This window comes from Oncorhynchus mykiss, chromosome 21 (assembly GCF_013265735.2).
Source record: "Oncorhynchus mykiss isolate Arlee chromosome 21, USDA_OmykA_1.1, whole genome shotgun sequence".
Classification (NCBI taxonomy): Eukaryota; Metazoa; Chordata; class Actinopteri; order Salmoniformes; family Salmonidae; genus Oncorhynchus; species Oncorhynchus mykiss.
The window spans coordinates 43,987,747-44,059,393 of record NC_048585.1 but is presented as its reverse complement, the minus strand read 5'-3'; the positions used below and the strand labels follow the sequence as shown (position 1 = coordinate 44,059,393).

The window sequence follows — 71,647 nt, the reverse complement described above, 5'->3', positions numbered from 1 at the left end:
AACCCGGAAACTATCATTTTGAAAATAAAATGTTTATTCTTTCAGTGAAATACGTAACCGTTCCGTATTTTATCGAACGGGTGGCAACCCTAAGTCTACATATTGAGGTTACATTGCACAACCTTCAATGTTATGTCATAATTATGTCAAATTCTGGCAAATGAATTACGGTCTTTGTTAGGAAGAAATGGTCTTCACACAGTTCGCAACAAGCCAGGCGGCCCAAACTGCTGCATATACCCGGACTCATGCAAGAGAAGTGACACAATTTACCTAGTTAATATTGCCTGCAACATGCCTTTCTTTTAACTAAATATGCAGGTATAAAAAAATATACTTCTGTTTATTGATTTTAAGAAAGGCATTGATGTTTATGGTTAGGTACATTTGTGCAACGATTGTGCTTTTGTTAAATCATCACCCGCTTGGTGTAGTTGAAGTAGGCTGTGATTCGATGATAAATTAACAGGCACCTCTTTTTGATTATATGCAACGCAGGACAAGCTAGTTAACTACACATGGTTGATGGTTGATATTACTAGGTTAACTAGTGATTATGTGAAGATTGATTGCTTTTTATGAGAAGTTTAATGCTAGCTAGCAACTTGCCTAGGCGCCTTGCAGCCACAAGGTCCTTTTGATGCTGCACTCGCGTAACAGGTGGTCAGCCTGCCACGCAGTCTCCTCATGGATTGCAATGTAACAGTCCATAATCGCCGTCCAAAAAAGGCTGACTACCGATTGTTATCGGTCGACCTCTAGTGATGACGTCTGTATGTGCCCTGCCCTGTCTCAGTGCATAGCATATTGTATTCGTTTTGATCTCCTACCGTCCTGTCTCCACTTAGCTATCAAAGGAAGTAGCAGGGCTGACCATGAACAACTTCCCTCTGCAGGTAAGACCTTTCTCTCTATTACGACTGGGCACAGTGGATACAAATCTAAAACATGTCCTTGATTCCTCACGTCCTCTCACCTCTTTCTCAGAGAAGAGGTGGGAACAAGGAGAGAGGATGTAAGGAATCAAGGAAAGACTCCCAGTGTGTCTTTCCTCTCTGTACCTCATTGGATTCCTCTTCTCCAGGACTCCATGCGGGGCGTGAACCCCAGCGCACTGCAGTCTATGTTCCAGGCGGCCCACATGGCTAAGGGAGGGATGTACGATGCCCAGGGGGGCATGAAGAAGAAGAAACAGCCCGTGATGCTGCAGTCTGACCCCAGCATCCTAGGTAAGACATGTCCTCCTCAACTCATTCACACTTACGACTTATTGCACACTTGTTACAAACGTATCACTTCACAATGTATCACTTCAGTATGATCTGTCACCACCCAGCTCTGGAGAAATCGGCAAACCTGCCTGGTGGATGTTCTCTTCGGCTGCTCATAGATCTGGGTCATAACTGATTGAGTTGCTCGATGCCTTCTCTAAATTGCTCTCCTCCCGCATCCACCTGTGCCGCCTCCTTTTCCCTTTCTCTCCCCCATTTCTTTCTTTTGTTCTCCCCCTCCTCTCCAGGCTACTCGTTCCACAACGCGGGCGAGCGTCTGAGCCTAAATGAGATGGAGATGGTGGAGGATTACTGATCCAGATCTGATCAGCAGCGGCAATAGCTACTACCTGAGGCCTTCTGTCTACTAATCAGACAAACCTGATGACGAATGTGCACTGCTAGGGGATGGGGGTGGGGGGGGTCGTATGGGGACAGGAAGGAGAGGATTGTTTCACTGCCCCCCCCCCCCCAACAAAAAAAAGAGTAGGGCTCCTCTTCTTAAATCGTTCACTTGAGTGGGTGGATGAGGTGAAAGGGGGTGTGATGGGTATCCCTTGGCACTTGTAAGACTAAGCACCTTAAACTGAACTAATGCACTTTATTATTAAGTTTGAATCATTTTTTTTATGAATACAGAATCGGTGTGTGTGTGTGTGTGTGTGTTGAATCTACACGCAATGCCGTATGTATACACGTGAAAATCTGAACTGGAAGGGTGAGGTGAATGGTTGGTGGGATAGGCTCACTGGGAGGGGAACTCAAAGGTAGAGGGGACCTTTTTATTTTGAAACCTTATCAGAAAAACCAATCTTTTCTTCAAAGACAAACACTGTTGTTTTTTTTGTTTTTTTTTAAGACAATACATTTATATAAAAAGTAAAGCTATTACAAAAAAATGGATACAAAGAAAACTTGAAGATTTGCACTTGTGTTAAAAAAGATAAAATAAAAAAACAAATGAGGTTAGGTATAGAGATTAATATTTTGTGTGTGTGTGTGAGGGCTGCTGTGTATCAGAAACATACTAGTCTGCACAATGTATATATTTTTTCCGTTGCTTACCAAGATGTACGTCATTTGGTTCAAATTATATACATTTTTTATTTTTCTTTCATGAGTAGAACGTCTGTCCTCTTGTACAGAGGGACTTTCTTTGAATACTTGTGTGTGAGACCGAGAGTGAGAGGGCAATCCCACAACACATTCTTCCTCTCACCAGCTCGTCATCCCCAGATAGACGTAGTGGAAACACATACATTTGTAGAGGAGGATTATGGCTTTATGTTGTTGACCACCACTTGTTTTTTTTCTGTGTGATTTTGGAGTATGGGCTATACCCCTCCCCTGCGGTCTTCTCTCAGCCACGGTCTCTCAGCCTCTGTGAGGTTTCAAACAGACAGTGGTAAGGATCTTTAGTGTGTGTGTGTGTACGCCTGTGTCTTTACTAATCATAGGAAAGAAGTGATCCCTACAGGTACTTATCTGTATGTGTGTGTGTGTGTGTGTGTGTGTGTATATGCATGCACATTTTTGCCTTAGAACTCTGAAAGGGTGAATGGGAGGGAATGTTCAATGACCATTGAGACATGAACTACTTTTGAGTGTACTGTGATAAGTTAAAGGAGAATTTAACTATTTTTAGGGACCTAATCTTTATTTTTCATGTAAATGGCATGTTATTAGAAAGGGTCCAGACGACATATTTTTTTGCAATTTCATTTGGTTTTGAGAAACTTACCCAGAAGCGATCGACTTCCTGGGCCTCATTCTGGAGTTCCAGGACATCCAAAAACATGAAAAACGGCAGAGCGTTTCTGTTTGTAAAAGGATATTTTTGGAGCCTTTTCATGTTTTTTGGATGCCCCGGAACTCCAGGCTCGAGAAGTCAATCCCTGCCGGGGTACATTTTTCAAAACCAAGTGAAATTGCAAAAAGAAGGGTCTGTAAACTTTGTATAACATTCCATTTACATCCAAAATAAATATGAGGTTCTTAATGAAATTATCTTAAGCGCTCTGCACAGTCAATGTGCATGTCAGTCATGTATCCTAATATTTCTAGTATAGCCTGGGGATGAAGATGACTCTTCTTCTTTGTAAGGTTAGTCCGGTTTAGTTTTCCTGGGACGTGATCACGTTGCCTTGTCGGCTTTCTTTAACTTGCGTGTGAAAGGTGTTGAGTTTCAGATTCTGCTCAAAACAATTGTCATCAAACTGTCTGTGTACAGGGCGGGATGTTAGCATATTCGTGTTACTTATTGTTGTTGCTATTGATCATGATGGTGGTGACTTTTTTCTGAATATAAATGAACATTTTATATATGAATATATATACAAAGAAAAAAAAAAAGATTTGGACTAAGATTATGATAAGCACTTGGGGCTGCTTTTTTTTTCTTCATTTGTTTTTGTTTCATTACCGCCATGTGAAGTGCGTTTTGTTATTTCTTTCTTAAGAAAACTTTGAATGTATTCCCCCCCTCCCCCCCAAAAAAGACAAAATGTGATGATACCGGATATAATTTCAACAACAACAACAAAACTCAGATTGAAGATGTCTTTCACCTTTTCTGTTTTACTCCGAGGAAGAACTCGGGATGGCTACAGTTGATCCCACTGCCTCTGCAATCCTGTTCTTACAAAAACAATATTACTATGAGAAATAAAATAGACTATTTTCTATTCCTGACTGGATTTTTGGTTGTTTACAAAACACAGATTTCTGTGGGTGCAGTTTTTTTGTGTAGGGGTGGGGTTTTGCGAGTGTGCTTCTGCAATATGGACGTTCATTGGCGTACATTGTTTTTGGCGGGAGAAGGAGGGACATCACAATGTGACGGACAAGATCCTTGCCCTTTGACCCTTTAGTGGGCATGGCTCTTTGGAATTGACTGATCCTCAAGGAAAGAATTCAACAACAAAGTTAGTCTGTTTTTTTTGGTTTTGGGGGAGTTCATTATTAGTGTGTCTTCCGGTTTCATTTAGTTACTTTGTTGTTGTTGAACTGCCTATCTTAACTAGACAAGTATTGAAAGAAGAATAAAGCTTAAACAAAAAGCAGGGCACAGCAGAGGTGTTTTTGGTACTTCGACCAGGAATAAAGGAAACAACAATATCATCGCTTTAATAGGAGAGAAAAAATGCCCTGGAGTGAAATTGTGGAGTTTTATTTTTTATCCACCAACGTAAAAGAGACAGATGGACAAACCTTTGAGGGGTGGATGAGAATAAAGGACATTTGAAGATTTTGTAAAACTGTACATACATGATGTTGACCTCAAATCTACCATTGCATTTGATTGGACTGTGTCAGCAGCATATCTTACTTTTTATCATTATACTTTTTTAAGGGGGCTCAGGGTGTGCAGTGGTAGTGTATTAACCCTGCAATGAGGGGAAATTAAAGGGTACCAGTACTGATCCCTGGGGGACACCCCTCGACACTCACACCCTGCCCTGACACTCACTATGCACTTTCTAACTGTGAGGTTCCATTACATTTGGGACGGGAGCACAGAAATATTATAGTACAAAGGGAGGGTTGGAAAATGTAACTTTTTGAGTTTTTAGTTAGTACCGTCTCACTGAAAACAAAAGATTCAAACCGAAACGAAAGACTTAGGAACACACCTTCCTCCTCCTGTACATAAACATATTTTTATATTACCTTTTTTTAGAAAATCACTTGGACAAAACCACAAGGCTTGATATAAAAACAAACAGATGAAAGAAATTCAAGACAGATTGAGGAACAGAGTGAATGTTCCTCAAGGAAACATGTTTTTTGTTGTTGTTGAAAATACTGAGGTAAATTAACTACCTGGAAGTTCCCTTGACTTTGCCAGTGGCCCTGTCTATCATCAGGAATGGCGATAGAAAGGACTTAACGTGGATGGAGCTGCGGACTGCAGCGACTCCCAAGACTGACTGGTGATCATAGTCTGTCATCAAAAAGGACTCCGCTGCAGAGCCCAGCCCAGGGTGTTTGAACAACAGTCACCAACCAATGGAGAAGGCAGGGGAAGAGACAACACAAACAATGGATGTACCGGGAGACCTTCTGCCCAGATGCCCCCCCGCCTTCTGCCACCTAGCCACTGGCTGGAGATCAACTACAAGGTGACTGCAAGAAGAGAACCATCATATAGGTAAGGGTCTATTTATATTTATACAACGGGTGGGTCTAATACTGAATGCTGATTTGGTTAAAACCGCATTCCAGCCGGTGTCTATTCCACAAGTTACCACCGGCTAAATCTATGATGTTAAAATGCCTATTTACTCTTTTCCATCTGACTGCGCAATCCACTGTCTCATCAGCCCAGCCAGGCAATTTATAAACTTGATCTCCACTATAAAAATCATCTAGACATTTTCTCCCATTTCTTTTAGGCTAACATTTGGTTTTCAACAGCAGAGTTTTGTATAAGCCTTGCTGTCTGTCTCTCCGACATTTGCAACATTGCTTCAATATTCAAATTCAATCTCCAGCTGTCCCATAGTAATGAATGTGTCAGGATGAGACGGACAGCTTTTCTCAGCCAGTCAATAATGAACCAGCTGACATAATTTGGATATATACAAAGACATGTCAAAACAGGTCAAATGAAATTAAATGCAGTTAGTTTGCAGGTTTTCCAGCTTCAGTTTGAAGTGATTGTGTTAGCTGTGTTGTTGGTTCTGAACTACAGTGTCCTGACGAGAGAGCATATTTTCTATGCCAGGCGAAATCGCGCATCATTAGCTCATTTGTTATAGATGTATCCAAATGTCGGTAGAAAACAGCTACTTTGCTGTTATTCTGGCTGCACTGTTTGATGTGCCTGAAAGATTAGTTGTAGTTGGCTAGATAGCAAGCAAGGGATAAGAACATTGTCGCGTCCATAGATATAGAACAAAAAGACTTTAACGACTGGGTCGCGTCTCTGGCAACCTAATAGATAGAATGAACGACCAGCCAGCTTGGGTAGCAAACTTAGATCTGTGTCGGGACTGTATCTCGTGGAAGGATGAACTAGTATGAATACATTTATCAAAATAATGTTTTTCATAAACATACAGTACCAGTCAGAAGTTGACACCTACTCCTTTTGACTATTTTCTACACGGTAGAATAGTGAAGACAACAAAACTATGAAATAACACATATGGAAACATGTAGTAACCAAAAAAGTGTTAAACAAATCCAAATATATTTAATATTTGAGATTCTTCAAAATAGCCACCCTTTGCCTTGATCACAGCTTTGCACACTCTTGGCATTCTCTCAACCAGCTTCATGAGGTAGTCACCTGGAATGCATTTCAATTAACAGGTGTGCCTTGTTTAAAAGTACATTTGTGGAATTTCTTTCCTTAATGCGTTTGAGCCAATCAGTTGTGTTGGTATGCAGAAGATAGCCCTATTTGGTAAAAGAAGAAGTCCATATTATGGCAAGAACAGCTCAAATAAGCAAAGAGAAAGGACAGTCAATCATTACTTTAAGACATGAAGGTCAATCAATCCGGAAAAGTAAATAACTTTGAAAGTTTCTTCAAGTGCAGTTGCAAAAACCATCAAGCGCTATGATGAAACTGGCTCTCATGAGGACTGCCACAGGAATGGAAGACCCAGAGTTACCTCTGCTGCAGAGGATAAGTTAATTCAAGTTACCAGCCTCAGAAATTGCAGTCCAAATAACTGCTTCCCAGATGTCAAGTAACAGACACATCTCAACATCAACTGTTCAGAGGAGACTGTGTGAATCATGCCTTCATGGTCAAATTGCTGCAAAGAAACCACTACTAAAGGACACCAATTATAAGAAGAGACTTGCTTGGGCCAAGAAACACGAGCAATGGACATTAGACCAGTGGAAATCTGTCCTTTGGTCCGAGTCTAAATTTGAGATTTTTGCTTCCAACCGCCGTGTCTTTGTGAGATGCAGAGTAGGTGAACGGATGATCTCTGCATTTGTGGTTTCCACCGTGAAGCATGGAGGTGGTGGTGTGGGGGTGCTTTGCTGGTGACAATGTCAGTGATTTATTTAGACTTCAAGGCACACTTAACCAGCATGGCTACCACAGCATTCTGCAGCGATACGCCATCCCATCTGGTTTGTGCTTAGTGGGACTATCATTTGTTTTTCAACAGGACAATGACCCAAAACATACCTTCAGGTTGTGTAAGGACTAGTTGACCAAGAAGGAGAGTGATGGTGCTGCATCAGATGACTTGGCCTCCACAATCACCTGACCTAACCCAATTGAGATGGTTTGAGATGAGTTAGACCGTAGAGTGAAGGAAAAGAAGCCCACAAGTGCTCAGCATATGTGGGAACTCCTTCAAGACTGTGCAAAGCTGTCAAGGCAAAGGGTGGCTACTTTTGAAGAACACTTCTTTTGGTTATTACATGATTCCATATGTGGTATTTCATAGTTTGTCTTCTATTATTCTACAATGTAGAAAATAGTAAACATAAAGAATGAGTAGGTGTCCAAACTTTTGATTGGTACTGTTTGTCGATCAGTATTGTAATATGTTGGTAACCCGTTGTATAAAAGTGCCCTCGAAGCCGGTGTTTGGAGGATATGGTAGCACAGTTTGCCGGCCATCAACGCACACCCGTGCCAATATATCCTCCAAACATCGGCTTCTCTGGCATTATCACTTAACTATTTAATGTTTATACTTTTTCTTCCTTCGTGAATCTACTGTATAATGTTGGTAGCTATGTTGTCCTTATCGCAGTTCTGTTTTCAGTGTTGTCTAATGAAGATCTTCTTTCTCTCTTTCCACAGGATTCTAACTGTTCCTAGCTGCCCTCTGTTGGAAAGGAGATGGAGCGTACTGTATCTTCAAACCTTTCTTTTCCTCTTCTCTCTGCCCCCTGGTGGTAAAAGTGCCAAGCAGAAACCACAGCAGCCGAAGAAGCAGAGGAACTTGAACGGTGGACTACAGCTTTACTCATGTGTACAGTACACGCAGCTGGATTCTGGTAAAAGAATTGCAAGCACACATTCTCAAAAAGACTTGCTCTTTTCTAGAACCACATTCACACACACAACTAATAGAGCCTGTCATTACACCAGCGTTTCCCAAACTCGGTCCTGGAGACCCCAAGGGGTGAACTACACAGCTGATTCAAATAATCAACTAATCATCAAGCGCTGGTTATTCGAATCAGCTGTGTAGTGCTAGGGCATAAACAAAAACGTGCACCCCTTGGGGTTCTCAGGACCGAGTTTGGGAAACACTGCATGACACATTCATGCACACACACACAAGCGGAAAGGCTCAATACTACACACTTGAGTTCAAACTGCTATGTAAATAACGTGAAAGTATTTTGTTTTCGTCTAATTGTTTTTATTTTCTCTCTGTTCAACATGCCTTAACTGTACAGATCTGCCTTGTATGGCAAACTCTAAATATTCAATAAACAGTAAGAGAACATAAGGACAATAGCATTTGAAGGGAGGTCTGTTCTACTTACTGGACAGGACTGTCTTATTGGTTAACAATACTGTTGTATGTTACGTTATTTCTGTCCAGCATCTATCGCACGTTAGCATGAAAGTAGAACTGTAGAAAACCCCTTACGACAATGATGATGATGATGGTGGTTTGCCTTTTTTGAAAGCAAGAGTGTTTCTTTTCAGATATCCAGTTTTAAATGCCTATACATTTAGTTGGTGAGGAATGAGAAGTCTGGAGTATAGTGTGGAGCTGAGCTGACTTGGAAGGGTATGTTAAAGGCCCAGTGCACCCAAAAAAAAAACGACGTTATATATAGTATATTTCCACACTGAGGTTTGAATAATACTGTAAAACTGTGAAAATGTTAATGCTCTTTTAGTTTAAGAGCTATTTGAAAATACTATTTTGGTGGGATGGAGTATTTGCCTGCATGGTGACATAGACCAATAAGAAAAAGCGTTCCAAACCTCTCTGCCAATAACAGCTAGTTTAGTTTCCCTCCCCACGCAGACCACTCCCAGACAGTCCTTGCTAAATTCTTGCTTGATAAATTGGTCTTTGCTAAGAAGCTGTTTTTGTTTCTTTTTGACCATTTTAAATAAATGAAACCACAGTAAGGTAAACTGTTTCCCAGAAATGATTAGATATTGAGATGTCTGCATTGGACTTTTTTAAATCTGTCCTCTCACTCACACACACACACAGCCCCACTACATATTACTGTTTACCCCATCACTAGTACTGTTTTGATGGAAAGGATTTTGACACAATGATTCACATTATGAGACTTGATTTGAAACATGTTCAACTGTTTTATCTTGGTGCTTACCACACCTTAAAATGGAGGATATATTTATTCTTGGCGTTCTCGGAGTAGCCTAAATTGTCCCTAAACATTTGACTACTGACCATTTGTAATGACTTATGTCCCTGTATATTAGAAGCGTCTACCGTAGCTAATGGTATTGAATGGCTGTATACGAGTCAAGGTTTACTCAACAGATTGAGTGGCTATGATACTTGTTGCTATATGTATACCATTATACAGTTGATAATGGGTTTGTCTCTCTTCTACTGAAGGTGCTTGGAACAGTTCTGAAACTCGTTAGTTTGTTTTTCGTATGGAGAAACCCAATACTTCCCCTGTCAGTTAGGTTGAATGGATTCATTCTTTTGAACGTGTTTTCCTATTTAGAATCAGTTCTGGTTGGTCCGACAAACAAGTATTAACTTCCGTTGTAGGATATGGCTGTGGTTCAGGTTTTTCCATATATGTTAGCTTTGGCTTTCTACCCAGCTAGCACATTTGGTTCCTTGGAAGTTGTGGGAACGTCGTGTTTTTTTGTTTCCCATTGGTTGTGGGAAGAAGCCATACCTTTCCTAACTGGTAAAACAGAAGAAAAAAAATGTACGTTCTGTGTACGTTCTGAGAACAGCAGTGAAAACTTTGCCTGTTCTGGGAATGTTTATTTATAGGTTGCAGGGAGGTTCTTACAACGTTTTACTCTGGTTCCTTTGAAGTTCCCTTCTGAGGTTTTATTAAACACTGAGAACGGAAATTCTATGTACTTGAAGTTTTTTTTAAATAACTTCCTTAACTTTCACTGAAAGTTTCAATAAGAAACTGAACGTTTCAAGAACACCGCTAGCTTATTTGGGGTTAACTGTTTAAACTCCAAGCACAGATCAGACACATGGAAATTCATGCAAACATAAAAAAAAATTGTGACATGGCATCTGTGAGATTCGAACCTATAATCTTCTGGAATTAGTCTACGGTGCCATCAGGATGGAGCTAGTGTGCCATTGTTTGTTTTACACATACAAATCTGTTCCTTTGAGTCTATTCAAACAGACCACATTTTTAAAGGAAACAGCACTCCTCAAGCACAGGTGTGGCCAATTAGTGGGTGCGGCCACCACACCCAAACACACTTAACAAGAGTGTTTTGGTGATGCTGAGAACAGAATGTATGTTTTGAAATAACGTTCTCTGAACATTAAAGTTTTTATAGGAAGTTTTAAACAATGAGAACTTTAAATAGAACCATGAGGAAACGTTATGCTGAAGTACTGAAATTCCCACAGAAGAATGTTGTTTAACGTTCTCTGAACTATGAGAACATTCCCAATGTCAAACCAGTTGGAGAATGTTCTTAAAACATTACCAAAACTGAACTTAAATGTAACCACGTTTGAACTTTTAGGAAACATTCTGTTAAAAGTAATTACATTTTTTTTTCTTCAAGTTACTTAAAAGTGCTGAGAATGTTCCAAAGCCAAGCAACTATCCTGCAACATTCCCAGAAAGTTGTGGAAAGGTCATATGCAAAATCAACACAACCAGACTCTCACCAAACTAATAAACATATGGTTCTCAGAAAGTTACGTTTTAGCTGGGTCGGTTTTGAATACACTATTCAGTCCATTTGGTTCAGTTGATGTATTGGTTAGTGCAGATTGGGGAATATCTAAAATGTCACTGAAGTACTTTGTGAAGACAGAGAGAGCAGGGTATTGTCATTATTTCAAATTCCATCGGTCAGATAAGGATGCCAGTGGCATGCTGGTTTGCAGGGAGCTGTGTTTCAAATGTAGCCATCAATTATTCTAGTCTGCTGTTGAATGACTGGTGGTTATGATATGTTAGTCTGTCAAGTCTCCAGCTGTTGACATTTTTCAGATTTTCTGTTAATCCTTGAAGTTCAAAAGTGATTGATGTTTTGGCATTGTGATGCCCCTGGGGGAGATGATTAATTTACCAATTTATCAAATGATATTTTCCCTTTTTTCACCCAGTCAGCTCAATTCCATCACTTAAACTTTTTGAATGAGTTTAGTAACATAAATGCATTCAGAAAAAGAACCTAAAGAATTGTAAATAGTTAGGTTTTTGTTTGTTTGAAGAGAACCAAAAGTGATTAAATAAAATGCATTTGATGGGTATGACTATGAATGTTATTTCTGCTTTTCCCTATTCTTACCATAAATTGTCATTCCTTTTGCTCAGACAAACGTATGAAATGGAACACTTTAAAACGTACATTTCTCTCCACCATCAAGAGGGTAAACCATTTTGCCCTGGATGTAGCAGTTAATTAGCGCCTCTGATTGCCATTTCGAACCAAGCAGGCTCCAGAGTGAAGTGCTATCCCCAACACGCACTAAGATATGTTTGGAGTTTGCCTAATTATAGGAAATGTGTGTTTGTTTGTGTTGGATTTCATTGCTTGACTCAAAACATATGAAATACCTCCCAAATGATAAGTTTAACTGTTAAGAGTATTGCTAGTCAATTGTTCATTTGAATTTCATGTGCATTTTATTATTAAAATATGGAACATGAATCGCATCATTCAAGTCACTAGTGTGTCCCGAAGTCGAAGGGTTTATTGATCCCCTTGCCACTCGATGGAAGTCATCCTCGTTAGTTTCGTCAGCAACACGTGACAACGGAGGACGAGTAGGTAGCGGCAAGGGGCTGGTTTGGGATTCACCGAAATGCGCTCATATGAAATGAGACTACCCTTCTCCACTCGCGCTAAAGGATAAGTAGTGTATCGTTTTAAAACGGGTGCATGTTTTTCTCCTTTGAGAAAACAGACCATTCAAAGGGGGTGTGGCATATTCTGAAAGAATGCCGCGCTAGCTGCTGAAAGGGTACTTATGGGAAGATCTCAAATGGCATACTCCTTGTCTCCTTCTCAAAACCCATTGGAGGAGAAGGTAATTGGAGCGGGAACTCTGGCTTTCTTATCTAATGGGTTTTGGATGACACTTCTCTCCGTCCGGCTACTAACAAATGACGTATCAGTTTCCGGTTCACGGAGAGGAGGACAGGAGTCGAGGACAGACTTTTTTCCAAAGGAGACTCTCCCAAGGAGCTATGACCTCTGCCATATTGGATTTTCATTCATTTTGGAAGTTTGAACCATACAAATCTTTAACAATCTTCCTATGAACCACGTCCGATTAACTCAAAACAGAAGTTAAGAACTCCTATGTGAAAAGCTAAGAATTTAATCAAAAGATGGAGATAGTGTCAATTTTGTAAAAACAAAACGACATGTCCACACCAAACCCAGCTTAACCCAAACTACTCAACTTCTCTTTGATCCATCCAACAACTTAGTACTGATTGAGTCCCATAGGGCGGCGCACAATTGGCCCCGAGTTGTCCAGGTTAAGGGAGGGTTTGGCCATCATTGTAGGCCATCATTGTAAATAAGAATTTGTTCTTAACTGACTTGCCTCGAGGGGCTTAAGGACACCACAAGGAAGGTCTACTACGAAGCACGTGTCAGTATCTCCAAAAACAGAATGCAATTCAGTTGTGAACGTCAAACTGTTAACAAATCTTCTCAACTGCGAGTACGTTTCAGTAACTAAATTTACATTAGGGGGGAGGGGGTGGAGTTATTGGTTAAAAAGCCTTGATTTTTGCGGCATTGCCACTCCTTCTCCAGGCAGTATCAAAACCAAGTGGCAAAGTATCTTACTCAAAAGGTTCACTAACAGAATGCTCTAATTAAAATTCAAGAAATATTGTGGCCAGGAGCCTTCATGGCTGCTTGCAGCTGTATTTGTCCTCCCAGTTTCTTTCTTTGAGGACATTATTAACATGCTTCAGCAGATGAGCCGTAACACATGTTCTGTCACAGACTGAGCAGTCATGTTGTTTAACTCCTGGGTGAGTCTGGATATGTTCAGTTAGGCGTCTTTTCTGATAGAAGCTTTTTCCACAGTCCCCACAGCTACAATGATTTCACTCCTGTGTGAGTCAATAAATGCTTCTTTAGGGCCCCATTCTGACTGAATCTTTTCCCACAGTCTCCACAGTGAAATGGCTTCTCTCCAGTGTGAGTCAGTGTGTGCGTCTTTAGGGCCGACTTCTGCCTGAAGCTTTTCCCGCAGTCTCCACAGCTAAATGGTTTCTCACCTGTGTGAGTCAGTATATGCTTACCTAGGTCTCCCTTCAGATAGAAGCCTTTCCCGCAGTCTCCACATATAAATGGTTTCACACCTGTGTGAGTCTGTATATGCATCTTTAGGGACCCCTTCAGAATGAAGCTCTTCCCACAGTCTCCACAGCTAAATGATTTCACTCCCGTGTGAGTCAGTTTATGCGTATTTAAGGTCCCTTTCTGCCTGAAGCTTTTCCCACAGTCTCCACAGCTAAACGGTTTCTCTCCTGTGTGAGTCAGTGTATGGTTCCCTAGGTGTTCCTTCTGACTGAAGCTTTTCCCACAGTCGCCACATATAAATGGTTTCTCTCCTGTGTGAGTCTGAATGTGTCTGTTTAGAGTAATCTTGTGATAAAACCTTTTCCCACAGTCACCACAGATAAACGGTTTCTCTCCTGAGTGAGTCTGAATGTGTCGGTTTAGAGTAATCTTGTGATAAAACCTTTTCCCACAGTCACCACAGCTAAACGGTTTCTCCCCAGTGTGAGTCCGTATATGCGCAGTTAGTTCCTGGCTCTGATAGAAGCTTTTCCCGCAGTCACCACAACTAAATGGTTTCTTTCCAGTGTGAGCCAGTTTGTGCACAGTTAGGTTCCCCTTGACAGTGAAGCTTTTCCCGCAGTCACCACAGCTAAACGGTTTCTCCCCTGTGTGAATGCGTACATGGTTCCCTAGGTGTTCCTTTTGACTGAAGCTTTTCCCACAGTCACCACAGCTAAACAGTTTCTCCCCTGTGTGAGCCAGTTTGTGCACAATTAGATCCAATGGGGGGCTGCTGTTAAGTCCTACTTGGTCGCTGCTTGTAGCAGAGCTGTGACTGGAGGCATTGTTTTGATTATCTGGAGGGTCAAAGGGAATGTCGAGACCCTTCAGGTGGGTCACAGTCCCAAAAGGTTTGAGATCAACTGGTTTAGAGTCACTCTCTCTGTTCTCCATAGTCTGTTCAGTCACGGACTGAAGTGGGTCCTCCTGATCACATTCATTTTTCACACAGGTAGGAGGGAATTTGAACTCTGTGATGTCAGCCTCCAACCCTTGAAACCGCTCTTCCTCTTGACTGATCCGGAGTTCCTCCTGTTCCTCTTTGATCTGTGTGGGCTCTGGGTCCTCCTGCCCCAGACTGGAGCTCCACTCCTGCTCACAGTGCTGCTGTTCAGGGGGAACCTTCTCTTCAGAGACAGCAAGAGAAAACTGCAGGGAGTCTGGAGGGAAGGAGAGGAGAAGCAGAGGTTACATTTATAGTCTTTGGATATGCCTGAGTGCACAATGCCATTTCAAAATGCGTGTTGTGATACAGACACTTATTTAATCACATATATCAATTGTTTATAAGTTCAATTCATTTTGTAGGCTATACATTCACAGTGGAAATTAGCTTTTGACTAAACCTGGCACATTTACATGGATGTTGTAATATTGATGTTGATTAATGTGCATTGTCCCCTATAAATAAATAAATCCGAACAGAGAATCTCGTTTCTCATGGTCTGAGAGTCTTTAGGTGCCTTTTGGCAAACTCCAAGCGGGCTGTCATGTGCCTTTTACTGAGGAGTGGCTTTGTCTGGCCACTCTACCATAAAGGCCTGATTGGTGGAGTGCTGCAGAGATGGTTGTCCTTCTGTTAGGTTCTCCCATCTCCACAGAGGATCTCTGGAGCTCTGTCAGAGTGACCATTGGGTTCTTGGTCACCTCCCTGAACCAAGGCCCTTCTCCCCCGATTGCTCAGTTTGGCTGGGCGGCCAGCTCTAGGAAGAGTCTTGGTGGTTCCAAACTTCTTCAATTTAAGAATGGTGGAGGCCACTGTGTTCTTGGGGACCTTCAATGCTGCAGACATGTTTTAGTACCCTTCCCCAGATCTGTGCCTTGACAAAATCCTGTCTCGGAGCTCTATGGACAATTCCTTGATTTTTGCTCTGACATGTACTGTCAACTGTGGGACCTTATATAGACAGGTCTTTCCAAATAATTTCCAATCAATTTAAATGACCACAGTTTTAGAAACAACTCAAGGGTGATCAATGGAAACACGATGCACCTGAGCTCAATTTCAAGTCTCAAAGCAAAGGGCCTGAATATTTATGTAAATAAGGTATCTTTTTTTTGTTTTTTGTATTTTTGTATTGACACCAGCAGTCATGAAAAAAATGCCCACATGACCATTGAGTGACCATTGAGTGACAATCTCCTTTTATACACTCTGGCAGCCTGGTCTCATAGACTAGACATAACACAGTAAATGTAAATCCAGAAACTAAAATTAGTATGATATGTTTTGTTTGGTATTGTTACATAAGACAGATGGTTACGCAAACTTCTAGCAAGAAATTGTTGCGAGTTCAAATCTCATCACGGAGGACTTTAGCATTTTACCTAATAAGCAGCTTTTCAACTACTTACTACTTTTTAGCTACTTTGCATGTTACCTAACCCTTTTAGCTAACCTTAACCCTTTAACCTCACTCATGACCCAAACCACTAGCCTAGCTAACGTTAGCCAGCTAGCGAACATTATTAGCCACATTTTATTTCAAATTCATAACATTATGTACATTTTGCAAATTCTTATCATAGCATACGAATTGTAATTTGTAAATGGAGTGTCTCGGATTTACATACAGAATAATACAAAATGCTCTGAGACCAGGTTGCAGCAACTCTGGACATGTGTTGGTAGTACCCAACTTGCTAACAACCATCAGGTCACTGATAGCCTATTCCTCAGGGTTCTATTGTCCCTCTAACCGCTCTGACATCAATGCGCAACGTTCACTGGGAACATGACGACTCCCCCACATTCTAAAATAGCATTTTTGTCCCCCCCAGTTTTATAATCGCACTCTGATAATAAAAAAAACACAGCTCCGGTGTGCTTTAGGACCATGTGGATGCCTCAGAGCAGTTGGGTAGGCTGTTTCAGACAGCTGGATTTAGGACTGTATGGGACACCACAGAGCATGCGGACAGGCTGTGTGAAGGCAAAGCTTCTGAAAGGCTGGCGTATAGTACTAGCACGGGAGAGATGATCAGGGGCAGCTGCTGTCTGTGTTGCACTTTTTTTCCCTGAGTTGTAAAAGCAAACAGAGCAGAAACTGGCTACTCTTTAGTTGACTGATCTAGCTGGCAAGGTAACTGCTGTTTGACAGAAAAAAAAGATCATATTTATTCCCAGTGCTGAGGTAGTAGTGTAACTGACATGTTACGTTAGCCAGTATTTCACCCCCTCTCGACTGAAGTGAATGAACTAACATTACTAGCAGCCAATTCGGCTCTAGCTAGCCTCTAGCTATCTGTCAGGTAGCAGTATCTAACAGCTGTTGTGAGTATGGAAATGTATTGTAGCCTTTTTTTTGTCCCGTTTCAACAGAAGTCAATTTTATGATGTACCATTAGCTAGAGCTAGCCAAACGTTAGCTAGCTAGCTAGCTTATCAACTTTAGCTATTATTTTTGCCTCAAATCACTAGACCTGACTCAAACGATTTAACCAGAGGCTAAACGATTGAAGACCGATATATTCTGACGTTTCTTCAACGTAATGTGAGTTTTTATTAGTCAGTATAGCAACGTAACGTTGATCTGTCAAGTTTCCCTAGTTAATTTCCTACTTTTCACACCGACACATAAACAGCACTACAGGCTTCAATGTCATGGTGCACAGTCAGTACACAACACTATGCTCATCATGTCTTAGCAGAATCAGATGGTGACAGGTGTCCCAGCAGAGTCAGACAGCCAGGGAAGACCAGTCTACGGAGCTCAACTGAATTTTGCATTATAACAATCAGTAAATGGATACAATATCCCATCTTGAGTTGATGGGTAGGCAACAGTCTGGGATCTGGGAATAATGATCATTTCAATTATTGAACCGTTATATTGTTCAAGAATAGAATCAATGAATAAATGTACACCAAGGTAATTCTTTGTCAAGCCTCATCGGAGAAGGAGCAGATGGTGACAGGGGTCTCATCAGGGTCAGGCAGCCAGGGAAGACCAGTCTGTGACGGCACAGAGGTGAACTCTTGCAGATACAACACTTTATTCTCTCAGTGCGGCAAACACTGGACAAGCAAGAAGCTTCAAAAGATTGAAACTATTTTAAGGCAGTCTGACAAATCTCTAAAGTTGTTTTCCAAACTGTATCAAGGGTTGATAATGGCTTTCGCCGATGACACTGAAACATGTAAAACAAAAATGTGAGGAAGACCTGGGAAACACTATTGATGATGAATGGATAGAGATGTTAGAATGCCCAGTCATGTTCATATAATCTCAAACATAAATAACTGCAGTGTAAGACCACATACTATATTTATTTTATTGTTCTGTTATTTTACCAGGTAAGTTGACTGAGAACACGTTCTCATTTACAGCAACGACCTGGGGAATAGTTACAGGGGATGAATGAGCCAATTGTAAGGTGGGAATTATTAGGTGACCATGATGGTTTAAGGGACAGATTGGGAATTTAGCCAGGATACCGGGGTTAACACAAGTGCCATGGGATCTTCAATGCTCTCAGAGAGTCATGTTTAATGTCCCATCCAAAAGACAGCACCCTAAACAGGACAGTGTCCCCAATCACTTTGGGCATTAGGATATTTTATTTTTGACCAGAGGATAGAGTGCCTCCTACTGGCTCTCCAACACCACACCAGCATCTGGTCTCCCATCCAGGGACTGACCAGGACCAACCCTGCTTAGCTTCAGAAGCAAGGTGGTATGCTGCTGGCTCTTCTATATGCCAGTGAAACTGAACATCATGCACTCAGAAATGTCATTCCTCTGCTGGAGATGTAAAACACAAAAGGGGACATATATGTTATGGTCTTGTGTTGGATGGCTTAATTCTGGCAGAGTGTTTTTTTTTATCTCGGTATATCTACAGATTCTCCCTTAAACATATTTAATAACGGTATCTTACATAGCTTGATGACTGTTGTCATTCTTGCTTACTTTTTGTTGTTCTAAATAGAGACGGCTAGAAGGGTCATGGGTCATATTAGATTGTGTCGAAATTCAGGAAATTAGCGTTTAGATACTCCACAAAGTGGGATTACCCTCAGACCCCCCGCCAAGTTATGTCCCTAACACTTCTAAAACCAAAAGGTGCCCCCTGCATGTTGCATCAATGCAAATGCAATAGAAAATCACATCAAACACTTGTCCTCAAAACAGTATCGTGATTTTAAAACTCACCTCACTGTGATTATTCAAATTTAAAAACTGTTTAACAACAGGTTGAAACGAAGTGGAAAACATGGTCGTTGTGGATGTTGTTTGATAGCCTAAAACGAAATACACAGCGCGTTCAATCTAAGCATCATATATAGAAGGGTTTTCATTATCTATCTGGCCCTTAACCCCGTGGATATCGACATGCCACAAAAGCATGCACCATTGGCAGAATCGATATCCGTGCTTTTAAACCAGGATCGCTAAAATAATACAAATGAGTGTTTACAAACCAAAAAAATACATACGAACCTATTCTACATAGTTGTATCTCTGGTGTGAACCGCAGCAGTCTCCGTAGCCGATCATTCTCCTCCTGGTACTCCGCTACCGCTTTCTCAACTGCTTCGAAAATCTCCACAGCAGCAGACTCCGTTAAACGCTCATTTAAAAATAAACGCAACAACTGTAGTTTAGACATTTTTTCAGTGGATCAGGTTGGGTAGCCTATGCCGTATGTAAATTATCTTTGGTTCAGTCAGTGTGTCTTTCTTTTGTCCACACAAGGAATGCAAAATCGTAAAAAAAGTCGCCCCCTACTTCCGAGGAAGGGCTATGTTTAGCTTGAAGTCTCGCGATAGTTCTGGTGAACGTAACATGGCGGTGTCTTGTGTTTACGAATTCGCAGCATGACTTCGTGACTGCTGCTATCCAAGTCCAGTGTGCTGCTACGTTGTTCTCGTTCGAATACTCAATTTCAGTAAAGAAGAGTTTCGCCTTTGCCGAAGAGGCTTTGAAACCTAATAGAAAAACCGTAAGGCCGACCAAAGAGGTAGCTAGCTAACATTAGTTAGCATCGCTAGTTGTCCATCTGTAACTAATGTTTTATAGTAGCTAGTTAGCTAATTGCTAAACTAGCCGTCATTTAACCAACCCTCGCATTGAATATCATTCTAACAACACTAATGGCGTAATTTTGTCGATATTGTGATGTAGTGCTGAATGATTGGTGATATGTTTGTTAGCTACCTAGATGGGTTTTATTTGACGTGTACCCATGATGTAGTGTGTTCGCATTCAATTTCTCCTTGCCAACCCCTCTACCCCTCCAGTGTCCCGTGCCGTGGGTGCTGTGATGACCTCAACCAAACTGAGACATCCACAGTGCAGGAAGAAGCACCCTAGTAGCACCTACCACACTAACGTCTGACACAGGCAGACCACCAGGGAGGCAGGATATACAACTCAGCACTGTGACGCCGGGGGAAAGAAGATTTGAGAGGAAGCACTGAAGGATAGGACGAAATAGTGATCGAGAGATGTCTGGTCCGGTAGAGGGGGGTGAAAGTGGGGATGTGGCAGGAGTTTGGCGGGAGGCAGAGGTGGAAAGTGATCCTCCTCAATCAGCTCCACCTCTATCCCAGGGTGAGGGCTTGGAACTGGGGGAGAATAAAGAAGAAGAGGCCCCTCCAGCGGCTAAGCAGCCTAGGCTCAGTGGAGATGGGTTGGAGCTGAGTCTCAGCCTGGACCCCCCTGATGCACATGGAGGACCCATAGAACAGGCAGGATTGAGGCAGGAAGACTTGGCTGTACTGACCCATAATGGAGGTAAAGTTGTTACCAGTTGTTGTATTTCAGGAATAGCTTCCTTCACTGGTGTGCATCTCTCTAAATATTCTAAGTCAATGCTTATCATATGTTTGATTCGCATTCCTTGTAAAAAAAAAAAAAGACGTTTTTTTTTTTAAAGATAGAAGATGGGGAACATAGCCTCTAGCCTCTTGACTTAATGCAATAATAGTATTTAACTCATAATGTTTATCCATATCTGTTAGAGGCCAACCAGCCAAGTGTGATGGAAGGAGGAGAAGAAGATACGGCAGCTGAAGAAGTAGAATGCCATGAGAATGGAGGTCCTTGTGAGGCTCATGGCACGAGAGAGGGAGGAGAGGAGAAGGTGGAAGAGGGGGAACAGGAGAAGGTGGAAGAGGGGGAACAGGAAAGCTCAGCTGAAAGCACCAGCGAAGGACAAAAGTATGTGAAGAATTTTAGGATTATTCTAGGTAAATCATTTAGAAGCAAAAAAATTAAGCACACAGAGATTCAAGGTTTGAAGAGACATTTCTGCGGTGATATTTGGGTGTCCAAACCTTTAAATGATCCATCCACTGTTTTGTTTGTCCTCATCTATGTATTTCTCATGTACTGCGGCCTACTCTTATCCCCTCTCTCCTATCTGCAGCCTGGGTCTCGATTTCAGCCAGAACCCCCAGATGCTGACTGGTTCCTGGGCTGAGTACTCCAGCCTCCCTGAGAACTACCTCAAGGGCTGCAAATGGTAACTCCCTCTTAAAATATTGTTCCTTGGTTGATTACGTGGCTTTAGGATCCATTTAGCTTTACAGGCTATCTGAAGAAGTAACTGTTAATTATCCAGGGCCCCAGATGGCTTGTGCATCCTGACCAACAGTGCAGACAACGTGCTGCGTGTCTACAACCTCCCCCCAGAGATCTACAGCTACAACTGGGACCTGCTCACTGAGATGGTGAGGCTCCAGAGATTTAATTCACTAAAAAGCCAACAAAACAGAGAGGGATCAACCTTGAAAACTTATTGCGTAATGAATACACCACAGGGTAACTGACTAAAATGGCTAGATTCCCCTTGGAGATCAACACAGTATTTATCTCGTGTCTCTCCTTCCCTCCCCTGCAGAGTCCAGTGCTGAAGATGGCAGAGGGGGACACCATCTATGACTACTGCTGGTACCCCAAGATGAGCTCCCTGGACCCTGACTCCTGCTTGTGAGTTCAATCAATCAAACGTTATTTATGAAGCCATTTTTTTTTTGTCAACAGTTGTCACAAAGTACTTTAAAGATGGAATCCGCAGTAGGGTTAGCAGTTCCACTGTCTATCCTGTTTTTGTTTTTTGCTGGGGAACGTCGCGCACCGCAGTCCCCCCAAAAATCATTACATATTCAGCTGTTCTATCACGCCTGCAATGAGGTTCTAAGGGGGTGGAAAAAACAGTTCTTTGTTTGAAATAACGTCTTTGTTGTTCTAATCTCGATAACGGACATGGCAGTTTCACTGCTATGGATTCCAGCTTGAATGATTCCAGCTTTAAAGGGAGACTTCAAAATGGTTCAACTTTGTATTAATCATCTCCAGCACCACCTCAACATAAGTGAAAATGGTGCGTTTCTATCTTTTATTGTTAAACGATAGAGGACGATAAGTGTTTCCGATGACTTCATCGGTGTGATTTTGATCAATTATGAGTAGGCATTGCCTACTAATTGGTTAATGATGTCATTGGAAACACTTAATCGATCTATCTTTTTTACTACAAAACATAAAAATGTGCCATTTTCACACATGTTGATGTTAGGGTGGTGCTGGAGATTATTCATATGTTTTTTTTTAATTTCCCTTTAAGCTACAGTGCCTTCAGAATGTATTCGTACCCATTGACTTATTCCACATTTTGTTGTTACAGCCTGAATTCAAAATGGATGAAATAGATTTCTCACCCATCTACACACAATACCCAACATGTTTTTAGAAATCTATTGAAAATTAAATACACAAGTATTCACACCCCTGAGTCAATACATGTTAGAATCAACTTTAGCAGCGATTACAGCTGTGAGTCTTTCTGGGTAAATCTCTAAGAGCTTTGCACAACTGGATAGTACAATAATTGCACATTTATTCTGTAAGAAATTCTTCAAGCTCTGTCAAGGTGGTTGTTGATCACTGCTATACAGCCGTTTTCAAGTCTTGCCATAGATTTTCAAGCCTGAAACTAGGCCACTCAGGAACTAGGCCATTCAGGAACTAGGCCACTCAGGAACATTCAATGTCGTCTTGGCAAGCAACTCCACTGTGTATTTGTCCTTGTTTTAAGTTCTTGTCTTGCTGAATGGTGAATTTGTCTCCCTAATGTCTGTTGGAAAGCAGACTGATCCCAGGTTATCCTCTAGGATTTTGCCTGTGCTTAGCTCTATTCTGTTTATTTTTATCCCCAAAAAACTCCCTAGTCCTTGCTGATGAAAAGCATGCCCATAACATGATGCAGCTACCACTAGGGCTGTGGTGGTCATGAAATTTTGTCAACCGGTTATTGTCACGCAAAAGACTGCCGGTCTCACAGTAATTGACCATTAATGAACATAAACGCGTTCATCTCCAGGCCTCCGCTCATGCAAGCTGCGGATGCCACTTTTGGAACATCTACATTTTAAAGAAAGTATAATAAATCAATTTAATTTAAAAGTAAATCCATTATTTATTTTAGCCATGTCTAAAGAAACATTATTATATGAAGGAAAAGTATTTGAGAAGAACAGAATATGAGTTGGCCTACTGTGTTATCTGGCAATGCGCCGAACCGTAGGCCTTTTCATTTAGCAGACAAGATATGCTTATAAGTCCCCTGCCATTTATTTGATATTCTGTAATTTTATCGTGAGAAGAATATACTTGTACTTAGGTGAATAAAATAGAAAGGATATTTTTCCCATTCCAGAACGAGAGTACGCGAGTGAAGTGGCAATGTTCAGTGTCAGTGATAATTTGAAACGGGTCCTATACACTAGATTTAGAGTTATTTGGCAACTTTAGTTGTGAATGATACAAACCTTAGGATGTCTTAGAAATCAGAACATACATCGGCTGCATGGTTCAATGAGGCACTCTTGCTCAGATATCGGTAAGTGGACTGGAGGCAGGGCATGAAAGGGATAACGAATCCAGTTGTTTTCGCTGCCCATATCATTGCATAGTGCAGAAAATACACGAGAGTTCAGGGGCCTTGCTTTAACAAAGTTAACCATTTTCACTGTAGTGTCCAAAACGTCTTTCAAGCTGTCAGGCATTCCCTTGGCAGCAAGAGCCTCCCAGTGAATGCTGCAGTGTACCCACGTGGCGTCGGGAGAAACTGCATAGCCCCGTTGGAAAATCTTTATGGACTCTTTGAAAATGTGAATCACATTTTTTTTTATATATCTCGTACCCCCGACGGCATTGCGCGAGTCCCATAGGGCGGCGCACAATTGGCCCAGCGTCGTCCGGGTTTGGCCAGGGTAGGTCGTCATTGTAAATAAGAATTTGAGTTGCTTAGTTAACTAAAAAAAGGGTAAAGATTCGGACCCTTTACTCAAATCAAATTGTATTTGTCACATGCGCCGAATACAACAGTGAAATGCTTACTTACAAGCCCTTAACCAAAAATGCAGTTTTAAGAAAATACCCCCAAAAAAGTAAGAGCTAAGAATAACAAATAATTAAAGAGCAGCAGTAAATAACAATAGCGGGCCTATATACAGGGGGTACCAGTACAGAGTCGATGTGCGGGGACACTGGTGTTGAGGTAATTGAAGTGATATGTACATGTAGGTAGAGTTATTGAAGTGACTATGCATAGATAACTCAGTGCTTTGTAGAAGCACCTTTGACAGCGATTACAGCCTCGAGTCTTCTTGGGTATGACGCTACAAGCTTGGCACACCTATATTTGGGGATTTTCTCCCATTCTCAGCAGATCCTCTCAAGCTCTGTCAGGTTGGATGGGGAGCGTCGCTGCACAGCTATTTTCAGGTCTCTCCAGAGATGTTCAAGTCCGGGCTCTGGCTGGGCCACTCAAGGACATTCAGAGACTTGTCCTGAAGCCATTCCTGTTGGAAGGAGAACCTTCGTCCCAGTCTGAGGTCTTTAGAGCTGTGGAGCAGGTTTTCATCAAGTATCTCTCTGTACTTTGTTCTGTTCATCTTTCCCTCGATCCTGACTAGTGTCCCTGCCCCTGAAAAACTTCCCCATAGCATTATACTGCCATCACCATTCTTCACCATAGGGATGGTGCCAGGTTTCCTCCAGACGTGACGCTTGGCATTCATGACAAAGAGTTCAATCTTGGTTTCATCAGACCAGAGAATCTTGTTTCTCATGGTCAGAGTTCTTTAGGTGCCTTTTGGCAAACTCCAAGCGGGCTGCCCTGTGCCTTTTACTTAGGATTGGCCTCTGTCTGGCCACTCTAACATAAAGCCCTGATTGGTGGAGTGCTGCAGAGATGCTTGTCCTTCTGGAAGGTTCTCCCATCTCCACAGAGGACTTCTGGAGCTCTGACAGAGTGACCATTGGGTTCTTGGTTACCTCCCTAACCAAGGCCCTTCTCCCACGATTGCTCAGTTTAGCCGGGCGACCAGCTCTAAGAACAGTCTTGGTGGTTCCAAACTTCTTCCATTTAAGAATGATGGAGGCCACTGTGGTCTTGGATTTCTAAAGCTGCATATATTTTTTTGGTACCCTTCCCCAGATCTGTACCTCTACTGACAATTCCTTCATTCATTTCCTTCATTTCGTATTCTTCTGTACATAAATCGGAGACACTCCATTTAGTATAATGTTTTGGTATGTATTAAAATTGTTTGCCCATGACCCAATTTTGTAGGATATGTTACGAATTACAATTCTTATTATGCGAATTTGCAAAAGGTATGGTATGTTAGGAATTCTGTCTAGCTGGCTAATGTTAGCTAGGGGTTAGGTTAAAGGGTAATACATATGCATAAGAGGAGATAACCATGACTCAACGGTCAATTTTTACTGCCGTCATTTCTTATTTAACTAGGTAAGTTAAGAACAAATTCTTATTTACAATGACGGCCTACAGAGGCCAAACCCGGACAATGCTGGGCCAATTGTGCGCCACTCTATGCGACTCCCTATCACAAATGGTTATGATACAGCCTGGAATCGACCCAGGGTCTGTAGTGACACACCTAGCACTGAGATGCTGTGCCTTAGACCGCTGCGCCACTCGGGAGCCTGAGTGACTCATGACTGCCAGTGTGGTGGTAATACAGTCACTACAACAGCCACCACCATCCTTCAATATATCAAGAGTGGTACTCAGTGTTGTGTTGGATTTGCCCCAAACATAATGCTTTGTATTCATGACATAAAGTTAATTTCTTTGCCACATTTTTTGACGTTTTAATTCAATCCCAGAGAAGTTTCCTTCCTCTCCAGCAACTGAGTTAGGAAAAACGCCTGTATCTTAGTAATGACTGGGTGTATTGATACACCATCCAAAGTGTAATTCATAACTTCACCATGCTCAAAGGGGTATTCAATGTCTGCTTTTATTTTCACCCGTCTACCAATACTGTAGGTGCCCCCCTTTGCGAGGCATGTTTGAATAGTGTTTGAATACTTATTGGCTATTTGTTTGGGGCTCTCAAAAAGTGACATATTGCAGCTTTAACAGAACTGACTGTTTTTAAAGGGCCTTAGTAAAGCACTGTAATTATTATGACTCCGTCTGTGCCGTGGCAAGCTGAGATCAATGTTGCCCAGCCGTTACCGTGGAGAATGCCATTGTTACGGGCCGCTAACGAGGCCTCCTTACCAACACCGCTTAACCCCCCCCCCCCCCCCCCCCCCTCACACTGCCTCCGATGGTTCCTCTCTGATCAGTGCCCAGCGTGGGTTGTGGTCCACCGCACGAAGCGAGGAAAGCAACATATCCTCTAGACTAGAAGAAAGAGGGGGAATGAGAGAGAGAGCGGGGTCATTGGGTGGAAGGGGGACAGTACACAAGGAGTGAAGGATCAAACCATAAACAACACGGAACGGAAAACATTTCTTCACAGCGAGAAGAAGTGGAGAATGAGAAAAAAGGAAAGCGAGTTGACGAAAGAGAAGGGCGAGTGGAGATGATTGTCTCAGGGAAGGACCCTGAGAGGAGCCAGGGTAACGGGGACGAGGATGCTAGTCGGAGCTGACCCACCATGTGAACTCCGTCTGTGTGTTCAGACAGCATGATGTTTTGTCTGGTGTTGTTGAGGGTTACGGAGTGGAGTCAGTCAGGTGGGATGACGTGGCCCTAACGTTTCCTAAACATGTGTTCGGGGAGTCAAATGAACCGTATGTTTAGAAGACATCATTGCGTCATGCTCACAGGTGGACGAGGCGTACTCCTGTTTGGGTGTCTGGGGAATGTACTAAGATCTGATTGGTAGAGATAGTAAAAACATGACATAATTTGCAAGCATGTGGTGAGGGTCTGTGAGTGGCAGTGGGATTCTTGGCTGTTTTTGTCATATTTCTCCCTCTTTTTTGTGTGTTTCTCTCTCTCTCTCCAGCTTTCCCTCTTCTCTCATGCTCTACCTACCCCTTTCCCTCCCTCTCTCTCTCACGCTCTCCCTCCCTCTTTCCCTCCTCCCTCTTTCCTGCTCTCCCTCCCTCTTGCCCTCCCTCTCTCTGCCTAAAGCCATGTGCTGTACCCTCCTGTGGAGTGTAGAATGGTCACTGGTGTTCCTCCTTTGAATTGCTTTCTGGGCTGGCGTCCAGGCTAGCTGTGGTGTACCATTATAATGAGGGGATTCCCAACAGACAGAACAAAGACACAGTGCCATAAGAGCACTGAGCCGCCCAGGCTAATTTCCTCTTGGCTAATTGAGCCTCAGTTCAGACAGTGATATTTAAGCGTTTATGTTGGGCTGTTAGGTTCCCCCCCGTAGTTCTGTTAGTTGAAAAGCCATACAGTATGTCTGTCTGTTGATGGCTCGTTTTTTTTTTGTCCATTCTAAAACAACAAACTGTTAGTGAATAGATAAGAGGGGCTGAATGAAATTCAAGCTGAAATAGTGACTGGGGAGTGAAGTACTGAAATGTCCTCTCTGATGGATCTGGCACAAAGCAGTGTGTCTGTTTTTCAAGTGAGATGAAAAAATGACTCTTTGTCCTGTTGTGACCCACACTTTCCTTTCTACCTCCATCATTTCCCTCAACCTCTTCTCTCTCCACCCCTTTTTTTCATCCATCCTTAAACTCCCTCCATGTCCAATCTCTTCCTCTTCAACCATCCTTCTCCATCCCTTTTCCTTCTCTCCATCCATCCATCCTTTCCTCCATCTCTCTCCCCCCCCCTAGTATAGCCAGCAGCAGTCGTGATAACCCGGTCCATATCTGGGATGCGTTCTACGGGGACCTGCGTGCCAGCTTCAGACCCTACAACCATCTGGATGAGCTGACCGCAGCCCACTCCCTCTGCTTCTCCCCAGACGGATCACAGCTCTACTGCGGCTTCGACAAGACAGTCAGGGTGTTCTACACAGACAGGCCTGGAAGAGATTGTGAGGAAAGGCCCACTGTAGGTTAGTAGACTAGATCGGGGTTTCCCGAACTCGGCCCTGGGCCGGGGGCACGTTTTTGTTTTTTTGCCCTAGCACTATATATCGGATTTACAATAACCAACTCATTATCAAGCTTTGATTATTTGAATCAGCTGTGTAGTGCTAGGCCAAAAACCAGAACGTGCACCCCGGGGACGGACGGACGGGTGGGGAGGGGGGGTTGGGGAACGTATTGGTGATGTACATTACCAGTTACGGATTGGTAGTGGTGTTAATTGCACAGTATTTGTATTTGGGTGCCCAAATGTTATTTGCTCAATCATTCTCTACAGTGTAGACAGAGTAATATCCGTTATAATTTGCAATGTCAGCTATAAATGGGGCGGCAGGTAGCCTAGTGGTTAGTGCTTTGGGCCAGTAACCGAAAGGTTGCCAGATCGAATCCCCGAGCTGACAAGGTAAAAAATTGGTTGTTCTGTCCCTGAACAAGGAACACTGTTCCTAGGCCGTCATTGTAAATAAGAATTTGTTCTTAACTGACTTGCCTAGTTAAATCAAATAAAATAAACACAGGGGATCCTGGTAAGTGCAGTATTTTTCTTTCAAGTGATCAAATAATTCCAACGCAGCTGCATCAAATGATCTGATGTGCATACCACCCTGCACCATCCTGCATCCCACTGCTGGCTTGCCTCTGAAGCTAAGCAGGGTCGGTCCTGGTCGGTCCATGGATGGGAGACCAGAGGCTGCTGGAAGAGGTGTTAGAGAGCCAGTAGGAGGCAGTATTTCCTTTGGTCTAAAAAAAAAAAACCTGTATATATCCCAATGCCCCAGGGCAGTGGTTAGGGACATTGCCCTGTATAAGGTGCCGTCTTTCGGGATGGATGTTAAATGGGTGTCCTGACTCTCTGTGGTCACTGAAGATCCCATGGTACTTATGTTAAGAGTAGGGGTGTTAACCCCGGTGTCCTGGCTAATCATCCGTAATTATCCTCAGCTTCCAACTGGCTCATTCATCCCCTGTAACTATTCCCCAGGTCATTGCTATGAATGCGAATGTGTTCTCAGTCGACTTACCTGGTAAAATAAAACGTGTTTTCCTAGATTTCTAACCCATTAGTTATACCAGCAGCGCAAACTCAAATGGTCCTTAATATGTTGATCTGAACCCATGTGGACGCTGAGCGTGTGTTCCCTCCCCAGTGAAGAAGCAGGGTCAGGGTCAGAGTGGCATCATCTCCTGCATGGCGTTCAGCCCGTGCCAGTCTGTGTACGCCTGTGGCTCGTACTCCCGCACCGCAGGCCTCTACTCCTGCCAGGACGGCTCTCAGCTGGCCCTGCTGCCGCCCAGGCACCACGGGGGCATCACACACCTCGCCTTCTCACCCGACGGACACTACCTGTACACTGGGGGTCGCAAGGTGACCGAACGCAAACACAACCTCAAAGGGAGACATGGGGCTTAAAAGAGTTGTCCTTTATAAAACGGACCACTCAGAGAGATTTGGGTAGGAGGAGCACAGTGGAGAACGGGGTGGTTCTCTAAAACACATACTGTATTTACGCACTCATACCCACATTCTCTATCAGTGTTATTATTTAACTTGGAAGTCTTGAGGTGTGTGTGTGTGTGTGTTTGTTTAACTATTCTTGTGGGGACTTCTGGTCCCCACAAGAATAGTTAAACACACACAAATTTCATCAACTGGGAACATTTTGTTGGTCCCCATAAGGTCAAATGCTATTTCGTAGAGGTTAGGAAAAATAGGATTTTGAGTCCTGACAAGGTTAGCTGTACAAGAGTGTGTGTGTGTGTGTGTGTGTGTAGGACCCAGAGATTCTGTGCTGGGACCTGAGGGACCCGGGAAAGATTCTATTCTCTCTGAAAAGGAATGTGGCCACCAACCAGCGGATCTACTTCGACCTGGACCCGTAAGTCCATACCCTGGATCTTGTCTTCCTGCTACTCTCACAGCTAACCGCAGTCCGCCAATGCCCCCTGTCCCCGTTCCACCATTTGAGAAACCCTTGACTTAGCACCTAATACCCTTGCACCCTTAACTACTCTTCATATTATGCTCTTCACAACTTCAGAGATTATACTCTTTACAACTGCTCTTCATATTATACCATCTCTTGGTCTGTCTCTGTGTGTGTAGTTGTTAATGCTGACCGTGTGTGTGTAGGTCTGGCCGGTACTTGTTGAGTGGTGACACAGAGGGGGTGGTGTCAGTGTGGGACACCCTCACAGCTCCCCCCGATGGTAACCAGGAGCTACTGCAGCCTCAGCTCCACTTCCAGGCCCATAGGGACTGCACCAACGGCATCAGGTAGGCTTTACCAGGGTTTTATTAGCATTGTTTGACTGCTGTATCTATTAAATATACTAAATATGTAGATTTTTAGAAGTGGTCTCCCACTTGCTGTTTGGGGGCAGCAGCGTATTTGTCATTTCAATATCGCTCTTATTTTCTGTCAATGTCCCGTCTCTCTCGTCCCTCCAATCTCCCCCTAGTGTCCACCCCTTCATGCCGTTGCTGGTGTCATCCAGCGGGCAGCGCCAGTTCCTCTCCCCGGGGGACAGTAGTGATGGAGACTCCTCGGGCTCTGAGGGAGATGTCGTGATGTTATCACCTACCCCAGAGGTCAGACAGGACAACGCTCTGACTGTGTGGTGGGCCGGACCACTTAGCCCAGCCAACGAGGGGGCGCAGGAGGAACCACCGCCAGTGGTGGTGATTGATTGATTGTGGAGTAGCCCATCTCAACCCCCCCCCCCCCCCCCCCCCCCCCTGGACTGAACCAAATGTCAAACTGCCAATATGAGAAAATGTAGTAGTACTTATTCTGTTTTAAAAGTATGGCAATCAATTTATTGTCCCTTGGATTCAGCGAATTACAGTTTCCCCAGTCTCGAAGCCAAGGTACAAACTATTGTGAATGCTAACATGCTATTACAATTGAAAGGTAATGTGCTACAATGCTAGCAGGGAGCTTACCAATTCCAAACCTCTCAGGTTCAGATGACCACCACAGCCAGACCAGGCCCTGTGTGTTGGATGAGCACAGTGTTGTGTTGAATGTACATCAATCTACCTTCCAATCATATGTTGCTCTAGGGGAGTGTTCTGTTTACCTCGTGTTAGTCTTTTTTTTTTATTGTTGCAAGTGCCAAGCTGGTGCCATGGCATCGCTATACATGCATCAGTAAATGTATATTTTTGTAAAGCCATGGTGAATATTGTAGTTTCTGAATGTATTAAAATCGGTAAGCAGTTAGCATAATTGCTGGGGGGGGGGTAAGTGATTAGCAATATTTGTATAGGAAGAACGGTTGTTTTTGCAAGTTCTCCATTGCTGGTTGCGGTGTAGCCTGTCTGCAAATCCAGGGAAACCACTAGAGGGCAAACTAACTGCTACAGGTGGATTATCGGTTTCACACAGAAACCACATGCTGCAGCTGAATTAATGTGTTGTATTTTGTCTCTATATTTAGTTGTTGTAGAATAAGCTATTCTAACAAGCCCAGGGGACTATATATATTTGTTTTCTGAGAAGGATCTGTCATATACCTTTCAAGCACACCCTCAAAACAAATGCACACAGACGCACGTTGTAGAACCACGGGTATAAGTAGAGCTAAGTGCCGAGTTGGAGAGCGACACTGTTGTGTTGTGAAAGTTGCTAAGCGACCGTCTTAGAATAAGTGAAGGGCCTCGGGAGGGTGACGTGGGGTACAAGACGGAGAAAGAGTGGGTGATGGAGCGTTTGTGCCGAAAGGGGGAGAACTTGTTAGTGCTGAATCAGTGGTGTGATCTTCACACAGACGAACAGTGAGCTGTGCTTTATCTAACTAGCCGAGAGTCTTCTTTTAGGAGTCTGGGGGTATTTTTAGGAGTCAAACAGAGAATAGGGAGAGTGTAATCCTCATCTATCCAGCCTAGGCTCGTTAGTAAGAAGGGTGTGTGATCTTCTGTTACCAGTCTAGGGGTGTCTGTTAAGGGTTGAGAGCATGTCTGACATGGGGCTTCTACAGAGGATGCTGAACAAGACCAGCCTCTACACATGCTCTCCCACACACATCCTGGGTTAGACTCAACAATGCAACACTCAAGCCACGCTTTGTGTACGCAACTTCCACTAACAATGGAATGTAGAGTAAGGTTCTTCCTCCTCCTGCTTTCTGTTTCTTCTCCTTCCCCCCCCCCCCCCCCACTTCTAGACAGCCTCCATAAAAACTGCAAGCAACATGAGGCGTGTAGCTATGTCGTAATTCTACCTTCGTTCCAAGACACCTTTATAAACGTTATTGTGTTTTCTTGAGTGTTATTTACTTACAATGGCACAGAGTATTTGGTTCCATTTCTGATGAATGGTTTCTCGCCCCCGTTCTCTGCCTGCCTCCACGCTCTATAGTCGGTCAGAAATGATTTTCCTCCAAGTGGGGGATATCAAGCAAGTAGCTATATAAAATAATGGCATTTTGACATTTTGAAAGACATTTGTAAACAATTATTCAAATGACCGTCCGCTGTTAGAGCAGTAATCCGAGGGAGAAAGCACTCAGAGAACAAACACACACATCAGTTTGACAAGGGGTAATTCAGCATGGAGAAAGAGGATGACATCTCTGGAGGGAGAATTGTAAATGTCTGTGTAAGCTGGTGTGTGGTGTTTCATGTTACTCTGCTCTCTAGCTGCTCCACTCTTAAAGGAAGGAACATGTTTTCAGGGCATGGGTGGAAGGAAATGGAGGGAATAGAGCCACTGAGGGCTTGTGTCATCAATGTCACACTTAAGTTGTTTCCCTCAGAATGAAAATATGATGGTTCAGTATAAATATGTGGTTCAGTGGCAGGGGTGGGATAAAGGGTCTTGCGGGGCTGCAATGTGCACAGGGTTAGTGTGCTAATGCTGCGCTGGAACAAAACCCTGCACTAATAACTGCACTCCAGGACCAGAGTTAGCTGACCTTGTTCTGTGTTGGCTGTTGGTTCTAACAGTTCAGGGAGAGCAGTTTCTCTCTCCTTCCACCTCTACCTCCACAAGCCCCAGCCAGGACTCGGGGCTGGCTTCTCTCTCCCCCCATTTGGAGCAGACTAAGGTGGGGTCCACACAGAGGGAGCCCCCCCCTCCCAGATGGAGGTATTTCTGCAGAAGGCGGAGGAGGATAAAGCAAACACCCTAAATCAACAGGAGGTGGTAGATCGCACACTAAGACAAATCATGGATGGAACATTTATATTTCAATGATCAAATCAAGTTAACACCTTTAATAGCCCGTCAACTCATTATTCAGGAAGAGAAGTTGTTTCCTCGCTCTTCCCTTTTCCAACGGCTTTAGAATTGATTGACAGACACATTTCCTCCTGCTTACACTAGAGGTGAAGGTAATTGGCATGTGTTTGTTCTATATCCAGCTGCACACACATCAACTACTCTGATCTCACCTCATTCAATCCAGATGTGTTGGATTTCCACGTGAAATACTGACCTTGATTGACGCATTGACAGATGTACAGTAGCATATCACTAACCCACACATTATATACATTACGCTATACATTATACACACTGAGACAAGGATCCTATCTTGATTTTACATTTCCAATATGTTCTACTACATAAAGAATATGTACTTTAGCACCCTTCGCTTCCTCTCACTCTCCCTCTTCCCCCCCACTCTCTCTCCGTACCTCCTCCCTCTCTAGTCCCTCTGGCGGTAGATATATAGTTATGATGAACACGCCCTATTGAAGTGGCTGTTGAGTCTCTCTTCCTCTCACTCCCCCCCTCTCTCTGTACCTCCTCCCTCTCTAGTCCCTCTGGCGGTAGATATATAGTTATGATGAACACGCCCTATTGATGTGGCTGTTGAGTCTCCTGGCAGATAGGATGTATTATGGCTGGGAGTTTAGAGCCCTAGCTGGAATAATGGCTTCTATAATTGCACTCTAGGGAAAGGTACAGCAGCTAGCCCTAAGATTTCACTCTTCCTCACCAGCCCTGAGGCTGACTACCACAAACCACTGAGAACAGTGCCAATTCTAACCACCCATCGCTCTTTCTTTCCCTCTCTCCATCCCTCCTTCTGTTCCTCCTTCCTTTCATCTTTGCTTCCCTCTCTCCTTACCTCCCTTTGGACCTCTATCGCTTTCTTTCCCTCCTTCCCTTCCTGCTGGACAGGGAGAGGCTGGAGGCCGAGCAGGGACAGGGGGAGCGGGTAGAGCAGCAGGCCCAGTTTGAGGAGTGCTTTGTGGGGCTGAGGAAGGAGATGGAGATGAAACTGGTAGTGAAGGAGGAAACACGTGGGAAGGATATGGGCTGAGATACCGAGAGAGGTGATGGAGGAGGAAACACGCGGGAAGGATATGGGCTGAGATACCGAGAGAGGTGGTGGAGGAGGAAACACGTGGGAAGGATATGGGCTGAGATACAGAGAGAGGTGATGGAGGAGGAAACATGCGGGAAGGATATGGGCTGAGATACAGAGAGAGGTGGTGGAGGAGGAAACACGTGGGAAGGATATGGGCTGAGATACCGAGAGAGGTGATGGAGGAGGAAACACGCGGGAAGGATATGTGCTGAGATACAGAGAGAGGTGGTGGAGGAGGAAACACGCGGGAAGGATATGGGCTGAGATACAGAGAGAGGTGATGGAGGAGGAAACACGTGGGAAGGATATGGGCTGAGATACAGAGAGAGGTGATGGAGGAGGAAACACGCGGGAAGGATATGGGCTGAGATACAGAGAGAGGTGGTGGAGGAGGAAACACGTGGGAAGGATATGGGCTGAGATACAAAGAGAGGTGATGGAGGAGGAAACACGCGGGAAGGATATGGGCTGAGACAGAGAGAGGTGGTGGAGGAGGAAACACGCGGGAAGGATATGGGCTGAGATACCGAGAGAGGTGATGGAGGAGGAAACACGCGGGAAGGATATGGGCTGAGATACCGAGAGAGGTGGTGGAGGAGGAAACACGCGGGAAGGATATGGGCTGAGATACAGAGAGAGGTGATGGAGGAGGAAACACGCGGGAAGGATATGGGCTGAGATACAGAGAGAGGTGGTGGAGGAGGAAACACGCGGGAAGGATATGGGCTGAGATACAGAGAGAGGTGATGGAGGAGGAAACACGCGGGAAGGATATGGGCTGAGATACAGAGAGAGGTGATGGAGGAGGAAACACGCGGGAAGGATATGGGCTGAGATACAGAGAGCGGTGATGGAGGAGGAAACACGCGGGAAGGATATGGGCTGAGATACAGAGAGAGGTGATGGAGGAGGAAACACGCGGGAAGGATATGGGCTGAGATACAGAGAGAGGTGGTGGAGGAGGAAACACGCGGGAAGGATATGGGCTGAGATACAGAGAGAGGTGATGGAGGAGGAAACACGCGGGAAGGATATGGGCTGAGATACAGAGAGAGGTGGTGGAGGAGGAAACACGCGGGAAGGATATGGGCTGAGATACAGAGAGAGGTGGTGGAGGAGGAAACACGCGGGAAGGATATGGGCTGAGATACAGAGAGAGGTGGTGGAGGAGGAAACACGCGGGAAGGATATGGGCTGAGATACCGAGAGAGGTGATGGAGGAGGAAACACGCGGGAAGGATATGAGCTGAGATACCGAGAGAGGTGGTGGAGGAGGAAACACGCGGGAAGGATATGGGCTGAGATACAGAGAGAGGTGATGGAGGAGGAAACACGCGGGAAGGATATGGGCTGAGATACAGAGAGAGGTGATGGAGGAGGAAACACGCGGGAAGGATATGGGCTGAGATACAGAGAGAGGTGATGGAGGAGGAAACACGCGGGAAGGATATGGGCTGAGATACAGAGAGAGGTGAAGGAGGAGGAAACACGCGGGAAGGATATGGGCTGAGATACAGAGAGAGGTGATGGAGGAGGAAACACGTGGGAAGGATATGGGCTGAGATACAGAGAGAGGTGGTGGAGGAGGAAACACGCGGGAAGGATATGGGCTGAGATACAGAGAGAGGTGATGGAGGAGGAAACACGCGGGAAGGATATGGGCTGAGATACAGAGAGAGGTGATGGAGGAGGAAACACGCGGGAAGGATATGGGCTGAGATACAGAGAGAGGTGATGGAGGAGGAAACGCGCGGGAAGGATATGGGCTGAGATACAGAGAGAGGTGATGGAGGAGGAAACACGCGGGAAGGATATGTGCTGAGATACAGAGAGAGGTGGTGGAGGAGCGACTGAGAGAAGCAAAGGCCATGGAGGCTAAAGCCCAGGTGGGACAGATCTAAACGTGTGTGTGTGTGTTCCACAGCTTGTACAGACCCCTGTCTGATTCCACTCGCACTTCACCCCTCCTCGCTCTCAATTCAGGACTTTATTGGCATGGAACACATGTTTACACTGCCAAAGCAAGTGGAATAGATCATAAATAAAAGTGAAATAATCAGAAATGAACAGTAAACATTACACTCTCAAAAGTTTCAAAAGAATAGAGACATTTCAAATGTTATATTATTGGTTGTGTACATTGTTGTAAAAATGTGCAAATAGTTGAAGTACGACTTCTACATTTTCTCTCTCTCTCTCTCTCTCTCTCTCTCTCTCTCTCTCTCTCTCTCTCTCTCTCTCTCTCTCTCTCTCTCTCTCTCTCTCTCTCTCTCTCAGGAGGACATGAAGAGGTGTGTTAGGGAGCCAGAGGCACAGAATGACCAACAGACTCCCCAGGACAGACTCTTCAGGATGGAATTCTCTCAAATGCAAAACAGGCAAGAATGTCTCCACATGCATATATGCACAGCACACCCAGATGCTCAGAAATGTCTCGTCTTTTATCACGATCTCTCTGCTCTGCATTACTCTCCCTCCTGTATACCTGCCTATATGAATACTTCTCTGTCATTCTGTATAGTGTAAAGGGAGAGTATTGAGGAGAATGGGTCATTTGAGCCAAAGGGGTAAGTTGAGCCACCCTTGCTTTAAAGAAATCGTTCACAAAATGTATAGTTTGGCCAAATATTTAGGAAGAGGTCATTTCATGGAGTCTGTGAAGGAAGAAACCACATGGAAAAAGTGGTAAGCAAGTTAGGTCCAGAAAACAGATTTTCACCCAGTCAAATGAATTTGTTTAATGGTTTCATGATTCTTGACTCTAAACCAAAGTACTGTGAATCATTTTAAGATTGGTCTCTATAAGATTCTATATGAGGTGCTAAACCTAGCATGGAAGTGCATCCTTGTAGCTGTGTGGGCTGATATAGTCAAACTGTTTACCTTGGGTTAAGTTGACCCAATGGTTGAGCCACTGGCAAGTTGAGAAAATGTAAGTGTTTTCTTCCCAGGCATAATGCAAGGAATTATTGCTGCGATTTGAGGTAACACATGGCCTGGCATTAAAAGTGCAACAAAAAAAATACTAAGTGTTTTAGGTAATGATTAAAAGACCAAAAGCGATTGTGTTTGGGAAATAAAGATTGACAGGATTTTAAAAAGGTAGTGGTTATATTTCATTTAGCACAGAAATGTGTAGGCGGCTTAACCGACCCTGTCCCACAGCTCAACTTAACTTACCCTGTCCCACAGCTCAACTTAACTTACCCTGTCCCGCAGCTCAACTTAATTTACCCTGTCCCGCAGCTCAACTTAACTTACCCTGTCCCGCAGCTCAACTTAACTTACCCTGTCCCGCAGCTCAACTTAACTTACCCTGTCCCACAGCTCAACTTAACTTACCCTGTCCCGCAGCTCAACTTAACTTACCCTGTCCCGCAGCTCAACTTAACTTACCCTGTCCCGCAGCTCAACTTAACTTACCCTGTCCCGCAGCTCAACTTAACTTACCCTGTCCCGCAGCTCAACTTAACTTACCCTGTCCCGCAGCTCAACTTAACTTACCCTGTCCCACAGCTCAACTTAACTTACCCTGTCCCGCAGCTCAACTTAACTTACCCTGTCCCGCAGCTCAACTTAACTTACCCTGTCCCGCAGCTCAACTTAACTTACCCTGTCCCGCAGCTCAACTTAACTTACCCTGTCCCTCAGCTCAACTTAACTTACCCTGTCCCTCAGCTCAACTTAACTTACCCTGTCCCGCAGCTCAACTTAACTTACCCTGTCCCGCAGCTCAACTTAACTTACCCTGTCCCTCAGCTCAACTTAACTTACCCTGTCCCGCAGCTCAACTTAACTTACCCTGTCCCTCAGCTCAACTTAACTTACCCTGTCCCTCAGCTCAACTTAACTTACCCTGTCCCTCAGCTCAACTTAACTTACCCTGTCCCGCAGCTCAACTTAACTTACCCTGTCCCGCAGCTCAACTTAACTTACCCTGTCCCGCAGCTCAACTTAACTTACCCTGTCCCGCAGCTCAACTTAACTTACCCTGTCCCGCAGCTCAACTTAACTTACCCTGTCCCGCAGCTCAACTTAACTTACCCTGTCCCGCAGCTCAACTTAACTTACCCTGTCCCGCAGCTCAACTTAACTTACCCTGTCCCGCAGCTCAACTTAACTTACCCTGTCCCGCAGCTCAACTTAACTTACCCTGTCCCGCAGCTCAACTTAACTTACCCTGTCCCGCAGCTCAACTTAACTTACCCTGTCCCGCAGCTCAACTTAACTTACCCTGTCCCGCAGCTCAACTTAACTTACCCTGTCCCGTAGCTCAACTTCCATACCTGGGGTAAGTTGAGCCAAGAGACCACTTTTTGGACAAGCTTTGTTTTCAAAACTGTAATGTTTACATGAATTCTAGTTATTCCAGGGATACATCCTGAAATATATGTAGATATCTTTGTTGGAAAGAAACTATATTTCCCTTGACAGAGTGATGCTGAATGTAAAACTAGATGATCATTGTACACGAAGTACAATAGATGGGACTTGCTTTAACTCTTTACAAGTATATCTGTGGTAGTGAAGAACTACGTAGAACAGGGTTGTATGTATACCTAGTGATAGCTGGCTGTAGTTCTATCTGATAAATGAACTCTCTAGGCTCACCGTAATCACTGAAAATAACATTTCCTGAAGAAAATGTGGTGCGCTTAATAGCTTGTTTTAAAGTATGTATGGTTTTGAGATAAGTTCTAGTTGTGGTAGTGTCTGCAGTAGTAATGGTGGTGACTGGTTATAGTTGAAAAAGTAGGTAGGTGAAGATTGGTTGATATGATGGGAAATGCCTGAACATGTGAAAGTTGGTTCGGTGTCTCTAGCTTGAACGGTTCAAGAGTTAAAATGATTGTTGGTGGGTATTTTATGCTCATTTATGGACATTTATGTAGTTATAATTTATAGTGCAGACTAGAGCTAGTGCGAACCAGAGCTAACTAGCTATGCCCACACTCTAAAATGAGAAGGTTCCTGGAGATTCCTCTAGGGGTTCTTCTGATTGAAGAACATTTTGAACCTTTTGGGGTTCATTTTTTAACTACCCCCCTTATTATTATGATTAATATTAATAATAATACGCATAATAATAACACAATATTTTAGTTCTCCGTGTTTATTATGATTTTAGTGGCAAAGCAGAAGTTTAAAAGAATCGAAATAAGGTAAACTCTCAGCAGAGCCCCAAGTCCAATGGACACATCCTCTGGCATGTTGATGTTAATGTGCTGATGTTCTCCTTGTCCACAGCCAGAATGATTTTGCAGTGCATGGTGATCGAACAGGTTTCCTGTTATATTCATCAGAGGTGTAGGGAGGGTGAAGTCTGTGAAACCAAAACATGTTTGATTATACAGATGATTAACAGAACATGCACAAGACAGAATTCATAACTTGGTTTTCGTGGTGAATGTGAATGGAAAAAAAACTGTTTTGTTAATAGTTTTCATTCGCACACCTTGTCCATAATGTAGAGGCCTATGGGAAATTCATTGACGAGGTGAGGGAGGAGGATGGTAAGTGTGAACAGAATAACATACCAATGCAATTTTACATACCTTTGTATGCCTCCTCTGTATAACTGCAGACACAAAAGTGAGCAGTTCAGTCATCTGCACGCTATACAGCTAGCCTTCAACATATTCTTATAGCCTACATACAGTATTCTTACCTCTTTGTTGATTGATATCCATTGAAGGGTGTCCATTTTCTGTTTTAGAAAGATTTGCACAAATATGAAAAGATAGATGGTATCGTTATAAAACAATATCAATTTAGATCATACAAGGGACAAACCTTAAATTGAGATCTTTACATTTTTCAGTTAGGTGCCTGCATATGCTGTCCGTTCAAATCCAAATGTTTCCGTTGGGCAGTTAGGTTCCTGCAAGAACCCCCACCCACTAAGGAGGTTCCTCGATGAACCCCACCTCCTATGGGGTCCTTGGAAGAACCTTTTTGGGGCCATTTTCAATGCCAAGAACCCTAAGGTTCTTCGAAAAACACTTGTTGAACCCCTCATTTTTAGAGTGCAGGACCAGAGCTAGACCAGTAGTTGTGTGAGCAGTAGTTGTGTGGTTGTGGTCAGTAGTTGTGTGGTTGTGGTCAGTAGTTGTGTGGTTGTTGCAGGTTCTTTGGGCCCTACAGAATGGACATGGTCCGTAGTTGTGGCCAGTACTACTTTTGGTTAGTCGTTTTGGTAAGTATTTGCGTGGTTCAGTAGTTGTGGTCAGTAGTTGTGTGGTTGTGGTCAGTAGTTGTGTAGTTCAGTAGTTTTGTGGTCAGTAGTTTTCGTGAGTAGGTGTTGTGGTTCGGTAGTTGTGGTCAGTAGTTGTGTGGTTGTGGTCAGTAGTTGTGTAGTTCAGTAGTTGTGTGGTCAGTAGTTGTGGTCAGTAGTTTTCGTGAGTAGGTGCTGTGGTTCAGTAGTTGTGTAACCTAACATAGCAGGCGTAAAACAGACGCTTGAAACCAAGATCCCCTACGTACCGGTCCTGACGAGAATTTTAAAAACGGTCCTCTACTACACTGTTCAACCAATCTAACGTGGAGTAGGAGTTAAAATAGAGTGTTGCCTTGTTATTGTCCAAAAGGGGAAGTTGCATCACAGGCTGTGCTATCTGGGATCATTGGGACGTCCCTACCCTAGCCCTTATGGTAACCTTAACTATAACCCTTACCTAACCTTAACCCCTAACCATGATAAATGGCAACTTCAATTGGGTAGGGGCCTCCCAAGGATCCCGGATAGCACAGACCCTTTTGCATTCCCCCTGAAAACGAGAACATCCAGTTGTTGGGGACTCGGCAGAGGCTAGTAGTTGTGTGGTTGTGGTCAGTTGTGTGGTTGTGGTCCGCAGTTGTGGCCAGTGTCTAAACGACAGTTGCTACGTGTGAAAACTGAAATATGTGCGATGAGAAGTGATCGGGTGAAATATATGAAGCGAGTGACCGGAGAAGGCTTCGCTCTATCCATTCAGAGCAGCGGGATCAACGTCCAGCCCGCCCTTCTCTTTACAGACAGGAAAACTAGCCAGTTGAGTTTAGAGCACGGGCCACGATCCTGAGAAAGAGTACACTGTTGCCTTGGCTGCCTCCTTGTTCTCAATTCAATCACCCTCTTCACCCGCCTCATTATTTTTGCCTGCGCTGCCACATGTGCTTCTCTGCATGTGGGAGTATCCATAGCAACGGCTCCATTATGGCTGCTCAAATGATGAGACATGAGAGAGCTGTTAGCTACAGTGACTTCAGAAAGTTTTCACACCACTTGACTTTTTCCACAGCCAACACTGTGCTTGAAAATATGGAGATTGGTAGTGTTGTATTGGATTCGCCCCAACATAACACTTTGTATTCAGGACAAAAAAGTGAATTGCTTTGCCACATTTTTCAGTATTACTTAAAAGTGCCTTGTTGCAAACAGAATGCATGTTTTGGAATATTTTCACTCTGTCATTTATGTTAGTATTGTGGAGTAACTACAATGTTGTTGATCCATCCTCAGTTTTCTCCTATCACAGGCATTAAACTCTGTAACTGTTTTAGAGTCACCATTGGCCTCGGTGAAATCCCTGAGAGGTTTCCTTCCTCTCCGTCAACTGAGTTAGGAAGAACGCTTATAGCTTTGGTAGTGACTGGGTGTATTGATACACCATCCAAAATGTAATTAATAACTCCACCATGCTTAAAGGGATATTCAATGTCTGTTTTTTTTATTTTTACCCATCTACCAATAGCTGCTCATCTTTGAGAGGCATTGGAAAATCTCCCTGGTCTTTGTGGTTGAATCTGTGTTTGAAAGTCACTACTCAACTGATGGACCTTACAGATACTTGTATGTGTGGGGTACAGAGATGAGGTAGTTATTCAAAAATCATGTTAAAAACACTATCGTACACAGAGTGAGTCCATGCAAATTACTAAGTGACTTGTTAAGCAAATTTGGACTCCTGAACTAAAATACAAATAATATTTTGAACTCCTTGCACACAGAACATCCATCTTGTGATGGTGATAACTGAGTAGGACAGTCCTTCTACTCCAGGTGGACACTTATTTAGGCTTGCCGTAACTAAAGGGGTTACTCCGATCAGGTAGTGCAGCCGTGCCATCTGATCCAAAACATTGTCCAACACTCGCTCACCTGCTGCCCGATACGCCTCCGAGGGTATATGCCCACCCGGACCCTCCCCTATAGGTTCAGGTTTGCGGCCAGAGTCCGCACCTTAGGGGGGGACTCCTTTTAATTCTCTATTTTGGTTAGATCGGGGTGTGACAAGGGTGGGCAATCTAGTTTTCATATTTCTTTGTTTGGCCTGGTATGGTTCCCAATCAGAGGCACCTGTCTATCTATGTCTCTGATTGGGGATCATACTTAGGCAGCCTTTTTTCCCACCTAGGTTTGTGGGATCTTGATTTTGTATAGGTGCTGTGTAGCCTGCAGAACTTTACGTTAGTTTGGTATTTTGTTGTTTTTCGGTGTTCATTTTAATAAACGTAAGATGTTCGCCTACCACGCTGCACCTTGGTCTCCTCATTCAAACCACGAGCGTAACACAAAGTGGGCAAAGTAGCTGATTTGTGTCAAAAGTTGCATTATTGGTTGCATTTACAGTTTATGGAATGTTGGAAGTCATGATATCACAATGGGACCCTTTATAATGTTGAGGAAATCCCATTAAAGACAAAAAAATGTATAAAAGATATCAAAAAGTTGTATGTAACCACACTGGTCCTGACTAGTCTACACATCTTCAGGTTTGAACGGCGTTTCCACAGTAGCTGAAACGGTGTAAGAGGAATAGAATAAAAAGGCAGAAGGATGATTACGATTTAGTCCTGATTTTTGCTTTGCAAGACCCACCTAAAAATGGCTCAACTTACCCCGTTCTCCCCTACTATGCCCTTTCTCGCTCTCTCCTCACGCATTGTGTGTTTCTCATGCCGTGTGTGTGTGTAACTGTGTGTCATTGGGGGGGGGGGGGGGGGGGGCATGCCCTTGTATGTCATGCCTTGCAGTGTGTCTGCATCATGTTTTTGGCAATCTCTCTCTCTCTCTGTGCGTCTGTCTCTGTCTCTGTGCACTCCCTCTCATGTTTTTTGGCTGTGTGTCTCTGTCTCTGTGTGTGGTGTTAGGCAGTGGCAGCTGGAGCAGGGTCTGGCTAGAGTCACAGGGGAGAGGATGCAGTACGAGACAGAGTTTAAGGTCAGCACCCTTAATGAGGTCATGAATAAATGAACACCGCTAAACTATGGCGCACACACACATTCATCACAGGCCCACGTGAGCTTGCTGCAGCCCCTTCCTCTTTCTTTTCTCTCTTTCTCTCGCTCCTCTCTCTCCATCCATAATAGGCCCATGTGAGTCGCAGCCTTCTTCCTGGCCCTCCCTCTCCCATCCCTCTCTCTGAGACAGCGGATAAGGCTCAACCTTCTGTTTCTTTCTTTTCTCTTTTCCTCCCCCCCCCCCACTTACTCACTCACTCACTAACAGAGGTTACAGTGTAGCTACAGACAGTTTGAGGATCTGACCGAGTCCTCCCTCCACTCTGACTGCCTGTTGAAGCTCTGTCGCCTGGGCAAGGAGCCCGTATACACAGACGTGGGCATCCAGACTGATGTCATCAACACGTGACACCTCGCAGATGCACAGACACCTCCCGGCTGCTCAGGGTGCAGGTACTGAAAATGCACAGATCTAGGATCAGCTCATTCTTCCCGGTCTTGAGGTAAAACGTAACACTGATCTTAGATCAGCACATAGGAACTTCACCATTCTACTTAGGCCTACCATTTGAGCTCACAGATGCCTCTGCCCTGTCATCATCTGGAATGTGCCCATATAGGGAATGAAACTAATGTCACGGTGTAGAGCAATAAACCTAAGTTTAATATGTTGTCTTATTTTATCATCTTAGTTTCATCTGCGCTGAAAATATATTACGAAATCATTTCAGAACCAGGACATCAAGGGTTACGTTTTTTTAAAGATATCAAACCATGTAAATACACAGTAAAGACGTTCAGATGATACGTTGCACTTCCATGGCTAACCACAGGGTGGAAGTGCAGGCAAGGTTTTGGTCTCTACTTGACAGTCAGATGGCATTTGGCCCCGTCTGTTCTCTTGGCGAGCGCGGCTCCACTGTAAGCAATAGTGTGTGGCCTGTCGTCCGCGATGCCCTGCACATCGTCAAATCAAACGGCTCTTTCAACTGTTGGTATTGGAAGTTATTGCTTAGACTATACTTCCCAAACAATGTCAAAGCACAGAGAGAAAAATCTTGTTGGGAGTCTGGGTAATAGCCTTGGGATGTATGTCATCATTAGAATGACATTCATTCTGTCTTTATACACGTTTCAGGATTGTCAAATAAACGTTATTATATGTTAGTAATGAGAGAGTAGAGACCTATCATTTTCTTTCAGAAAATCACATAAGTGGGCTACCACGTTTGTGAACATGAAGAAATACACACTGGGGGCGCTCGAGCCCTTTCACAAACTCTCTCACCCCAAAAAAATCGCAGCATTTGTCATGCATGATAGTGTGAATGAGCGACTGTTTGTTGGAGTCTGCGAACAGATGAAGTAGAGGGAGGGAGAGGGTGGGTCGCTTTTGCGTGTTTGAAAAGGACAGAAAATATCGACAGCTATCATAACACTGTACATAGCCATAATATGACATTTGACATGTCTATTCCTTTGAAATGTGAGTGTAATGTTTACTGTTCATTTCTGATTGATTATTTAACTTTTTGTTTTATTTATTTAATTTGCTTTGTCAATGTAAACATATGTTTCCCATGCCAATAAAGCCCGTTGAATTGAGTTTAAACCTGAGTTTACCCCACAGGTGGAGGAGGGGTTATATGTAAATTGAGGGAGGGCTAAAAACCGACTCGACCAGAAGAAAAAAAAGCTGAAAGAGAATTCCAATCCATTAGTGCGCCTGCCTGCTATTCGGAAGATGGGGATTTTTTTCATTCGAACATACACCTCCCCTTTCCCAAACAAGCAGTCAGTCTGTCAATGTGCTCCGAGCGTTAGGCAAGTCAAACGAGTGGGATTTTGAACTAGTGAGACGGGGGACATATCGAATGGAAACCATTGGAAGCCATCCAGATTCCAAATGACTCGCCACATCAGACAGGCGAGTCTATAACATACGAAGATGAGTTAAAGTTCGATGTATTATTCAAAGTTTTATTCTGCTCTTGTTCGTCTGGTAAGGGCTGAAGTTGAATAGGCTGGAGATCTTCTAGCCTTCAGTTCTCGTTCTAGTCCAGTGTTTTGATGTGTTATGTGATAAATTGATTGCTGGATTTGTCAACACCACCTGAGTTTGTTTGTTTGAATTGCCAGTCTCATTTGCAAATCGTTTGGGAAAGGATATTGATTTACTCACTGGAAGAGAAGAGAAAGGACGCGCAGTGTGGATCAAACCGTGCAATGACAAATCCACCGACCAGCGAGCATCAACACGTCCTTCTGGTGGAGCTACTGTTCTAAACCGGGAGAAAAGCCTCTTCTATTTTTAAACACAGCATTTGCGCTCATGTCTCGAATCTTCTGAAACTACAATTTATTTATCGGAGTAAAAAACTCTAAAGAAAATAAGAAGTAGAAAGGAATGGGAGAGAAACCGAAGAGAATCGGCGCAGAGAACAAGGGAACATTGTTTGGAAAACACAATTATAGGAAACACCAACACGCAACAGAAAATAGCTCTCCTCGAGCGCCTATCAAATCCGGATAGAAATCGATTCAACGGGAGTTATTGTTTTGTGGAAGAAGGGGAGTGGTGCTCAAGCCATTGAACACAGCTAGAGCAACTTTCTCTGCCGTAGTTGTCAATTACTACGTTGTGTGCTCTATTATTCGTTTTATATCCATGCGGTTGCCCAAGGCACGATATTTCCTCCTCACGCATTGAGTGACTCACCTATAGCTTACACGGCCATAGCCTTTGTTTGGACAGCACCCCATCTACATCCTCATAGAAAATATACCATTTATTTTTAAATGGGGTTAAATCATAGGGGCTGTGGAGTTGCAATGGCGTGTCGGAGAAGTGGGAGTAAACTGGGATTTGTGCTGATATTCTTACTGGATTTACTGGGAACGGCGGTGAGCAACATGGAGCCTATCTACTGGAATTCATTGAACAAAAGGTATGTCGGAAGTAAAGTTGTGCAGCCTATGGGATTACTTTGCAGTCGTTTGTAAACGATAATTATAGGCCTATCTTTATAATGTGGAGAAAGCTCTCAATGAAGTTTGTAGAGGGAGGGTGTGTAATAACGACTTCAGCTCTCTCTCCATTGTCGAGTTATCCAAGGCTAAAGGCGGCGTGGGCTTTTACGTGGCCCAGACTCGTAAATGCCCGTTTGTATTGAGTGTGTGTGTTGAGGGATTTTAAGACAATATTTCGAAGAAAACGCGTTTTCCTTTCGATGCTTATCGAATGGCCTGCATTTTTATCATTCCCAAATGTTTCTCCCATATAGCACATCAATTGCAACCACCCATTGAAATCAATATTGTTCAAAGTGACAATTTTCATCTAGTTGTTACATTGTAATTAATTTAGATAGGACTACATAAACGTTTGGCTATTGTCATGCAAACCATTTATGGGTAGGGTTGAGTTGAACCTACAGGCAGCAGGGTTCCCCAACTGGCGGCCCGCCTGTTGTTGCATTTATTATATAAAATACTTAAAAACACCAGGAAATAAGCTCCAAGTGATTAGAAGTGATCTGTTCCCAAGTATTCCCACGCATAATAGAGACCCGTGATGTATGCAAATGTTACCAAGGTTAAAACATTTTAGTTTTAGTCAAATATTATATCTGTTTGGGGTTCTTGCTGTCAATTTGCAGTCTACAAATTATTTGTAAATATGTTCCTGCACCCGACCATCCCCTAAGAAAAAAATCGGCCCGTGGCTAAATCTATTTCAGGGATGGGCAACTTTGATTGGGGTAGGGGACACAACAACTCTGAATTTATCATGAGGGGGCTCGAGTTGCTTCCAGTCTGCATACCCACCACATGTGCAGTTTTAAGAGCTCAATTCTACTCATTTTGCCATGGGGCATAGAGAAAATATTGCAGTTTTTAAGCAAGTTTGCTGTAATTCTACTCATTTTTCCATGGGCGGAGAGGAAAATTAAGTGTTTTTAATATGATCTCTGAGTGATAAAACAATATTCATCTTAGTAGCCTAATCTAGACACTGTGTAGCCTTGTAGACCAAGTTGGCACTGATTAACAATAAAGAGTGCCTGCCCATAACACATTCAACTCATTTGCAATTTCCCTGTGTAAAAAGGAAAGTCCGTTGTAGGTGAGAAATGTCATTTAAAACACCTCCCATTTCCCACTCTGACTAACGACCGAGACCACCTTACCTCCATTTCCTCACACCTCCACCAATTTCCATGCGTCTGAATTGACACCTGGTGGCGATGGTGTGTTTGGTAGGTAACCTACTCCAAACATTGAGACTCCATAGCCGGTCTGGAACGGAATGTAGGTTATGCGCAGCAGTGCAGCTATTGGGCCGGGCTACAGATGCCGAGGGCTGTTTTAAGACGAATAGGCTTTTAATGCCTCCATGTGGTCGTTGGCTACTCCGGGGCCTATCTTCATTGGACAGATGCTGCAACAAGGGGATCTAATTCTGCGCGGCTCTGCCATTGTAGCTCTTGGCATAAGCCTCTAATGAGGGCCTAAGTCCCAAATGGCACCCTATTCCCTTTGTATAGGGAATAGGGTGCAATTTGAGACGCACAGGGGTCTTTGTCAGTGGTGGGCGTCGTAATCTGATGGGTGCCTCTGCTGTGGACACGGGAGGGTAGTTTTCACTGAAGGAGTGTAGGCCGTGTACTTTGTGAGTGGGCCTAATGCTCTGTTGATAGGGTGTCGTGTGATTTGATTCTAATTTAATAGACTTGCCACTTTACTTGTTAGTTCTGTTACCTCCATTTGTGAGGTAAGTAAGTCCTATGCCTCGGCCTAGAGCTAATTGATAACCGCGGTGACTTTCACACTAGCTACTTCACACTAGTTACTGTTTCACACTTTCACATTTTCCCCTGTGCCCACTCAGGTCATGGAAAGGGACAATCTTAGGCGAAGTAGACACAAAGTTTCCGCACAAAATTATTGCCTTGTAATTTTCCTCAGTTAAATCATGGAAGGCATGTCCTTACATGGTTAATACAATGTGATTTACACAAGTTGTTACAAGTTAACAAGTGTTTACGGGAATAATCATCCCCCCCACACACACATACGCACGCGCACACTATATTTCTTGTATTCTGTCAAAATGATCACGCCCTGGTATCTAAAGCCAGGACAAATCAGTAAATTCATGCTGAAGTGCATGCATGGTTCACATTTTGGGTTTGGAGCAAATGCACTGGCAACTGTAGTTTAGGGTGTCCAACTGCACCTTCTCCTTCCTCGCCCTCTGCCCTTCTCTCCCTCTCTCCGCTTGTCAGTGTCTTCTTCAAGTCACATTTTTCTGTTGCTTCCTGGACGTTCTCGCTGCCTCGTTCGTTCTCCCATTGCACCTATCGCTCTCGTTCTCTCTCATTTTATGCCGCTTTTTCTTTCTTTAATAGCTCAGACACGCCGATATGATTGTCAAACGTACTGCTGACAGTACTTAGCACATCTGAATCAGTGTTGGCAGTCAATTTCTTTTGTGTTCACACAGCAAAGACCTTGAAGTCGTGAGCTACTCAGCCTTGTTAAATGAAAATACTCCAAATCAGAAGGTGGCAGTAGTGTTGTTTGGGCAAAACATGTCCTTGTGTGTTTCTTAGTTTAAGGCAGGGTTGGAACGAAAAATATTTTGCAATCGTTTTGTTCTGAATAGAACCATTATTATTTTCTTTCCGTTCTGTTCCGATCAACAAAATATTAGTTCTGAAGCCGTTCGAACCCCCCAAAAAGTAAGGGTTTATTGTTCCTTTTTTTAAACCTCTGAAATATATATATATATTTTTACATTGAGCTCGACAGTAAATGACTTCACCAATCAGTGCGGATAGAGAAGCTTGCTATGGAGAGGACAAGCTATAGTTGTTTACATGCATTGATTGGACAGACAAGTGTAGGGCGCGAGATGCGACTGACATTTTGCTGGTGGGGAGAGGGTGAGAAAGTGTGGAGGCGGTAGAGGAGACTTGGCTTGAAGCGCTGGACATCTTCTTATGACACGCCTTATCTGAATTATAGCTCGGAAGAGCGGCTTCTATGATGGAACTTTGAATGTGCTTGAACTTCTGAGAGTTGCCTTAACGTTGAACCACAGCTAGCTAGCTAACAAGCTTGTATGCAGACCTGCACCAGAATTCAAATAAAAACACGGCTTGCCTTTTTTGTAGTTAATAAATCCAATGTGAAGCGTGACAACTATAGTATCCTTAACTAGCATTGAAACGTTAATCCATTCTTATAAAATCTCTCTCTCTAATTTCTGATTCATGCTTGTAATGTCGGTAGACTACAGGGCTCCCGAGGGGTGTGGTGGTCTAAGACACTGCATCTCAGTGCAAGAGGTGTCAATGCAGTACCTGGTTTGAATCAAGCTGCATCACATCCGGCTGTGATTGGGAGTCCCATAGGGCTGCGCACAATTGGCCCAACGTAGTTCACGTTTGGCCGGTGTAGGCCGTCATTGTTAAGAATTTGTTTTTAACTGACTTGCCTAGTTAAATAAAGGTTAAATAAAAAAAATATATTAACAAAAAAAATACAGTAGCTTATGCCTCAGAGGGGGAGGGGCAAAGATGTTCAGCTAACAGTCGTGCTGAGGGTTTAACAAGTGTTGGTTATTTTCTGTTTTTTAAACAACTCATTGACCAACGTCGGTTCAATTATTTGATTTCCATTTCGTTTTTTTTTCTTTCTGTGGGCTCAATGTGAACATTGCACAGTTCTCTAGAGATACATCGGATCAAGCCCGAACTGTGCGATATAATTGTCCTTTCCAACAGGCCAATATTCTACATAGTTTAGCACAGAAAATGTGGTAATTAACTACAATGACCGTAGTCCATTGCGTGCCTACTTGTCTGGTCTGTGTGTTTCTTTTACGCCTGCTACGTAAGAGAGACAGAAGAATGTAGAGGGACGGAGAGAAGTTGCTTCACAAGGTATCTCAACCTGAAAATACATTATCTAAGTGATTGATAGTTGGTATTCAGCAGTCATAAAACTATGCCTTATTTACTCTGAAGAACTACTAAAATAGAGATTTTGTCAGACAGCAGCAGCTCTATAGAGATGAGATGACTTGGAATTAAATAATAAAGTCATCAAATAAAACAAATGAAATATGTTTGTAAAGTCATGTGAACACATTTGAGTCATTTAGCAAACACTCTTATCCAGAGCAACTCACACTAGTGAGTGCATACATTTTCAAATCAAATTTGTCACATCCACATGTTGAGCAGATCTTATTGCGGGTGTAGCAAAATGCTTGTGTTTCTATCTCCAACAGTGCAGTAATATCTAACAAGTAATATCTAATAATAGGCACAATCAAAGTAAAGGAATATACAGTTGAAGTCTGAAGTTTACATACACCTTAGCCAAATACAATTTTAAAAAATCTGTTTTTCATTTGATCTTAAACCCCCGCCCCCCCCCCTTCCTTACCGGACCTCACTAAAACTCTAAAACTCTGGACCTGGTTACAGCGCTGCTCCATCTCTTCCTGTCATTTTCCATCGGCCCTCTCTTTCTGCCAGTCCTCTCAGAGCCCGGTGGCCAGACGTGGCAAATTAAAAACGTGTCCCATTCAGACGCTGATTATACAGCTACACAGCAGGGGACACTGTGACTAAAGGTAGGTTAGAGAAAGGAGGGAGGAGAGACAGATGGGGGGGGGGGGGGGGGGGGGGGGGGGTAGAGAGGAGAGTGAGGTAAGGCTGGATTTATTAAAAGGGGTGGAATGGCTGGAACATAAGGAAATGTATGTGAAAAAAAGGAGGAAGGGAGCGAGAGTGAGGAAAGGGAAAGAGGGGTTGGATAGATAGGGAGAAAAAAAGCCGGGTGAGGTAGAGTGGGAGATAGTGAAGGAGAGAGATGGTGAAGTCTAGGAGGAGTAAGGGTGGAATCGATATGAGTTAAGACAAGTGCCAATACACGTTATACTTAAATGAACAGGAATTGAACCAGAACAATCGCCTTGGGAGAATCTCCCCGAGACATACAGTGCCTTCAGAAAGTATTCGTACCCCTGGACTTATTCCACATTTTGTTGTTACAGCCTGAATTCAAAATGGATTCAATATATATTTATTTCTCACCCATCTACACACAATACCCCATAATGACAAAGTGAAAATCATGTTTTTAGAAATTGTAGCACCCCTGTGTCAATACATTTACGAATCCTCTTTGGCAGTGAATACAGCTGTGAGTCTTTCTGGACAAGTCTAAGAGCTTTGCACACTGACGCTACATTGCTTTGTGCACGGGGATTTTGTCATGCTGAAACAGGAAAGGGCCTTCCCCAAACTGTTGCCAAAAGTTGGAAGCACGGAATTATCTAGAATGTCATTGTATTCTGTAGCGTTAAAATTTCCCTTCACTGGAACTAAAGGGCCTCAAACCATGAAAAACAGCCCCATATCATCATTTATCATCAATCAAACTTTACAGTTGACACTATGCATTGGGGCAGGTAGCGTTCTCCTGGCATCCGCCAAACCCAAATTCGTCTGTCGGACAACCAGACGGTGAAGCGTGATTCATCACTCCAGAGAACGCGTTTTCACTGCTCCAGAGTCCAATGGTGGCAAGCCTTACACCACTCCAGCCGACGCTTGGCATTGCGCATGGTGATCTTAGGCTTGTGTGTGGCTCCTCGGCCATGGAAACCTATTTCATGAAGCTCCTGACAAACAGTTATTGTGCTGACGTTGCTTCCAGAAATAGTTTGGAATTCGGTAGTGAGTGTAGAAGTTGAGCACAGAAAATTTTCAGCACTCGGCAGTCCTGTTCTGTGCGCTTGTGTGGCCTACCACTTCGCGGCTGAGCCGTTGTTGCTCGTCGGTGTTTCTCCTTCACAATAACAGCACTTACAGTCGACCTGGCCAGCTGTAGCAGGGCAGAAATTGGACAAACTGACTTGTTGGAATGGTGGAATCCTATAATGGTGCCACGTTGAAAGTCACTGAGCTGTTCAGTAAGGCCATTCTACTGCCAATGTTTGTCTATGGAGAATCTATTACTGTGTGCTAGATTTTATACACCTGTCAGCAACGGGTGTGGCTGAAGTAGCTGAATCTACTCATTTGAAGGGGCGTCCACAGACCCCGCAGCAATGTTCCAAGATCTAGTGGAAAGCCTTCCCAGAAGAGTGGAGGCTGTTATATCAGCAAAAGGGGAACCAACTCCATGTTAATGCCCTTGATTTTGGAATGAGATGTTCAATGAGCCACATACTTTTGGTCATGTAGAGTGTGTTGTACAACGTTTGTACGTTATTAGGACTTCAAGTAGCGATTGTGGTGAAACCCGGTTGTGTTTCTTCTGGTTCACTATTAGGATTCTTATTATACCGGTTCTTCTAGCGAGGAAGATTAACATGCACATTCCCGTGAGATGGTATGGCCGAGGAGGGTGCAACTTCACATGATGTTAACGGCTCATCGCCCACACCTTATGCAATGCCATGCCAATTGGCCACAAAGTGGCTCTATAACAGGTGATTGACATAGCAAACTTTGAACGGTCATGCCCCTCACCCCATCTGACATAGAGTCCTGAAATTCGTAGCGAAGGACCCTCTCACCATAAGGTCCGCCACGATGGATTTTCGGCCATTTTAGAATTTTGTGAAAAACCGGAACTACTGGAACTACTGGGGCGGTCTGGATGAACCTTCATATATGGAATCTATGGACCAAGGTCTCTAAACGCAATACTTTCCAGACTAATACAGGACGTCAAACAACATACCAACTTACCAATAAACATTCATGTGGCCGTGGTCTGGTTCATTAATGCATATAAATCAGACAGAGATATTTGCGTTGTAACCAAACTTGGTACACATGTTCCAAACACTCGCTCCACATATGTGAGCATATTCAGATGGACCACACGGCGGTGCCATAACAGGCACATGGTTATCTCTTGATCTGTTTGACTCAGAGTGATGACATTTGGCACAAATGATAAGGGATATCAGTCATAAGGTTCGCCATGATGGGTATTCTGCCATTAAGAATGTTTTGTGACAAACACTTAACCTACATCTCATCCGGAACTGGGCTGATCTAAATTAACCTTGATAAATGGCATCTACGGACTAAGGCCTCTCAATGCAAGATTTCCCAGAGCAGTATGTCAAACAACATGGCCGCTACTGACAATAAACATTCACGTGGGTGTGGTCTGGCACATGAATGCATATAAATCCGACACGGATATCCGTACAGTAAATAAGCTTGGCACGCATGTTCCAAACACTGTCAAGACTCAACATATGCAGGCACATTCAGATCAACCGCATTGTAGTGCTATAACGGTCACATGTTTTTATACATTTTGATCTAATAATGATAAGGGATATGAGTGTAGCTAATCTGTAAAGTATGGTTCAGTTTGGCCACGTGGGGGATGCTGTAGGACAAAATCTTTCATGCAAGATCATTGGCTTATTGCGGCCATATTGTTTGAGTACGACTTGAAGATGTACATCCATAGACGCTATACACCAAAGTTTGTGCCGATCGGACTAGCGGTTCTGGAGAAGACGTTTACTGTAGTCAACATCATTACAAATCGTCCAAAATGTGCATATTGCATGATCTGTTACATTTTATGTTGCGATATTTGGCAAGTGTGGTAAAGAGTACAGAAGTATCTCATGGCAGGATGTTGTGTCCTATTTGTCCTGATGGTGGAACAGTGGCCCCACAGCTTGAACCCCAGAATTCCTGCCAGCCGATATATTTTATTTTTTATTATTCAACCTTGGTCAAGTTGGTTGTCGATCATTGCTAGATAGCCATTTTGCTAGACAGATTGGCGGTTCTAGTGCTAAGAGCTTTGCGCACCTCGATTGTACAATATTTACACATGATTCTTTAAAAAAATTCTTCAAGCTCATTGAACATTGCTAGACAGCCATTTTCAAGTCTTGACATAGTTTTTACATAAAATCGGCTTGAAGATCTGTAACTAGGCCACTCAGAAAAATTCTGTTGTATATTTGGCCTTGTGTTTTAGGTTGTTGTCTTGCTGAAAAATTAATGCTTCCTAGCGCCTGTTGGAAAGCAGACTGGAACAGGTTTTCCTCTAGGATTTTCCCTGTGCTTAGCTCTATTCCATTTATTTTTATCCCCACAAACTCCCTTGCCGATGATAAACATACCCATAACATGGTGCAGCCACCAACATGCTTGAAAATATGAGTAGAACGAGTGATGTGTTGGATATTCCCCAATCAAAACTTTATATCCTGAATATAAAGCGTTAATTTCTTTGCCACATTTTTTGCAGTAATTGCAAACAGGATGCATGTTTTGGAATATTTTTATTCTGTACAGGCTTCCTTCTTTTCACTTGCTAATTTAGGTTAGTATTGTGGAGTAACTACATTGTTCTTGATCCATCCTCAGTTTTTTCAGCCATTAAACTCTAACTGTTTTAAAGTCACCTTTGGCCTCATGATGAAATCCCTGAGCGGTTTCCTTCCTCTATGGCAACTGGGTTAGGAAGGACGCCTCTATCTTTGTAGTGACTGGACGTATTGATACACCATCCAATTAAGTGATAATGCCAGAGAAGCCGGTGTTAAGGAGGATATATTGGCATGGGTGTTGTTAGGCCCGAGACGAAGTCAAGCCTTGCCAATATATCCTCCAAACACTGGCTTCGGGGGCAATATCACTTTTATACAACGGGTTACCAACATATTAAAATAATAATTGACATATTTTCATAAACATTATGTTGATGCATTTATTCATACTATTTCATCCTTCCACAAGATATTGTCCTGACACATCTAGGGTTGCTACCTAAGCCGGCGGGTTGTTCGTTCTATTGGATCAGTTGCCAGAGACGTGACCCAGTCGTTCAGTCTTTCGGTTCTGTATCTATGGACATTCGTTTTAAGTGCCACACTGGCTGGCAATGTTCTTATCCTTTGTTTGCTAGCTAGCCAACTACGGCTAACTTACAGTCACGTCAAACCGTGCAGACAAAACAACAACAGTAGCTGCGTTTGTTTAAGCTGTTTTCTAGTGACATTTATTTGCATACTTCCATAACAATGAGCTGCGATTTTTTTTAAACATTTTTATCTGGCATAGAAAATGTGCTCTCTCGTCAGGACACTGTAGTTCAGAGCCAACAACACAGCTAACACAATCAAGCTGGAAAGACTGCAAACTAGCTGCACGTTGATTCGTTTGACCTTTTTTCAATTGACATTTCTTTGTGTATATCCATAAAAAGGATGCCAGCTGATTCATGATTTCGACTGGCTGAGAAGCGCTGCCTGTCTGTCTCATCCTGACTCCCGACCCCTAAACATTCATTACTATGGGACAGCTGGAGATCGAATTTGAATATTGAAACAGTGTTGCAAATGTCAGCGAGACAGACAGCAAGATTTATACAAATCTCCGCTGTTGAAAACTAAATGTTAGCCTAAAAGAAATGTGAGAATTTCTTGATGATTTTTATAGTGGAGATCAAGTTTATAACTTCCCTGTCAGGGCTGATGAGACAGTGGATTGCGTAGTCAGGTGGAACAGAGTTAATAGCCATTTTAACGTCATAGATTTAGCTGGTGGTAACTTGTGGAATAGACACCGGCTGTAATGCGCGTTTAACCAATCAGCATTCAGGATTAGACCCACCCATTGTATAAAGTGTAATTAATAACTTCACCATGCTGAAATGGATATTCAATGTCTGCTTTTTTTATATTTTACCCATCTACCAATAGGTGCCCTTCTTTGCGAGGCATTGGAAAACCTCCCTGGTCTTTGTGGTTGAATCTGTGTTTGAAAGTCACTGCCCGACTAAGAGACCTTATACATAATGGTATGTGTGGGGTACAGAGATGAGGAGGTCATTCAAAAATCATGTTAAACACTATTTTTGCACACAGAGTCCATTGTTAAGCTAATGTTTACTCCTGAACTTATTTAAGCTTGCCATAACAATGGGGTTGAATACTTATTGACACATTTTTAATTAATTTGTAAAAACATAATTCCACTTTGATATTAAGGGGTATTGTGTGTTGGCCCGTGACACAAAATCTCAATTGAATTCATTTAAAATTAGGTGTGAATACTTTCTGAAGGCACTATACATTACCCTTATCCTAGAACACACACACATCCTTTATCCTTATCCCAGCATCTCCCATTATCAACTACACACTGGGCTAATGAAAGATCGAATCTGTTATTACTCTCTGTTAGGAGGGGAAGTGGAAGGAGCGCTGGTCGCTAATGCTGTTCCAACACGAAAACACATCAGGTAGATGGTGTTGGGTAACATTGGCTGGGTCTCTGCACACACACCAACACACACGCGGTACAAGATAAATGGCTTTATTAGATGTGATGGGATTTTAGCTTATGCTGGGTTTTTTTGGATGCTCCAGTGTGTACAATCGGATTGGGAGTTGTTAAAGGGTTTGGGGCTGTTCGATCAGCCTTAATTGGTCCTCTCTCTACCTCTCTACCTCTCTTACCTCCCCCTCTCTCTCTACTGTGGTAGATGATGGTAAACACCGGTGTGAGTGGGCGTCTCCCCTAAACTGCTCGCGGTGACTTGTACTACAACGATTCCCTCTCAAACACACATTAAAAATTAATCCCCCTTCCAGATTCTCAATAATTAATTAATCGTCTGCTAATTGGCGCGGGATAAAAGGCTGGTTAACTAGGCTAAGCGTTGCAAGTACAAAAAAAAAAACGGAACACAGCAGGGTCTCCGAAAATGTTTGAAATCTATTTGGGAGGGGGAGGGAGAGGAATACAGAAGAGGAGGAGAAAAAAAGTTACTATAGGTCTTATGAAAACAGTTATTTGTTTGTGTGGGGAATTAGCGCTTATTTAAAATTGGTAGAATCAAACCTAGTTCCAACCATAAATCCACCCTTAGGTTTCCCTGTACTGTACATGAATGATGTATTTTCCATGAAGGGTATTTTCTGTTGTGTGTATATGAAAAGCAGTAAGCTTAGTTAGACAGATCCTTAGGCAAAATGATTAGAGAGTATCTACTGTAAGTTTCAGGGTTATAAAAGAGACAAGAGTAGGGGTTTTGGAGTGCACTGTACGGAGGAGGGAGATGGGACGAGAGGGGGAGGACTCGATGTGAGAGAGAGGGAGAAAATGAAGAAAAGTGAGTAGAGAAAGAAAGCGGGCAGAATAGGGGAGAGAGAGGGAGTGTATGGGGATCTGCTAGTCTCCAAGCGGCATGTTAAAATATCTCTAGCAGCAGGCCCTTTTCATTTTGCTCCTCTAACTGCCGTGCGGTTAAAAAAAAGCCAAGTTCTGTGTGATGGAGAGAGTTTACGAGCTGAGAGCAACAGGAGCTGTGAAAAGAGCTTTCAGCTGATGTGGCAAAAAAAAGAACAGGCTGGCCACTGCACCACACAGCCGGCTCACTGAGAGGGAAACCAGTAAGGCGGCAGCCAGTCAGAGAGGGCAGGGATGGCAGACAGACCGGGCAGGCAGGGAGTAGGCTTGGGCAGTATCCAGATTGTCATCCCTTCATTCCGACCTTGTGTAATACCGGGATATTTGGTCATATCGGAACTGAACACAAGGGGCGCTGTTTACAAACCCCACTGATACTCTGTAATGCAAAGGTTAGCAATACTAACATGTAAATGTAAAATCCCATAGGGCATGCAAAGGAGGGCATTGCAAACATTTTGCACAGTTTCTGACCTAAACTATACAACTATTCAAGTAACAAAAACATGCTACTCACAGTTTGCCAGAGATTTGTATTGGGTATTATTTAATGAAGCTGCCAGTTGAGGACTTGTGAGGCGTCTGTTTCTCGAACTAGACACTCTAATGTACTTGTCCTCTTGCTCAGTTGTGCACTGGAGTCTCCCGCTCCTCTTTCTATTCTGGTTAGAGCCAGTTTGCACGGTTCTGTGAAGGGAGTAGTACACAGCTTTTTGTATGAGATCTTCAATTTCTTGGCAATTTCTCGCATGGAATAGTCTTAATTTCTCAGAACAAAAATAGACTGACAAGTTTCAGAAGAAAGCTCTTTGTTTCTGGCCATTTTGAGCCTGTAATCGAACCCACAAATGCTGATGCTCCAGGTACTCATCTAGTCTAAAGAAGGCCAGTTTTATTGCTTCTTTAATCAGGACAACAGTTTTCAGCTGTGCTAACATAATTGCAAAAGGGTTTTCTAATGATCAATTAGCCTTATAAAATGATACACTTGGATGAGCTAACACAACGTGCCATTGGAACACAGAAGTGATGGTTGCTGATAATGGGCCTCTCTAAGCCTATGTAGATTTTCCATTTGAAAAAATATGCTGTTTCCAGCTACAGTAGTAATTTACAACATTAGCAATGTCTACACTGTATTTCAGTACAATACACTGTATTTCAGTGTAGACATGTGTCAATACACTGTATTGATGTTATTTTAATGGACAGAAAATGTGCTTTTCTTTCAAAAACAAGGATATTTCTAAGTGACCCAAAACCTTTGAACAGTAGTGTATTTGTGTGTATTTATATGTATATATGTATGTGTATACCTTGGCGGCAGGTAGCCTAGTGGTTAAGAGCGTTTGGCCAGTAACCGAAAGGTTGATGGTTTGAATCCCTGAGCCGAATAGGTGAAAAATCTGTCAGTGTGCCCTTGAGCAAGACACTCAACCCTAATTGCTCCTTTAAGACAATCAGGATAACAGCGTCTGCTAAATGACTCATGTAAATCTGGTCTCACTCCCATCATTGCCCATATAAAACTATTTTTCAACCAAATAATAACTGTCACACCCTATAGGGTCCTGATTTATACCTGGTTAGGTTACCAGATTAGGAAAAGCTCCGGGCCCCAGGGGAAATAATTTGCCCCACTACGCTGGGACCTGGTGTGTCACCTCTGCATCAGGGCATCATCGGTCCCAAAAATCCTGGCATTCGGTTTCAAAGACTATGGTAGTGGGGGAAAACAGGGATTCAGTTTGTAAAACGTATGGCTCCAAAATCACTGATGCATTGCGATGAAATTGGCATAAAACACTTAACCATTGACTTGAGAACTCAAAACCCCAAATGAGGGACTTGTGGCTTGACTTGACCTGAGCTGTGGAACTTAGGACTTTACTTGAGACTTGCCCATTCTTACTTGGGACTAGTCTCGAGACTCGAAGGTAAAGACTTGAGACTTGTCCATTCTTACTTGGGACTAGTCTCGAGACTCGAAGGTTAAGACTTGAGACTTGCCCGTTCTTACTTGGGACTAGTCTCGAGGCTCGAAGGTTAGGACTTGAGACTTGCCCATTCTTACTTGGGACTAGTCTCGAGGCTCGAAGGTTAAGACTTGAGACTTGTTTAGAACTTGTAAAATTGTGACTTGGTCCCATCTCTGCAGTTTGCCACATACACAAAACAAATATTAGTCTCTCGTAGTTGTGTGCTTGTAAACAAACACCACGTTACTGGGGAATACCGTAAGCTTTATAATAACGTGACAGGTGAAATGAAGAACGCAATGTTCTATATCTCCTAACGTATTGCACAAGTTGACTGTGGGTATACACTTCAAGTAGCTCCAAATATTCAAATGTATTAACAAACTTTTTATTGACAAACAAAGAAATGGTTTCAATGGTATTGACGGTACTGGAAAAACCATCCCGTGGCTTTTTCCAAATACCCCGGTATACAGTATATACGGTATACTGCCCAAGCCTAGCAGTGAGGGCAGTGGTGGGAGTTGTTTTCTGTCTCTGTTCCCAGGGGTATGAGGTCAAGCATACCCTCACACACGGATGCACACACACTCACCTATGCATGCATAGACAGACACACACGGACATGATCTCTCTTGCGCGCATTCACACACACACACTGTAAATTACACAGAATCTTCAGAAGAGGTGACCTGCCCTACCTACCACTATGCTGCATGTGTGGGCTTCATATAATATAGTCACTGTGTTGTGTGTAAAGTCCAACACACTCCATCCTCAACAGCATGTCAGAAGCCCAGACACACAGAAACCACATGAGGTTTGAGGAATGAAAGGAAGTCGGATCTTGTTCGAGTCCTTTAGGCCCACCAGTTGTATATGTTTCAGTCCCGGGGTATTTAAACTGAGCAAATGTCACAATATGAGAAGAGCCTCACCTGTAACACCAGATGTTAGGAACAGGCTGTCAGAGTGGCCTCTCTAAAGCTATAGGGCCCACGAACAGCCCACTGAGATTTGTGGTCCTCATCCTCCTGATCCACTGGTTAAACATAGCTAATCAGCATTGGCCTGGGGAGGGAGGGAGGTTGAGGGTGAGGAGAGGGGAGAGAGGGGTGGCGCCCCCAAATCCCCCAGGTCTCCTCTGATCTAGGATCAGCTCTCAGCGCATGGCCCCTCCGGTCGACCCCCCCCCCCTCGGTTGTCTCTTAAGCTAATGAAATGTCTCCCCGCGGCTTGGATCGACCACACAGGACAATCCTCCTACCTCCTCCCCTTACCTCCATGTGTTTGATGTCATTCCAGTTGCTCCGTTCCAGCCATTATTGTGAGCCGACCTCCCCTCAGCAGCCTCAACTGCCTTGTGGGAATCCTGAAGTCCTCACAAGGATAGTAAAGCGAGGAAAATTCAGACGAGTGGGGGTGACTTTTTTTAGCTTCAGGGGTTAGGTTTAGGGTTAGAATTAGAATTGGAATTAGGTTTAAGAGGTAGTGTTTGGGGTTCAGGATTAGGTTAGGGAAAATAGGATTTTGAATGGGAATCAATTGTTTCATCCCCACAAGGATAGTAAAACAAACAGGTGTGTGTCTCAGAGAGAGGGTTTGGAATGTTTATCCTGACCGAGCCAGCAGAATCGTGTCACAGAAACACAGTAAATGTCATAGTCCTGGCTGACTCTTTGAGGGAGGGAGAGAGAGAGAGAGAGATGCGCTGACTGGAGGTCTGACGCTGACAGAGTGGGGGAAGGAGAGCGAGGGCGGGAGGAAGGAAGGAAGAGAGAAAGAAAGGGAGGGAGGAAGAGAGGAAGAACAAGCGAAAGGGAGGGAGGCACTTGGGGGTGAATGAGAGGAGGGAGGGATGAGAGAAAGTAGGAGCAGAGGAGAGAGAGTAGAGTCGTGACAGGGCTGTGGTCTGATGTGACGTGACCCAGATAGTGAGTGATGGCCAGTAGATCATCACCCTGAGAGCTTCTTCCTGTGAGCCATTAACACTGCTGCAGACACATTCCTCAGCAGCAGAAATGGACTATGCTAACCCCCAGTCTCTTTATTACCCTCTTAATAACCCCAATCAACCCTGATACTACCCAGACTCCTATAATTAGGCTCCCCTCCCAGCATTCCTCTTTTACTCCCACCCATGACACCGATAGAGGAGTTGGCTATGACACGTAGAGTATAGGAAGATGCTATGATACTACATTGCCACAGTACTCCAACCTCCTTCTTCTTCCTACTTCTTATTTCATTTCACCTTTTTATCCCACTTCTTGTTTTTTTAACGCAGTAATATTACTATGACATTACTTTTCATCCTTCAAACGACCACTTAACCACTTCTTCATAACCTTCACGTGACTTATTCTCTGAAACTTCATGCATACTTAATACTACTTCATTGTACTCGGTGTGTATGTTGCTAGAGCCAACTGGCAGGCGTAGGAACAGCCTGTATGGATTCAGTTCCTTTCCGTCCATCTGGCCGGTTGGTTATCCCACCTTTTTAAAGCAGGCTGAAGGGAAACCATGAGCTTGTCTAGTTTATAGCTAGCCTATTTCTCAAAGCTCAGACTACACAAGCTCCACTCGGCTCTCGTGTAGGGTTGTGTTCATTAGACATCAATTGGACTGAAACGGGGAGGGACTACCTGTCCAATAAGTAACTCTTGTTTTTGTTTCCCATTGCAAATGTTTTGATTCGGTGTGCACTAATGAATACGACCCTGGATACAAGTTATTGTAGGGAACGAGGAAAAAAGAAAAAACCCATGCACGTGCTGTTGTTGTTAGCTGAGACCTGTTAGTCGGCTAAGAAGATATTGGATAGTTGCAGCCCTAGAGAGGTTAGGAGTGAAAGGGGGATGGAATGGCCAAAGGACAGTGGTCCTGTGTGGCTCAGTTGGTAGATCATGGCACTTGCAATGGCAGGGTTGTGGGTTCGATTCCCACTTGGTACCAGTGCAGGGGAAAGTTAAAAAAATGACGTACTCACTACTGTAAGTCGCTCTGGAGCGTCTGCTAAATGACAAAATTGTAAATGGTTCTCGACTCCGCATCGTACCTCCAGTAACCAGGATGTAAGGTTTCTGTGTACCACGTCCGAATGGGAGAGAAACACAGACAGTGAACACATTTTTTGTTGTCCACAACAACTCCATAACAAGATATGTCTTGTATAAAGGTCACGCCAACAACAGGATTAAATCTGATACTCTGGCTGCGTGCTTACACACACACACACACACACACATGCAGACACACTCTGATGCACGCACGCAGGCACTCACACACACACATCCACATCTTAGTATTCATGCCTTGAGGTATGGAACGTGCAGGTTTAATTTTTTTTGCCATTTTCCCCAATCATTCTCTTTGTCCGCCTGTCTTGTGGTAAGTACTAACGTGCAGACACACACACACGTTTTCTTATTGCTCCCAGTGCTGGCCCGAAGACCAACTGGAGGAGTTAAATTTCCTTCAAGGCGCACTCCCTCTCCTTCAGTAGCATATCGCTCACTACTTTTTCTACCTCTCCCTCTCTCCTTTCTTCCCCCTCTCCTCCCCATGAACAAAAGAGCTCCCCTCCCAGTGCCTTACTGAAAGGCCTCAAACACACGCTTGCTTACATACTTTGTCTCACTAACACACACATTCTTACATTCCCCCCCCCCCCCACCCCTCTGCAAAATGAGTCCACCTCTCCTTACTAATCCCCCCCCCCCTCTCCTTCTTTCTCTCTCTTCCCTTCCTCCACCACACCGGGCCAGTGTCAATGTCCATCTTTCCATTTCCTCCCCTCTATCACATTACGCCAAGTTGGAATCCGGCACAGTTTATACATTTAAAATTGCTCGGTTTTTTTTGCTCGTCTTTCCCTCTTGCGCTTTGTGGGTGCTTTAACACTAGAACCGCCAACGGCCACTGACGTTTGATTTTTGTCAATTTAAAAAAATCTGCTTCCCCAAAAAATGCTATACCCTGCTCCTTCCATGACTTTTCCTAAATGTTTGTATTTTACACTGCTCATTTGTCAGAAGCAATCACAAACAGAAGAGTATTTCCAAATTTAACCGGCCAAGACAATGTGCCAAGACCATGTGCTGCAGGACGTTGGTACCCAGCCAGGCGCTAATGCCTCTCGCTCCTCACTGAATGAATGACAAGTTAATGAATGGGTGATAATTGTGCACCTTACTTCACAATTGAATTTAAATTAGGCCTAACGGAATGATAAGGAGGGTGAAGAGGTTGATTTAATTTAGAAAGACAACAGTGTGATGATGAGTTTGTGTTATGGTTATTTTCAGTAGCAAATCATTTGACCGCGCGCCTTGGGGGTTGATACCATTCTCTCTTACATTTTACTTGGTAGAAATTAGCTGTTATGGGACTGTTTTGTTTACTTTAACTCTATTACTAATCAAATGTGTTGTAAGGGAAAAGAAAACATGTTACATGTTGCAGTAGTCCTTTAGAATAATGCAAAATATATATTTGTCCCCTATCCAACTTAATGAGCGATGCCAGTAAGCCTGCACAGCCGGCCCGTTGAAAATACTACGAATTTCACACACAATAAGAGTTAGCTTACAGACAAGGGTATGCCGCCACACCTGTGGCAGGTGCCCATGAAAACTATGTGCAGTGCAACCGATTTGTTTGTGGGGCTTACTCACACAAAGCCCCCGAAGCTGTGTGCCGACTGTGGACCACAAGCAAAGAGAAGACGATATTGATAAATGCGTAAAGGCACGCGTATAAGGCCACAATACAGTGTCCGATACAATCAACAAATTGCTGTTTTTCTATCTTGTCATGAATATATTTCCACAAATATTTATTTATGCGATTCCTCCTTTACAATTGTTCATGCGCTGGTGCTTTTGTTAAGGAATATAGAAAATAATTCTACATATGTACCTGGCTGGTTATATTATCTTTTTAGTTGGTACTTTGTCAAAAGAAGCTGTAACTGGACTTTATTAATTACTATAACTATTATTAATCGTATCAACAAATCAAGTTGATCAAATGGATTTGACTGTCGTTTTTTTACTGTAAGGGAAACGAAAATAGGCTATTAGGCTTACGTTTATTCTAGGACTTGATATATTTCCACAAATATTACCTTAATGCAATGAATCCTTTATAGTAGTTTATGCACTATTTATCAAGCGTTGGGGCTTATGTTTGCCGCACTATGCGGGTTGATATGCATCCGATGCGCTTGCTAAAGGGGATGCCCGGCAACGCTGTCTGACGGGTACTTATAGGCCGAAAGGCCAGGCAGTTCCAGTGTTAAATGGTTCTGTGCCAATCTCTCTCTCTTTCCCCCCACCCTCTGGTAAACAATTCAAATGTCAAAAGGCAGGATGAATAGTCATGATTGCCTATCAAAATGGTGTCAAAAGCAATTTAGGACTTCCTGTGAATGAGAGAGACCATAACCTGTCCTTCCTCTCGGGCTATGGGAAGCCACACATACAGACACACACACAACATCCACACTCATACCGTCTTTACCCCCCCCTTCTCTCCTCATTCTCTCTCTCTCTCTCTATACCCCACCTCACACTGTCTTTTGCTCCCTCTCTAACCCTCCCTCCCTCCTCTCCCTCCCTCACTCCCTCCTCTCCCTCCACTGGAGCCCAGCTGTAGTGCAGGGGCGCATGGGAGAGAAGAAAAAAAACAGATGGAGTGGTTTATTTTTTTTCTCTTTCGTTCGTTCCCTTCTCCGCAAAGAAAAGAGGGCCAGAAGAATGCTCGTCAGAGGGGCGAAGGAGGACAAAAGACCCCCCCTCCTGTACTACTTCAACCGTGCAGCCCCCCCCCTCTCCATCTCGGGAGCTTTTTGAGAACGTTCACTTGATGGATGTGTGTGCTGTGTGCTACTGTGCGTGTGGGATTGTGTGTGTGTGTGTGTGTGATGCATGTATATGGATCTTGCAGTTATTGATTGTACACTGAAACCCCTCTAGATGTGTGGTCTAATGTCGGTGCTGGTTTGTGCGTCCGTGCGTGTACACAGCCCAACAGTGCACATGCGTTCGGAGATCTAGAGTTGTGTGCTTATTTTGACTCTGGTACTCTGTGACTCAGAATTCCAAATGTAATCTAATTTGATCTGAACTAGAAGTAACTCGCTGATAAAGGCACTGACAACTGCAGTACTGTAAATATGTGCAGTAATTCAATTGGATTCCAACTTTATCTCGTTGATACAAATCTTTAGTTTATATTCACATGAAATCCCTCACAATTCAATCACCCGTCATTCATGGGACAGAGTCCACTGCATTTACAGTTGACACTGCAGGGTCACGGTACTGACACTGCAGGGTCACGGTACTGACACTGCAGGGTCACGGTACTGACACTGCAGGGTCACAGTACTGACACTGCAGGGTCACGGTACTGACACTGCAGGGTCACGGTACTGACAATACAAACAATTGTTTCTCTTTTTTTATTTTTCACAGTCTGAGTGCTGTGTTCTTTCTTTAGTTAAAATCTCTCCCATCAGAAGGGGAAAATGGGGATCCTAATGAAATACTACTGTCATGCGTCCTTGCCTCCCTGCTTTCTGCCCAGATTTACCCATGGCATATTCAGCATTATTAGCAAAACAAGAAAAACAAGACAAAGAACATTCTCTCGGGGAGTGTGGAAGAGAGTTTAGAAAGCAGAAAATAGCCTGTACCACTTGACCTAGTCTGACCTCCTCTCTCTCTTTCCTTTTTTTCTCTTCAACTTCTATGTTCCTCTCTCTCGCTCTCCTCACTCTCTCTACATCTCTCTCTCCTCTCTTCCCATCTTTTCTTTCTTTCATCTCTTTCCTCTTTCTTTCATCTCGCTCTTTCCTCTTTCTCTATATATCGCTCTCTTTTCTCTATATATATCTCTTTCCTCTCTTTCCTCTCTCCATATCTCTCTTTCCTCTCTTTCCTCTTTCTCTATATATCGCTCTCTTTTCTCTATATATATCTCTTTCCTCTCTTTCCTCTCTCCATATCTCTCTTTCCTCTCTTTCCTCTTTCTCTATATATCGCTCTCTTTTCTCTATATATATCTCTTTCCTCTCTTTCCTCTCTCCATATCTCTCTTTCCTCTCTTTCCTCTTTCTCTATATATCGCTCTCTTTTCTCTATATATATCTCTTTCCTCTCTCCATATCTCTCTTTCCTCTCTTTCCTCTTTCTCTAGTTGTTTGTTTCTCTCTCATCCACACTTTATATCTCTGTCTCTTTCATGTTTCTCTAGCTCTGATTCTTTACCCACTTAACTCTTCTTTCTCCCCCTCTTACTTTCCTACATTCTCTCCCCGTCTCTTCTCCATCTTCTTTCCACCTTCTCTTCGTTCTCCATCAAAGTTCAGACTTTTCTTATTTGTCCTTTCTTGTCTTTTGCTCCTCTGTCTCCGGAAAGCTCCGTTGTACCCCCCCCCCCCCCCCCCCCCTCCCCCTCCCCCCTGCCCCATACCTCTTCCTTCCTTTTTAGCCCTCTGTAAGTCCTGTTTCCTCTTTCGTGTCTCTAAACCCTGCTCTCTCTCTATCTCTCCATCCCACCTGTGTGATCTCTGCTTCCTGGAGGAGAGTTATTTTGTGTGTGTGTGTGTGTGTGTGTGTGTGTGTGTGTGTGTGTGTGTGTGTGTGTGTGTGTGTGTGTGTGTTTGGCTCATCCCGTCCCCCAGTGAGCGATGCCATGGCGCCAGTGACAGGTGTCAGACATTGTCACACTGAGAGAGAGCAGCCAAGACTTGTCCCTGTAGCATCCCTGTAGCATCCAGAGATACATACATACATACATACATACATACATGCATGCATGCATGCATGCATGCATGCGTACATACAGTGGGGCAAAAAAGTATGGGGACCTACAATTGATTTCCATTCAAAATCCTGTTTTCCCTAACCTTAACTCCTAACCTTAACTCCTAACCCTTAACCTAACCACAATTCTAACCCTAACCTTAACTCCTAACCCTTAACCTAACCACAATTCTAACCCTAACCCTAACCTTAACTCCTAACCCTTAACCTAACCACAATTCTAACCCTAACCTTAACTCCTAACCCTTAACCTAACCACAATACTAACCCTAACCTTAACTCCTAACCCTTAACCTAACCACAATTCTAACCCTAACCCTAACCCTAACCTTAACTCCTAACCCTTAACCTAACCACAATTCTAACCCTAACCCTAACCCTAACCTTAACTCCTAACCCTTAACCTAACCACAATTCTAACCCTAACCCTAACCTTAACTCCTAACCCTTAACCTAACCACAATTCTAACCCTAACCTTAACTCCTAACCCTTAACCTAACCACAATTCTAACCCTAACCCTAACCTTAACTCCTAACCCTTAACCTAACCACAATTCTAACCCTAACCTTAACTCCTAACCCTTAACCTAACCACAATACTAACCCTAACCTTAACTCCTAACCCTTAACCTAACCACAATTCTAACCCTAACCCTAACCCTAACCTTAACTCCTAACCCTTAACCTAACCACAATTCTAACCCTAACCCTAACCCTAACCTTAACTCCTAACCCTTAACCTAACCACAATTCTAACCCTAACCCTAACCTTAACTCCTAACCCTTAACCTAACCACAATTCTAACCCTAACCTTAACTCCTAACCCTTAACCTAACCACAATACTAACCCTAACCCTAACCTTAACTCCTAACCCTTAACCTAACCACAATTCTAACCCTAACCCTAACCTTAACTCCTAACCCTTAACCTAACCACAATTCTAACCCTAACCCTAACCCTAACCTTAACTCCTAACCCTTAACCTAACCACAATTCTAACCCTAACCCCTAAACCTAAAATAGCCTTTGTCCTCATGGGGACCTGGGAAATGTTCCTTGTTTTACTATCCTTGTGGAGACTTTTGGGGATTTCCAGTCCCCACGAGGATGGTAAAACACACACACACACACACACACACACACACACACACACACACACACACACAGATTAACAAACATACCCACAGCTACATGTTTATTAAAATCATTTTAAAAGATGTGATAGACAAGACACTGATCGATCATGCCATCCTCTTAATTGGCTCAGTGTGTTAAGCGAATAGACGGACTGTTGTTCCACTGAGTCATACAGTGACACCTACAGACATGAGCTTCTAACCCCGGCCCTCCTTTTCCATCCTTCTCAATTAAGAGGACCCTATCTTCATCTACCCTTCTGCCTATCCCTCCTTTCCTCTGACCAGTCATCTCCCTCTTCTGCCAGTGCACTCTGTAACCACGCCCCACCTCTCCTAACTGGTGCCCCCACCTCTCCTAACTGGTGCCCCCACCTCTCCTAACTGGTGCCCCCACCTCTCCTAACTGGTGCCCCACCTCTCCTGCTCCTCCCCCTGTCCGTCATTCATGTGAAATGTTCATGTCTGAGTGTGTGCTAGTGCGTGCGTGCACATGCTAAATTGCCCAAATGTGAATGTGTGTATGTGCACGTCCGCGTGTGGCCGTGTCTGGGTGGGTCGCTTCTTCTTCTCCCGGTGGCTAACTGGTAATCTGCTCCAATCCCTGGGAGTAGTCTACAGAGTTAATCTCATCTGACTGGCAGTCTGGGAACACCGACCGGAACAATCTGACTGTTAATGGATGGAGAGAGGGGGGGAGAGTCGGAGACGGGGGCAGGTGGATGGTGATTGAACGCGCTTGACAAGTATCTTGTCAACGCCCACACTAGGTTTTTACCAAATGAATTATCTTGTATATTGCATATTGGATTTATTCGGATTCTTCTCCCGTCTGCTCCAAGATTGATGTACTGATTAAACACATTCATGGGCAGATGAGGGAGAGCTGGAGTGACTGGAAAGGAGTAGGCGAGAGATGGAGAGAAGGGGGGGAGTGGAAAGTAGAGAGAGAAAGAGAAAGGTGGAGAGAGTTGGGAGAGAAAGAGGGGGAGAGATGGAAAGTGGAGAAAGAGAAAGGTGGATAGAGGGGGGGAGACAGAGAAAGAGGAGAGAGGGAGAGAAAGGTGGAGAGAGAGGGAGAGAAAGGTGGAGTGTCTTTTTTCTCATTATAGCGTTGCTGTCTGGTTCCAGTAACTGTAATTGTCATTGTCAACCTTCCCCACAGCATTCCCTCCATCTCACACCTCTATCTATACACAGCTCTCTCATATATTCCCCTTTCTTACAAATATCTCTCTCCCTCTCTATATCTCTATACACCTCTCTATACACCTCTCTATACACCTCTCTATACACCTCTCTATACACCTCTCTATACACCTCTCTATACACCTCTCTATACACCTCTCTATACACCTCTCTATACACCTCTCTCTATACACCTCTCTATACACCTCTCTCTATACACCTCTCTCTATACACCTCTCTCTATACACCTCTCTCTATACACCTCTCTCTATACACCTCTCTCTATACACCTCTCTATACATCTCCCTATATACACCTCTCTCTATACACCTCTCTCTATACACCTCCCTATATACACCTCCCTATATACACCTCCCTATATACACCTCCCTATATACACCTCCCTATATACACCTCCCTATATACACCTCCCTATATACACCTCCCTATATACACCTCCCTATATACACCTCCCTATATACACCTCTCTATATACACCTCCCTATATACACCTCCCTATATACACCTCTCTATACACCTCTCTATACACCTCTCTATACACCTCTCTATACACCTCTCTATATACACCTCCCTATATACACCTCCCTATATACACCTCCCTATATACACCTCCCTATATACACCTCCCTATATACACCTCCCTATATACACCTCCCTATATACACCTCCCTATATACACCTCCCTATATACACCTCCCTATATACACCTCTCTATATACACCTCCCTATACACCTCTCTATACACCTCTCTATACACCTCTCTATACACCTCTCTATACACCTCCCTATATACACCTCTCTATACACCTCTCTATATACACCTCCCTATACAACTCTCTATATACACCTCCCTATATACACCTCTCTATACACCTCTCTATACATCTCCCTATATACAACTCTCTCTATACACCTCTCTATACACCTCTCTATACACCTCTCTATACACCTCTCTATACACCTCTCTATACACCTCTCTATACACCTCCCTATATACACCTCTCTCTATACATCTCTCTTACACATGCTCTTACTTTTTTCTCACTCCCTCTCCATACACCTCTCCATACACGCTATTTTTTTCTCACTCCCTCTGCCAAGTCCTTCAGGACCATACAAACTGATCCAACCAGTGTGTGTCCAGTGGGATAGTACTCAGTTTGGTCAACTCTACGCTTCTCTGTAGCTTGGCCCCCAACACTTCTTATCCACCATGAACGAGGGAACGATAAAGGATGAGGAAAATGGAGGGAGATAGAGGGGATAAGGAGGACTGAAAAGGAATTGGGAGTTTTATCATATTAATTTTTTTTCCAGAAAGAAGGGAAGAATCCCATTCAATCCGCTACACCGCTGTTCCATAGTCCGAGACACAATGTCACAATGGAGAGGGGAGAGAAAGGGAGAGATTATCCATCTTGCGGGAAAACCACGTTGTTAACCGTTTCATAGCGCCGCTGCCACGTCACTTCGCCGGCTGTGTGTCTTTGTGCAGCCCCCCCCCCCCCCCCCCCCCATCTACCTCTCCATGGGCATTCTTCCTAATCCCTGAACAGTCCTCTAGACCTAGACTATAATCAACCTGCCCAGCTCACACCAACCCATGTCTCG

At 43.7% G+C, this 71,647-nt stretch overlaps 3 protein-coding genes and 1 long non-coding RNA gene across 11 annotated transcripts in view; 2 read left to right on the top strand and 2 right to left on the bottom strand.

The window, feature by feature from the left end:
* Positions 1–9,284, top strand: part of LOC110500515 (GRB10-interacting GYF protein 1) — a 47,670-nt gene extending 38,386 nt beyond the window's left edge. For 5 of the 7 annotated variants that reach the window (XM_036957929.1, XM_036957928.1, XM_036957931.1 and 2 more), the window contains 2 exons: positions 849–896; positions 1,085–4,333. In XM_036957929.1, the coding sequence (XP_036813824.1) occupies positions 849–896; positions 1,085–1,321 (285 nt within the window). In that variant the 3' untranslated portion in view covers positions 1,322–4,333. Of the gene's footprint in view, positions 1–848; positions 897–1,084; positions 4,334–5,137; positions 5,422–8,052 lie in introns of those variants that run through there. The other 2 variants (XR_005038611.1, XM_036957930.1) reach the window with 2 other exon arrangements.
* Positions 9,285–9,805: 521 nt separating this feature from the next.
* On the bottom strand, positions 9,806–19,442 carry LOC110500517 (gastrula zinc finger protein XlCGF57.1). Its single transcript, XM_021577920.2, has 2 exons — positions 19,182–19,442; positions 9,806–14,897 (listed from the first exon to the last, which is right to left on the bottom strand). The coding sequence occupies exons 1-2, from the start codon at positions 19,348–19,350 to the stop codon at positions 13,486–13,488; spliced, it is 1,581 nt and encodes a 526-aa protein (XP_021433595.2). The 5' UTR covers positions 19,351–19,442; the 3' UTR covers positions 9,806–13,485.
* On the top strand, positions 19,239–31,528 carry wrap53 (WD repeat containing, antisense to TP53). Of its 2 annotated transcripts, none has more exons than XM_036957933.1 (11): positions 19,239–19,701; positions 19,982–20,477; positions 20,705–20,903; positions 21,112–21,207; positions 21,307–21,415; positions 21,586–21,674; positions 27,810–28,033; positions 29,216–29,433; positions 29,841–29,944; positions 30,199–30,342; positions 30,528–31,528. In XM_036957933.1, exons 2-11 carry the CDS (start codon positions 20,189–20,191, stop codon positions 30,757–30,759), a joined length of 1,704 nt encoding a protein of 567 aa, XP_036813828.1. In that variant the 5' UTR covers positions 19,239–19,701; positions 19,982–20,188; the 3' UTR covers positions 30,760–31,528. The 2 variants fall into 2 exon arrangements, with proteins under 2 accessions (XP_036813828.1, XP_036813829.1); XM_036957934.1 differs by having other exon boundaries at positions 19,500–19,683.
* A 7,964-nt stretch (positions 31,529–39,492) lies between these two features.
* LOC118942933 lies at positions 39,493–46,541 on the bottom strand. The gene is made up of 4 exons (XR_005038610.1): positions 45,793–46,541; positions 40,057–40,095; positions 39,944–39,966; positions 39,493–39,711 (listed from the first exon to the last, which is right to left on the bottom strand). It is a non-coding gene; the product is annotated as an uncharacterized LOC118942933 (long non-coding RNA).
* Positions 46,542–71,647: the final 25,106 nt, after the last annotated feature.

What these genes read in the sequence shown, in the direction of transcription:
- LOC110500517 (XM_021577920.2), bottom strand. Translation starts at nt 19,350, where the DNA reads ATGTCTAAACTACAGTTGTTGCGTTTATTTTTAAATGAGCGTTTAACG. An exon ending in GATACAACTATGTAGAATAG is followed by an intron (nt 14,898 to 19,181) that starts GTTCGTATGTAT and finishes CCTTCCCTCCAG; the next exon opens with ACTCCCTGCAGTTTTCTCTT.
- wrap53 (XM_036957933.1), top strand. Translation starts at nt 20,189, where the DNA reads ATGTCTGGTCCGGTAGAGGGGGGTGAAAGTGGGGATGTGGCAGGAGTT. An exon ending in TGTACTGACCCATAATGGAG is followed by an intron (nt 20,478 to 20,704) that starts GTAAAGTTGTTA and finishes CATATCTGTTAG; the next exon opens with AGGCCAACCAGCCAAGTGTG. An exon ending in GACTGCACCAACGGCATCAG is followed by an intron (nt 30,343 to 30,527) that starts GTAGGCTTTACC and finishes ATCTCCCCCTAG; the next exon opens with TGTCCACCCCTTCATGCCGT.